Source organism: Trichosurus vulpecula, chromosome 2 (genome assembly GCF_011100635.1).
Source record: "Trichosurus vulpecula isolate mTriVul1 chromosome 2, mTriVul1.pri, whole genome shotgun sequence".
Classification (NCBI taxonomy): domain Eukaryota; kingdom Metazoa; phylum Chordata; class Mammalia; order Diprotodontia; family Phalangeridae; genus Trichosurus; species Trichosurus vulpecula.
Window position 1 is genome coordinate 75,218,088 of NC_050574.1, and position 71,065 is coordinate 75,289,152.

The 71,065-nt window shown below is 43.8% G+C and overlaps 2 protein-coding genes across 7 annotated transcripts; one reads left to right on the forward strand and one right to left on the reverse strand.

Moving 5' to 3' along the window:
* Positions 1–9,542: 9,542 nt before the first annotated feature.
* MEAF6 (MYST/Esa1 associated factor 6) lies at positions 9,543–41,841 on the forward strand. Of its 6 annotated transcripts, XR_005009572.1 has the most exons (9): positions 9,577–9,739; positions 11,182–11,297; positions 22,107–22,194; positions 22,488–22,533; positions 29,345–29,537; positions 36,064–36,093; positions 36,199–36,256; positions 36,905–36,938; positions 37,628–41,841. XR_005009572.1 is itself a non-coding variant. In XM_036744592.1 (8 exons), exons 1-8 carry the CDS (start codon positions 9,650–9,652, stop codon positions 37,634–37,636), a joined length of 606 nt encoding a protein of 201 aa, XP_036600487.1. In that variant the 5' UTR covers positions 9,567–9,649; the 3' UTR covers positions 37,637–41,841. The 6 variants fall into 6 exon arrangements, 4 of the variants coding, with proteins under 4 accessions (XP_036600488.1, XP_036600487.1, XP_036600490.1 ...); XM_036744592.1 differs by lacking the exon at positions 36,199–36,256 and having other exon boundaries at positions 9,567–9,739; XR_005009573.1 differs by lacking the exon at positions 36,064–36,093 and having other exon boundaries at positions 9,624–9,739.
* Positions 41,842–50,111: 8,270 nt separating this feature from the next.
* Positions 50,112–67,020, reverse strand: ZC3H12A (zinc finger CCCH-type containing 12A). The gene is made up of 6 exons (XM_036747934.1): positions 66,875–67,020; positions 65,127–65,705; positions 54,967–55,106; positions 53,653–53,887; positions 52,652–52,758; positions 50,112–52,222 (listed from the first exon to the last, which is right to left on the reverse strand). The coding sequence occupies exons 2-6, from the start codon at positions 65,660–65,662 to the stop codon at positions 51,264–51,266; spliced, it is 1,977 nt and encodes a 658-aa protein (XP_036603829.1). The 5' UTR covers positions 65,663–65,705; positions 66,875–67,020; the 3' UTR covers positions 50,112–51,263.
* Between the last annotated feature and the right edge of the window lie 4,045 nt (positions 67,021–71,065).

Below are 71,065 nucleotides of genomic sequence, written 5' to 3' on the forward strand. Positions count from 1 at the left end.
GGTGACTTCTTTGGGCTCGGTTTGTCTCATATCTAAAATGAGGGTATTGGATCAAGTGGCTTATAAAGTCCCCTTCAGCTCTAAATGGGTAACCCTAGTATGTGTTTCCCTAATCTGATTTCTTTGAGATGTGGTAATGTGGAGATGGTAAAGAGGTTGTGGAGGGTTGTGTATACAATCCTTAACTCTCCTAGCCTTTTTTTTTTTTTTTTTTTTTTTTTGCGGTGGGGAAGGCAGGGCAATTGGGGTTAAGTGACTTGCCCAAGGTCACACAGCTAGTAAGTGTGTCAAGGCCGAATTTGAACTCAAGTCTTCCTGACTCCAGGACCGGTGCTCTACTCACTGTGCCACCTAGCTGCCCCCAACTCTCCTAGCCTTTTAAAAAATCTCCTGGTTCTTCCTGTCTCCCCTTTCCAATTTATTTTTCTCATTTTTGTCAGACTAATATTTCTAATGTACATATGTTTAACCACATCCCTCTGTTAAAAAAAAAAATCTTTAGAGCAAAGGTTCTTAATCTTTTTGGTTTTATGGATCTGTTCATCAGTTTGATAAAGCCTGTGGACCCCTTAGAATGTTTTTATATAAAGGGACTACAAAGAAACCGAATTATTGAGATAGGTGTCCAACAAAATATTTTAAAAGTTCACAGACCCCAGGTTAAGAAGCTCTCCTTTAGTTAAAGCTTCTCATTACCTATTGACTAAAATCCAGACTACTTTGTATTCAAAACTCCTCATAACCTAATCCCAACTAATCCAGACCCACAGTCTTAGATGTAAGCTCCAGTTAAATTGGACTGTTTCCTCCAAGCACATTATATCTTTCTCCACCTCTGTATTTTTAATTAAACTACCCCTGTGCCTAGGATGTCGTCTTCCCTAGTCTCTCAGTCTGTGGCCATCCTTCAAGGTTCAGTTCAGATGCATCTCTACTGGGAACCCTTTTCTGATAATCATAGCCCAAAGAGGTCTATCTGATATGAAATTTTCTTTTTTCATATGTGTGTGTCTATGTATACATACATGCACACACACATATACATGCATACACACATATAAAAAAATTATTTTTTTTATTTGGTCCAAACCTGATTTTGTTGATTTTGGGAACTCCTGACATGGTGACTTCCTCTACCAATTCAATGTACAGTGCAGCTTCCACTCCAAGTGAGTTGTCACAGGCAATAGGAGCTTAAGCAATTTACCCAGGATCATACAGCTAGTACATCTCAAAGGTGGAACTTGAACCCCTGTCTTTGTTATAGCTGAAGCTCGCTCTCTGGCCACAAACCCAGGATTCTTATTTTATATACATATATTCTAATTTGTGAGGGCCAAGGCTATATAATCTGCCTCGTCCCCAGCCCCAAGCATAAATGTGCCTTGCCTATGACTAATAAACGTCTGGGTAAATGGGAGTATTTTTCCTAATAAGAATGAATAGAGGATCTATTACCTGTTATCCCTGGCAGAGTGTGAGTAGCTTACCTTTCTCCAGTTCCTTAAGATTAACTCACAAAACTTGTGAAATAAGTGGTCGTCGTCATCATCATCATCATTTTACAAATGAAGAAATAGGTTTTGAGGCAGGAAGTTGCTTGCCCAGAGTGTCAGAACCAGAACTGAAACCATGATCTTCTAACTCCAGGCTTTTTATCCATGACCATATTGCTTTTTGTATGATTGCATGAAACTTTTGTCATGGGCACGAACTATTCAACAAGTATTTATTAAGTGCCTACTCTCTACCAAGCACTGTGTTAAGTCCTGAAGACAGAGAGGCAAAAACAGTTCCTGCTGTCAGGGAGTTCACAGTCTAACGAGGAACACAACATGCAGACAACTATGTACAGATGAGCTATATACAAGATAAATGAGAAAAAGCAAAAGGAAGGCATCAGCATTAAAAGGGACTGGGAGAGGCTTCTAAATGGTGGGATGTTAGCAGAGACTTGAAGGAAGCCAGGGAGGTCAGTAGTCAGAGCAGAAGAGGGAGAGCATTCCAGGCACTGGAGACAGCCAGTGAAAATGCGTCAAGTTGGGAAATGGAATATCATGCATGAGGAGCACCGAGAAGGCCATCGTCACTGGATCGTGGTGTCTGTGAAGGGGAATAATGTGTATGAAGACTGGAAAGGTATTTTTGAAGTTTTCCTAACACTAAAGTAAAATACAAAGTGTAAGTACTGACAGTAGCTACAAAGCAGGGAAACCTTTCGGTATAGACCCAGTGACATTATGTCTTTTTACTGAGAATCAGTTAAGTTTGGAGAGGCATATTGCCGGATTAGCTTGGGGGATGATGAACTTCTGCAGCTGAAAGACCTGTTAAGTCATAGAGTTGTAATCTGTGGTGATGGGTAGAGTAGTCACACTGAGGTACTTGCATCTCATTGAAGTGTTTAATTCAACAAACATTAATTGTCCACTTAAGCACTGGAGTACATAGACAAAAATGACAAATGGTTCCTGCCCTCAAGGAGTTTATATTCTACTGGGAAATTAGTCATTATTAAGTGACCCTTCCCATCAAGGCCAACCCCACTCCATGCATCCTTGATCTCTCCCATATTCTTCAGCAGATTGCCCCTACAATTATCACTTCCCCACCTCCCTCCACTTTAATCTCTCCCTATTTATTTGTTTCTTTCCTATTGCTTACAAATACACCCAATCCAAATGCATCTTGACCACCATCTCCATGTGGACCCTGGACCTTGAGTCTTCAGAATAAAAGCATTTCCCAAACCACCAGACCTGTTTCCAGTGCAGCCTCTGAGCAGCCACCATTGAGGGGAGAAATCATCGTGGAGAAGGGGCTCACCTTCCTTGTCACCAGTTACTGACCAGGAATGGGCAAATAGGCCCAAGTGCCCTAGGAGTGGCAGCCTCTTCCATACCACTAGTCCTACTTCCATCCTAGCCATCAGCCATCATCTGGGGAGGCAGCTTCTATGGAGAAGGGAGAAATCTCCATCAACTGCCAACCAAGCATTAACCACAGGGCAAGCAAGTCAGCCTAGCTGATGCAGCAAGGAACCCTGAGGGAGAGACAGGAGGCAGTATGTGCCCCGCAGATCAGGCCACCACCAAGACCCTGATGGAGACAGCTCAGGACGCTGAACCCAAGAGCCTCTGTAATAGCAGTGCTTTAAGTCCAGTGTCTGTAGCTATCATCTAATGAAGCAACCCTGGGGAGATGCAGCCATCTTTTGAAGATCCGAAAAAGAAAGCTGCTGCCGAAGCCCTTGGCGCTGTCCGATGGCTCACATCAGAAACAGATATGATTTTATCAGTGGAAATGACATTCAAGAAGCATTACCATCTGCTTTGCTGCTGAAATCTAAGGGCCATGGAACCTTTTCGTCTAACGTAAGATTTGAAACTTTCCATATATGTTGTTACCTCCATTATAATGTGAGCTCCTTGACAGCAGGGACTGTCTTACTTTTCTATTTGTATCTCCAGGGCTTAGTGCAGTGCTTTGTATGTAGTAAACAGTTAATAAAAGCCTTATTCATTCACTCTATAGTCTCCCTCATCAGTCTTCAAGTCCCTCTTACAAACAACATATTCATGCGTAACAAAGGCAATGTTGCATAGTAGTTAGAGCACTAGCCTTGGAGCCATGAAGATCTACACTCACTACTTGCCTCAGATACATGCTCTAAAGTGATCCTAGGCAAGTGGCTTAACCTTTCAGTGTTCTAAGCAACTTTCTCAAACTTTAAGCTGCAGAGAAGGTGCCTGCCTGCATTGGTACAGGGAGCTTCCTTGTCTGGGAATTCTCTATAACAATGAAATCACAGGTGTGTGTATTTATATGTGTATACACTATATACATATTGTTTGCATTATATAATCTAATTAATATAGCATAGTGTAAGTTGAATATACATTTGTTTCCTCTAATAGAATGCAAGCTCCTTGGGGGAGGGGGCTACCACAATAGCTGTCATCATTTTTGTCTTTGAATCCCCCAAACACAGCAGCAGAGTGCCAGGCACAGAGAAGGCATTTAGTAATAAATTCCTGTTGAGTGATTGATAGCTATTGAGGAAAAAAGCACTGGACTCAGAGAGTCAATACAGCAGATTTTCGGCACTGCCCCTTTGTGATATTGGACATTTAATTTCCTTGAGGGCAAAAGAAATGAGGAAGGCCAAAGACTTTGTACATTGTACAGAAGTCTTACACCTCTGTATCATGAATACATTTGTCAAAAGAAGGAGTTAGTAGGTACTAAATGTGGTGAGCACTAAACATCACAAAGAATGAAAGTGACTACATGTTGACAGAAAAGCAAAGACTTATTTTGTATGTGGGAGTTATCTCTGAGTCATCTGTCCGCAAGTCAGACAATTCCTTGTTTTGTCAGGACTAAGATCAGACTTTATAATTAATAAGGAGAAAAATGTTATTGAGAAAAACATATGGTATACAATTAAGATTTAACCTTGAATTAAACAAGCTATTGAAGATAAAAAATGGGAAATGGACAACAGAAACTACACAGACACAGACTATAATTATTTCATCCAGAGGCTCAATCAATGAAAATTAACTATTACCACAAGAACAAAACAGTACAGAGAGCACATTAGTCAGTAACTATTTGACTTGCTTGCCAGAGAGAGATGACGGCAACACCAGGCTAATAAAGTCAAGTTGACAAACATCTATTAAGCACATAATATATACCAGGCATTGTGCTAAGTGCTGAGAATACAAAGAAAGGGAAAAAAAATTAGTCTCAGCTATTGGGAAGCTCACTGTCTAACAGGGGGGCAACTTGCAAACAACTATGTATAAATAAGATATATACAGGATAAACTGGAGATAATCTCAGAGTGAAGGCACTAAAATTAAGGATTACTGCAAAAGGTGGGATTTGAACTGAGACTTAAAGAAAGTCAGGAGGTAGGGAGGAGGAGCAAGAGAATTCCAGGCCTGGGGGACAATCAGTAAAAATGCCAGGAGCTGGGAGATGGAGTGGAGTATATGAAGAACTGGAGGGAGGCTAGTGTTGCAGGATCAGCATATGTGGAGGGGAGTAAGGTATAACAAGACTGGAAAGAGAGAAAGGAGCCAGGTTGAGAAAGGCTTTATAAGCCAAACAGAGAATTTCATATTTAACCTGGGGTTAAAAGGGAGTCACTGGAGTTTATAGGAGTGTGTCAAGGTCAGACCTATGCTTTAGGAAAGTGGTTTTGATAGCTGAGTGGAGGATGGAATAGACTGGGGAGAGACTTGAGTCAAGGAGAGCAACCATCAAGTAATTGCTATAATCCTTGCAAAAGGTGATGAGAGCCTGTACCAGGATGGTGACAATGTCAGAGAAGAGAGGGGACGTGTACAAAAATATTACCAAGGTAGTAATGATAGGACTTGGCAACTGATGGGATAGGGGAAGTGAGAGAGAACAAGATGTTGAGGATGATACCTAGGTTTTGAGCCTGGGTGGGGAGAATGGTGCTACCCTTGACAATAAATTGAGAACTAAGAAAAGGAAGATTTGAGGGGAAAATGAGTTCTGTTTTGAACATGTTGAATTTCAGATGTCTACAGGACATCTAGTTCAAGACGTCTAATAGGCAGCTAGAGATGCAAAACTGGAAGTCAGCAGAGATTACAGCTGAACAAACGTATCTGAGAATCATTTCTACAGAGATGATGATTAAAAATATGGGAGCTGATAAGATCAGCAAGTGAAAAAGTACAGAGGGAGGAGAGGAGAGTGTTCAGGATGGAAACTTTGGTGAAACTTAATGGTTAGCAGGATCAACCAAGATGGAAGATTCAGCAAGGGAAACCAAGAAGGGGTCAGACAGGTAGAAGGAGAAATAGGAGAGAGCAGTGTCATGAGAGGTCAAAAATGATGAGGACTGGAGGGAAAGTTATTAGATCTGTCAATCATTGGTGACCTTGGGGAGCAGTTTCAGTTGAATGATGAGATCAGAAGCCATACTGCAGAGAGTTAAGAAAAGAGCGAGAGGAAAAGAAGTGGAGCTTTTGGTTGTCGATGGCCTTTTCAAGGAATTCGGCAATGAAACAAAGAAGAGATATAGGGCTACTTCTTTGTGTGAGACGGTGATAGAGGAGATAGTAGTGCAAGGTACCTGAATGATTTGTGATGATGAAGAAAGGAGAAGGAACTTTTGGCAAATGGCCCCGATTTTTTCAGTGAAATGTAAGGTTAAGATACAAAATCATCTGGAAAATCTTACAAAGAAGGATGCTGGATAGTTATGAGCAGTATGATCTCATAAAGCAGAGACAAAATCAGTTTAAAGAAAGCCTGGCAGAATATCCAACTGTGCCGTCATCCTAAGAGAACTAAAGGATGAAAATGGAAATGAGCTACAAAGAGAACATTTGAAAAGATTTTCCAAAATTATCACAATCAACTGTTTTCTCCATCAAGGATAGTGGAACTTAGGGCACTTAGGCCCTAATATCAGTCTCTAAGGGGTCTATAGAAGTCAAATTGGTGCTAAAGAACAAAGATGGGGAAAAGCAGATGGATTGGATGAAGTATATATAAACAAGATCCATGCTGGAGGTGATACAATGGTGAGGTAATAAGGGACTGATTCATGAGATTACCTAAAGGAGGATATCAAAGGGCTTTGGGGGGGGGGAACCAACAACAAAAAACTCACACCTAATTGATTCCTTCAAAAGTGACGAGAATACCTCAACAAACTTGTCCAACAGCAGACAATACTGAGGGACAATGAGCTGGACCCAGGGTTGAAAAGGAGGTTGGGTTGGATTACTTTCAGGAAAATGTAAAGTACTTTTACTGACCCCCCTCCTCCACCCAAACTCCCCATGATAACAACAAAGGTCCATCTTTTCCATGCAAGTATAGTCTGTAAAAATTGGGGTCCTTGGACCAGGTCCCACTGGCACTGATGAGTTGGATTCTCAAGGGCAGGGAGGTTTCCTCTAATTCTATCAGCTTGAATCCCCAAGCTGGTATGCCCCCAATGGCAACAGCTATCAGTTAGTCTTTCCCCTAGGAAATTTCCCTTAGATATTAGTACTCTAGGATCATTTAAACAATTAATATCAAATTTGTTTTTAAAAAGGGATATTTACTGAGAAGATATAGCAAGAATAGAAGTATAAACTATTCCCCCTGAACACCTCAGGGCATCCTGTCCTCTACACCACCTCAGTCCCTGGGGTTTAGGGGGCACCAGCTTAAAGCAATTGCTACATAGCATTTACCCTGCCAAGTTCCCTTCTGAATGAGGTACAGCAAATGGACGGAGTCGATGCCTTGCTTGTAGGACCCCATTCACTGCTTTTGTTACTGGATCCCCACTGCTGGTCTGGACTCTGTAGGTCATTTTTTAAGAGTTATCAAAAATAATTATTTGAAAGTTCATAGACCCCAGGTTAATAATCCCTGCTTTGGAGATAAAATCTGCTAAAGTTCTTTTCAAAAATTTATTTATTTTTAGTTTTCAACATTCATAAGATTTTGAGTTCTCTATTTTTCCCTCTCCCCAAGATGGCAAGCAATTTGATATAGGCATATATATATTTGATATATATACGCATAATTATATTAAACATATTTCCACATTAGTCATGTTGTGAAAGAAGAATCAGAAAAACCAAGAGAAAGAAAAAAGAGAGAAAATTCATAGTTTGCTTCAATCTGCATTCAGACCCCATAGTTCTTTCTCTGGATGTGGATAGCATTTTCTATCGTGAGTCTTTTGGAACTGTCTTAGATCGGGGTGGGGAACCTGCAGCCTCAAGGCCACATGTGGCCCTCTAGGTCCTCAAGATTCTCTAGGGCTGTGTTAGGAGTTTTGTCAGCCCCAACCACGGGCTCCTGCCACTAGGCCTCTGTTACTGAAGCTTTTGTAATCTTACCAGGTTGTTCTACCTCCAATATTCCTCCACCATACAGCATGAAAGTAAAGACACAATGGAAGCAATATGGCTTCATGTGGACCCAGTAGGGAAAGTAGGCTGCTGGTACTTCCTCTTTCTGAAACAGCAGGGCCATGTGCTTCAGACTGGCTTCAAGGGAGAGGGGGCCTGTGGCCCTAGAGGTCCATAACACCTTCTCTGGACACCAGGAAAGGAGAAAGGGTGGAGATGCCCTCTCAATAGTCTTTTATTTACAGTCCCAGTTCTGGTTCAGTAGCCAGTCAAAAGTCCATGTCTTTACCATGTATTTAGTGAAGTGGAAATAATTAGAATAACTGTGCTGTGCATACTCTGATGTGGAGAGCAGGGCCCTCCATTACTCATCCCAAGGCAGGTGTGGCAGCAGGCAGAGGGCACTGCTGCGCTTTGAGGCCAGAGCTCCCACTGGTCAGTGTCCCCCTTCCCTCATTGCTTCTGAAGAACTCAAGATGAGCATCACATAGAGGACAGTGGAAAGGCTTGTGGCTGGGGTGAGCAGGTTGCAAGAACCAATTCTGAAAAACAGGCGTAAAGGCTATCATCAGAGAAACGTATGACAGAAAGAGAAGATGGACTGTTCACTAGGAGCTTCTCCAAGTTGGGAGAAAGCAAGGAAGGCCTTCAACTCGTTGGGTGGGCTCCTTGTGACATACTTTTGGGAGGACTAAGATGAGAATGGCACGTTACAGGCTGACATAGGATGGGCTGGGATATATACACTGTTGGAGGGAACTCCTAAATGATGATATTACAGATTCATTTGAAACTGTTAATAAAGACAAAGCGAATCAGTCCCGCGTGGAGCTTGCATTCCTGCACTTAGCAGCTGCCTAATCAGCTGGTATTGACATCCCATCCCTTCTCTTCCTGTTTCCTTCCTGGTCCAATGAGGTAGCTGGTCTTTAGGCTCCTTTCCAGCCATCCTGCCCCTATAGTTTCAGCTGGGACCAGACAGTAAAGCTTTCAAAATCTCTCTTATTCTTTTTCCTCCTCTCTTCCTTCCTACTTCTATTTCCTCTATTCTCTCTCCCTCCCTTTCTCTCCTGCTTTCTCCCTATTTATTCTCTAATCTCTCTTCTCTCTCCCTATATTCCCTTCTCCCCCCCACTATCTCTTCTCTAGTCTCCCCTTCTATCTCCACTCCTCTTCCTCTATTCCCTTCTCTCTCTCCCTCCTTTGGTTTCCTCTATTTTCTCTCTTGTTCTCTTTTCCTCTCTCCATTTCCTCCTCTTCCCTCTCCCTTCTCTCCATTTCCTCTCTATTCTCTCCTTCCCTTCATTTCCTCTCTATTCTCTCTCCCTCCTCTCCTGTTTTCTCCCTATTTATTCTCTAATGTCCCTTCTCCTTCCCATTTCCTCTTTTTTCTTTCTCTATTTCTTCCTCTCTATCTCTTCTTCCACTTTCTTCTCTCCTTTCTTCCTCCCAATTCCCTCCTCTTTCCACTTCCTCTTCTCGCTCCCTTTATTTCCTCTCTATTCTCCCTTTCCCTTCCTCTATTTCCTCTCTCTCCTTGCACTTCCTCTCCATTCTCCGTCTCACTCCCTCGATTTCCTCTCTACTCTCCTCTGCCTCCTCCCCTACCCGCGCGGGACTCCCGGGCGCAGGCGCAGTGGCGGCGGCTGCGGCGCCCCCTGGCGGATGAGGGGCGGGGGCGCGGCGGGGCCGTCTACCTCGCTCGCTCCCTCTCTGCCTCCTTCCTCGCGCCTCGGCCCAACATGGCGATGCACAACAAGGCGGCGCCGCCGCAGATCCCGGACACCCGGCGGGAACTGGCCGAGCTGGTGAAGCGCAAGCAGGAGCTGGCGGTGAGGGGACTGGAGGGAGGGGAGGGAAGGAGCCTGGGTCCTCCCCGCCCAGCCCGGGTGCTCCTTGGGGCGGGGGTCCGGCCCGGCCCGGCTTCCTGGCGGCCGTTACGCCGGCGGCAGCGGCGCGGGCCCTGGGCCCTTTGCGCAGCCGGCGCGCAGTGCCCCTTTCACCGCTTCCGCTTCGTGCTCCCAGCGGCCCGGGGCCCCCAGCCTCGTGCCCTGGGGCCCAGCCGCGCTCGCGCCCGCCTCCGCGGGCCCGCGCCCCCGCGCGCCCCTGGTGACTGACGGGCACGCGCCGCGGGGGCGGGGGCGGGGCGGGGCTGAGGAGCGGGATGGGCGGGGCTAAGGAGCGGGATGGGAGGAGCGGGAGACCAAGCGGAATGGGGGAGGCAGCTGGTACCTGCAGGGGGTTGGGGAGCTGGGGAGGGGGGGGAAGGGGAAGCAGGATGGGTTCATAGGATCATGGATTTAGAGCTGGAAGGCATCTCAGAAGGCCTTCTAGTCCACCACCTCTTCATTTTACAGTTGGGGTAACTGAGGGCCGGGGAGGTTCTGTTAGGAAGCCATGGGGAAAGAAAGTGAGGGAGCCCTCTGAGGAGGTGGATGGTGAAGGGGTGTGCCTGGGATGGGACAGTTGGGGGATTGGGAGTTTAGGTGGCAAGATGGAGGGGGAGGAAGGTGGGATTTGGGGGTGGACAACATCAACTTTGTGCCCTCCAAATCGTGCCCCTGGTGGGGGGTGGAGAGGAGGTAGGTATGAGACAGATTTGGAATTGGGAAGTATTTGGGGGAAGGGACAGGATTGTGTGGGTGGGATATTAGGATTGGAGGAATTTGTGATTGTTTGGTAAGGGGAGAATAGAGGCAAAGAAAAGTGACTCTTGAAGAGGATCTTGCATAGGGTTGGTCGTGGGGCATCTTCACCTGGAGCAGCAGATGTTGGTTACCATAGCAACAAGGAAGATGTGCGCAGCCGGGTGACGTTTTCTAGCTGTTGCTAACGGAGAAGGGACCCTGACCCTTAAAGGCTTTCTAAGCCTAATGGATGGAAGGCCCTTCTGAAACTCAAGCTGCTCTTACACCTTTTACTAATGTGAGTGAAATTTCCTTGTGGTATCAGCCAGTCTGCTCCTCTAGGTGATAAAAGCATTATTATTGTACTCAGAAACAGTGAAGGATTCATTTTACTCTGAATCCTAACTTTGCCTCTCAAAGCCAAAGCGAAGATTCTGTAATAGTTTGGGTATAATCGTACATCACGTACTACTCTATGGAGGGTGAGAACTGTGTGGAAATGTACAGAAGAGGCGGTATCAACTGTGAATTATTGAGGCAAGAGCCTTAGTTTTAAACCTATTGACTAAATCTCTGTTGGGTCAGACTGAATATTCCAACTTGAAAGGTAGTAGCATCCCTCTGCTTTTTTTGTGTGTGTCCACCAGGAGACGCTGGCAAACTTGGAGAGACAGATCTATGCTTTTGAAGGGAGCTACCTGGAAGACACCCAGATGTATGGCAATATTATTCGGGGCTGGGACCGCTATCTGACAAATCAAAAGTGAGTGTCAGAAAGGCTTCTGTTCTGTAGCTGGTATTTTGGGTAGAACATTACTGATTTCTGTTTTTAAGAGTGTCTCTCCAGTAGCAGTTCTGAGTTTGTTTTAATGTCTAGCACCATTTGTCATCATATGTGGAGCCATAGAGCTTAGCCTGTTCCAGGTAGCAAATTCCCATAAGTGACTTTGCTCAACAATTCTATGTGAGTTTGGCATCTGGGCTTTTTTTGTTTTACTGAAATGATCAGTCCCTAGGGGTCAGTCCAGTTTCTCTCCTAAACCTATTACTGTGCTTTATGCTGTTGAGTGATGGCAAGAATCCTGATTATAGTCGGAGAGCTTCTGTTTGGATTCTTGCTTTGTTACTTCTTTTTTAAAGTGATTGCCCATCTCTGGACCTCCATGTCTCTGTCTGTAAAATGAGGAGGTTGGTAATGGATGAATTGTGAGGTCCCTTCTGGCTTTAAACCCTATGATCCACATTTGTAATTCATATCCAATCACTGGAGGGAATGACTTCTTCATTTTCCGTTCCCAAAACTCTTCTGAAAACTGTCAGAAAAAGAATCTTGAAATTTAGTGGGTAGAAATAGAAACTCATCAAACCTGTCTTTTGTATGGTCCTGTGTAGTATCTTGTTGCTTCTGAGTGTTAACTCTTCATGTTTTCTGCTCTTTAAGTAATGGTGCTCATTTAGAAGTCATAGCATTTCCCAGCTGGAAGAGACTTTTCAGAATAAGTAGACTGATCTGTACATTTTGAATGTGAGGAAACTGAAGCCCAAACAGTTGGAATGCTGTCACAGAATCTGAGTCAGAAAGGTAGCCATGAAGTCCAGCCTGGAGCCCAGGGCATAGTCTTAGTTAGTGGAACGACAGGCCTTTGGAGTGGATGGAGCCCTGGAGTTGGGATGAGAGGGCCAAGAGTCCTCTCTCACTTGTCTGTCCTTAGGCAGGTCACTTACCTGAGCCTCAGTTTTCTGTATTTTATGATGGGGATTGAAGTCCTTGTACTACCTTCCTCACAGGGTGATGGTGATGAAGGTTCCTTGTGAACTTCCAAACTAGTATTCTAACCCACAAAGCAGACTACCTCAGTTCATTTTTCATTCCATTTCAGTAGTGTCTATCACCCTTGGGGACCAGAGTTGAAGGTAATTTTGATGTCACATTTTGGAAACCCTGAGGATAGACAATGCAATAGAAATACATCGTGAAATGGATACCTATATGAGAGCTTTTGCTCGGTGGTAATGTTAACCTCCCACCCCCTCATCCCACCCTGGTCATTAGGTCCCTGGAGATCATGCACGGTGATTTGGATAATTTCTTTTGGTGTCTCTGAGTGGTGAATTGATGATGAGAGCTGTGGAAGAGTTGTGAACAGTGCTTAAATCAGCTTTTCAAAGTGCTCAGTCTAAAGGTCAAGTAAACAGCTGGGTGTGAAAAGAGTTAATTTACCACTAACTATTGGATCAAATGATACAGTGGACTTAAAAGAACTTTGTAAAAAATCTTAAAAGCTTTATATATGCTCAACTATGAACATTAACTCCCTCAGTACTCATCTTTTTGTTCCTATTTTACTTTTTCCATCCCATCTTCTATACGCTATCCTTCTATTTGTCTCTCTCCCATCCATTTATACATAGTGTTTGCCCCTTTGCTTTGCTCATGTCTTCCTTCAGTCCTTTTCTACTTCTTTAAGTTTTTTCCTTCAATTTTGTGTCTCTAGTTCTTGACCTTTGTGTATATTTTGTTTTCTTCCTTGCTCTTTATGTCTCTCCTTTCCCCTTTTCCTCTGACTGTTGGGTCTTGTGTTTTTTAATTGTCTCTTGCTTTCTTTTGTGGATATTTCCTTTATTGTGGTTTATCTCTCCTCCTTTACTTTGATGTAGGCCACCCCTTGGTATGAGAGAGAGAGATTCTCTCTCTCTGGTTGTCTCCTTGGTGAGTGTGTCTTTCTCTTTACTCTTAGTGTGTATGTGTTTTCATGCATGCATGTGTCAGTCTTTTCCTATTCTTTTTGTTTTGTCTGTCTCCTTTTCTTTCCTTTTGGTGTCTTTTATTTTTTTTTTTTGCTCTCTTCCTCTTGATTGGTTTATATGTGTATTTGTCTCTGCCTTCCTTCCTTTTGGTTTGTGGGTGTCTCTTTCTGTCTTTCTCCCTTTTTGTCGGTGTGTGCATCTCCCTCTTCCTCTTGGTTTGGATGTGAGTCTGTTCTTTCTTGGTTTGTGTCTCCTTTCCTCTTGGTTTATGTTTCTGTCTCTCCTTTCTTAGGGTGTATGTGTGTGTCTATCTCTGTCTACCTTTTCCTTGGGGTGTGTGTGTATACAAGTATACACATACACATGAACACATGTACTTTCCTCTTGAGGAGTGTCTCTCCTTTTTTTCTTGGGGTATGTGTGTCTCTTTCTCTCTCGGTAGGTATGATTGTCTGTCCTCTTCCCAGGTTGAGAGAAACACTGAAGCATTCCTAAGGGAAAAGGAGGTAAGGGTTCAGTGGAGGAAAGGGTTATCTAAGCTGGAGGAGGGGAATCTTGGCCCTTGCCTAGTCGTGAGAAAGTGGAAGAGTGTTATGCTAGGATTAAAGGAAGGAAAGGGACAGCCATATACTTGAAGCTTTTCCTGCAGAGGAGGGATTTGTTTCCTCTGAGGGAGAAGCGCAGCCTGTCTTCTTGAGTTTGATGTGGTGGTGCCACAGAAGCTATCAGGGAGAGATCATCCCATTGAGGATTACAGAAAGAATCGAGGAGCTTCAGTTGTTGCCGATTCCTGCCCATGGGTACTGAGGCCACTAGTTCATAACTGGCTTACAGGAGCAAAGAGGTTTGTTGGCTTTCCAAGGAATGTGCCCAAGACAAAGCAGAAAACGTCCCAAGATGTATCAAAATAGATGGTGACTACCTGCTTATGGCCATTCACTTGAGCACAAAAGATACTGCTGGAAGTAACATAGACAGTATTTCTGAAGAAAGCAAGTCTTGGGCAAGAAACTAAAGACCACAGAGGCACAAGTTGTAGTTTCCTCACTGTTGTCCATTGAAGGCAAGGGAAGGAGAAGAGGGAAGTTGATTTTGGAAATGGGCTGAGAAGATAGTGTCTGAGAAAGGGATTTGGACTGCTGGACCATGGACACCTTTCAGTGTCCTCTCCTGTGTCTCCTTGTTCCTGACTTGCCAGACTTTTCTGTGTCTCAGCATTCTGGAACTAATCAGCCTAGAAGATCCCTGCACCTCCCTTCTCTAATTGGTGAGTTCTTTCTAGAACTTTCATTTTGAGGAAGTGCCCAAGCCAGTCATACTCATTCACTCCTTTCTCAGATCTGCTCCTGACTTCCCTCCCCCTTGCCCCTTTTATATGTTTTCTTCCCCCATTAGAATGTAAGTTTCTTGCCTGTCAGGGACTGGTCTGAGTTTCTTTTTGCTTGTATTTATGTCTTTGGTGCCTAGCACAGTGCCTGGCACATAGTGAGATCCCTTGTTGACTTGGCTTAAAATATAACGATAACAGATTTCTGGCCAGGGATAGTACAGCTAACAAAGGCTGGTGAGAATGTATTTGCCAGGTGTTTTGCAAATGTGATCAAAATGGCTCTAAGCTAAAAAGGGTTTTGTTGTTGAGTCAGTTCAGTCTTCAGGCCTGTCCAACTCTTTGTGACCCCATTTGGGGTTTTCTTGGCAGAGACACTGAGTGGTTTGCCATTTCCTTCTCCCGCTCATTTTACAGATGAGGAAGCTGAGGCAAACAGTGTTGAGTGACTTGCCAAGGATCATACAGCTACTAAGGCCGGATTTGAACTCAGAAGGAGTCTTCTGAACTCCTGGGCCAGCACTCTCTCCACTAGAAAAAAAACTGCCTTACAAGTAGGTTACCATAGAGAGTTCCTACAGGACTTCTGGGTCACATGACCAACTGGACAGATACTTTCTTCAGTCCTCATGACTTCTCAGACCTTTCCAAAATAGGAATCTTGCATAAAAGATAAAGCAGGTCCACCTGTCTGCATGGTCTAGGACACCAAGAACCTCGACCAGGTAGCAGTTCAGTGAACTAACTGCAAAGAAGGCTCATCTCTGGTCCCTAACATCATCACTCAGCACTCCCTTCCCCACTTCCATCTCTCAGCACTCCCATCATGCTCTGGCAGCAGAGCTGCACAAGCTGACCTACCAAGCTTGCCACAGAACTCAGTTCTACTCCCCTCCCATTGTTATCCTAGTACAAAGAAAAATTAAAGCCCAGAAGCTTGCTCAGCTAGAATAGCAGCGGCAGTGCTCTGTGCTACAGCAGAGCTCAGCCAGAGAACTGAGGCACCAGGAAAATTGGAGTAGCGCCCTTGTATGGGCTGTGTGGCACTCTGCTAAACCTGAGGGAAAGCACCCAGCTGGGGCCAGTTCCGTCCCCCAGAAGTCACTTGAAGCAGAGACAGAGGACAATGAAATGTATTTGCCCAAGGTGAGAGGAAGCTGACATAGCTTTGAGAGCCAGCCCTCAGGGAAGCTGGGAGGAGTCAGACAGTGACTAGAAAGTGGTTATATGAATTTAATAAGAAACATATCAGACATCTAGGTCATATGGCCAACAAGATAGAGGGCTAGATATTTTCTCCAGTCTTAATGACCTCTCAAACCTCTCCAAAAAAAGTATTAGACATCAGACATAAATCAGTTTTAGGAGTCTTCATGATCTAGGCTCTCAAGAACCCAAACAAAGTAAGTACTTGATGACCTGACAGCAGAGAAGGCTCATCCCTAGCCCCTAACTTGCCCACTCAGCACCCTTTTCCCTGCCTCCCACAGTGTTCCTAGAAGTAGGTCTATACAAGTCAATCTATGTACTTGGAATAAAACTCACCTCTCCTTCAACACACCACCCTCAGCCCCTCCTCCCAGTGCCTCACATCCAAATGGTAAACATTTGCTCAGAATGCAACAGCAGCAGAGTACCAGTATTCTGGGCTGCAACAGAATTTGAGCTAAACCTGGGGACAGAGGGAGCTGGGGCAGAGCATGTGTGGGGAGCTGTGTGGCACTTCACTAAAGCTGAGAGAGAGTCCAGCATGCAGCTGGGGCCATTTCTGTACCCCTAGAAGTCACTTGGAGCAGAGACCAAGGTGGTGAACCATAATTGTCCATTGTGGGAGGAGGCTAACATAATTATGAGATCCAGCTCTCAGGGACACTGCCAACAAAGGAGTGGGATCCAGATTGAGCCGTAGGAAAAATAAAGAAAAAAAGATCCATCAAAGATCTCAGGAGGAGCAAAATTCAAAGACCTTGAACATCAGCAGAAAAAACCGACAGGAAAGATATTAATAACAGAAGGGGAAATGGCCTTCAGATGAGGAAACAGCGTTCAGGCATCTGTGAATTAAGTATTTCAAGACAGGAAGATGAATCAACACCAGTGAGGCAGAAGACCCTGTGGATTCCCAAGAGAGCATAGAACCACAGCAGGATGTTTCTGAAAAGGTGTAAAAGAGAAAGAAGATTTGTAAAAGCAGACAGGATGCATGGAGATTACTTAAGAATGATAGGGCTCTCAGAAGAACATGAGTAACCAAAATACCTCAACACGGTAATGTTAGAAATAATGTAAGAAAACTGCCCTGAACTTCTGAATAGAGAAAACAGCCATTGAAAGAATCCATATATCTCTTCCACCAAAAAACCCTATGCTGAAAACTCCAAGACATAAAGTGGTTAAATTTAACAATTTTTTAAGAAACCACAAATTCTGCAAGTAATGAGTAGAAATACCTTCAAATATAGAGGAAAAGAAATTAAAATAACGCAAGATTATTCTGCACTCACCAGAAACCAGCAGGAAGTGGAATAATTTGCTCCAAAGAGCAAAGGAGTTCAAGATACAGCCCAACATGATGTACCCTGCAAACCTTATCCTAAGTATTAATGAAGAAAGAATGGGATGGGCAGTTAAGAAAAGAGGGGTTTGAAATATTTGAAGTAGACATCAAATAGGGGTGATAGGGAAGAAATAGGCCTGAAATAGCATAGGCTATATCTCACAGTACCCCACTTATAGGTGAATCAATGTTGAATCAATGTTTTTTTTTCTTTTTCTGGTCAAGCTAAATTACAGATTGAAAAAGATACATAAAAAGGGAAAGGGGAGGAATATGATAGAGGGGATGTACCTTAATTAAATCAGAGTTAGCAGTGAAGGGAAAATAACTCATCTAGTCTCTTAAGAATAAGAGAGCCTACAGGAGAATGGGCAAGGAAGCAGAGGGGAAGAACATCAAGACAGGGAAAAAAGGGGAGAAATCTTGGTGGGAGGGAGGCCAGGGCTGTCCAACCTTAGGTTTTTATTGAAACAATAGGCAGTGTATTTTGATTTGCCATTTTAGTGAGGAATCTGTGGTAGCTCAGCTTTCTTTACTAAAGCATTTATGTAAATTTCTATGCTTGTAGGCAGGCCACATAAATCACATTTTGGACAGACCTGTACTGGGCTATCAATGAAGAAGAGAGATTCTATAAAGGGAGTTAGGGACCTTACGATGGGTATTATCTGCAGAGATTTGGTCCTTAGACCACTCGTCCTTGTTTTGGAGAAAGGAAATCAGAGCTGGGGACAACACTCATTCAGAAGAGTACTAGGACATGGACCAAGGGAAGGGATTCCATGGTAATTGGGGGGGAAATAACCACAGGTGGGTAAAGGTTAATCATGAATATACAACTAGGGACATAGGAAAATTCGTACCATGGACCAATATCCTTTCTATCTTCTGCTTTCTAAGAGTGAGGCACAATGGGGGAAAGGGGGCCAGGGGACGAGATCTCCAATGCATTAAAATAGAAACTGTTTAGAAGAAGGGAACCCAGCATAGTTACCTTAGAAGCTGTTATTTCATGTGCAATTGAGACTAAAGAAAGACGTAGTATAAGGGCCATGAATCAAAGAATAAAAAGGGAAGATAAATAATGAAGAGGAGGGAAGAATCCTTTTTTCTTAAGGTATAGAAAATAAAATTTAAAATATCAAACAAAACAAATTGAAGGGGAGGAGAGGAAGTGTGATTTTACTTGACTGTTTAAATGAGAGGAGAAAAGAGTGGGAGAATTAACTACATTAAAAAAAAGGACTAATAAGTAAAACTCCAAACTAGAGAAAAGGGAAATAAATGTGATGGGAGGGAAAGTGCTTGAGGAAGGAGAAAAGAGAAGCAGTGAGAATAGGGTTGCTTTAACATAGATTAATCTAATTGAAGGGACAAAATACTATGTTTACAGAGGAGTGGGGGGAAATCCTAATTTGGAGAAGACCAATGGAGCCTAACTCTCAAAACTTTAAATGTGAATAGATTAAACAAACAAACAAAAAAAGAGTGACAGGTTGGATAACAAAGCTCAACTCCACAATTCATTGCTTACAAGAACACATTTAAAAAACAGAGAATAAAAAAGAGGGGCTGGAAAAAAAAATTACTTATGCATCAGGTGAATCCAAAAAAGCAGCACTCCTGCTATTAGATAAAGATGGTATTAGATTAAGTAATCATGCTATTAGACAAAGCAAAAACATTCAAAATTATGATAAACATTTATCCCATGATAAACAGGGATAAACAAAGAAACAATGCCAAAAAGGAATCATAGACAAACAAATATCAATATTAAACTTGTATCTGATATCATAAAGAAAAAAATTAACCACAAGAAGACAGACCGTAATATAAATATAGCAGGAGATTTCGGTGTTCTTCTCAGTTTTCTTTTAAGTAGGATTGTGTGTGTGTGTGTGTGTGTGTGTGTGTATATATGGGTGTGTATATATACACACATACATATATATATATATTCCCAGCGCTGCATGGAACTTTTACAAAAATTGAGCATGTATTGGGGCACAGATATATGTGTAAAAAGGCAGAAAGAGTAAACACATCTTTTACAGACTATTAACACAATAAGAATAGTAATCAGTTGAGAGAGCAAAAAGATACAGGAGACTTAACAATGAAATTCTTAATATTGAGTGGGTCCATGAATAAATCATAGAAACAAATAAAATGAAAGAAAATAATGATGGAACAATAAAAATTTCTAAGAGTTCTCGTGAGTAAAAATCATATTCCAACAAACATACATTAATAAAAAAATAAAAATCGAAAGCAAACAAACCTAAAATAAATACAAAGAAGATATTAAAAATTAGAGGAGAAATAGATAAACTGAAAACCAAAAAAGCTATAGAAATGACAAGACTAAAAGCTTGTTCTTTAAAAAAACTAATAAAATTGATAAACCTTTAGCCAGTTGGATTAAAGAGGGCAGAAAATAAACAAAATAGCGAATAAAAAAGGTGAAATCACAACAAAACCAGGAGACACATAAAAATAATTATTAAGGCCTTTTATGTAATTATATGCTACTGCAATTAGGAACAAAAAAGAAAAAGATTTTCTACAGTGAAGAAAGAAGAGTAGCAGTTGAGCTACCCAAAAGTTCATAGTAGTTGAAATCCAAGAAAAGAGCCAGTAATAAAATCTGTGACCTCAACTATATATTCACAGATGGCCAAAGAGCTTCTAATTCAGAAATCCAGGAATCAGAGAGGAGAAAAGTAAGGTGAATATTGGGATGAAGGTCTGTGAAAGAATAGAAGTGATTTTATTACTAGGTTATTCTACAAACTATATGGACAGAAAGAGGAAATAGAAAAGTTTGGGAAACAGCACCATGCTTAGACTTTAACATCATAGCCCTAGTTGTGCTTATAGAGGGATAGCAGTGTCACTAAGAAAGAACAAAGACTAGAAAAGCCACTTGATTGAAATAAGTATACATAGAGGAGGCGATTAATTGTGAAGACTTTGGGGAATTAATTTACTTTGTATCTGAAGAAGATGCCAAAGACGTAAGGGAATCCCCCCCCTCCCCCCGCCCCGGGGAACCAAGAGAACTTCAGCTACTTACTCACATGCTAACTTTCCCATTTATACAAAATCTTGAAGATTTATCTATACAACCAAAAAGACCCATTCTTATTGATAGTAGGGAGCAGGTTTTCACAAGCAATATTGTACAATGGACTGTATCTTTACTATCATGAAACTCAAGGAAAGATCTAAAGAATACAAGTTTATACTGAACTTATTGTTGATTACGAAAGAGCATTTGGTTTGAGCCACCTTAAATGCTCTCCTTCAGCAAGGTGTCTCCCATTCATAAATCAGAATCATTGAAGATTCTTTGAAAGATACAGCAGAAATAATAACCTTATTCACCTATGGTACCTTAATTACCTTCTTACTCTGGAACTACCCTTAGCACTTGGGCTGCCCTCACCCTGAAACTCTACGGCCTCGTGATCCCTTTCTCTCATTGGTGAGTTCCTCCTGGGGCCTTTATCTTGGAGAAGGACCCAGGCCAATCTCCCTTCATTTCCCTCCTGACTTTGCCATCTTGGGGCCATGTGGGTATCTACTCTCCCCCTACCTCCCATTTCAGCTCTTCTGTTGTTATCTTTTCTCTGTTAGAATGTAAGCTCATTGAAGGCAGGGGCCAACTTTCTCTTTATATTTGTATGCCTAACAGCACAGTTCCTAGCGCATAATAAGTACTTACTAAATACTAATCATCAGCTGAGGCATGAAATTGATTCAGCACATGGTCTGTGTTGAAGAGGGATTCATGTGGATATTGAGATCTTACAGATGTTTCTGTTTGTAGTTGAAATTAATGCTGCTTTCACCCATCCTTGGAACATAGCAGAGTTTCCTGGAAAAGATCTGTAGCCATTCAAAAGAGTTGACTTACCATCCGCATGGGAAAGGACAAGTGATTGAAGAATAACCATTACTCAGATTATATCATGAGTTCGGACAGACAACTTTTTGAGCTTTTCCATTAGTCTGTGTCTCTGGGACAAACAGTACAAATGGACAATACTCTGGCTCACAGTTAAATAGGAAGAGAGGAGAAGGAGAACAGGCTGGATTTTATGCAGAACATTATAAAGCTTCTTTAATGCCACATCCCCCTCTCCCAGAGTCTCATGATTTTAATACAAGATGTGGAATATAGTTTACAAATAATTGGAAAATATGATGAATTTTGAAGAGTTGGAGTAAAAGAAAATCATCCTTTTTTCTTGGTTGGTGTCTTCCTGAATTACTCCTGGGGTGTCGTGTGTGTGTGTGTGTGTGTGTGTGTGTGTGTGTGTGTTTGTTTCTGATCCTCTTCCTTTTGGTTCACATGACTGTCTTTCTATTCCTTTCTGGTGGGTGTGTCTGTCTGTTTGTCTGTCCCACCCTCCCTCCTTTTTCCTTTCCCTTTGGGGTACATGTATGTTTCTGACCATCTCTCTCTCCCTCTTTTTTTGGGTACCTCCTCTTTTCTTCGGTTTTATCCTCTCCCAGTGTATGAGTGTCTTTGTTCCTTCGTGACTTTTTTCTCTTCTCTCTGTTTTTCTTGCCTTCTCTCTTTTCCCTTTCCCATTCTCTTTTCTCTCATCTCTTTTCTGGTCTTTCTGGGCCAGTGTATAGAACTGAAGTATCCTTCATTTTTGTTATTAAATAAAACCTTATTTTCCCATTCTTAATTTCAAAAACTTGTGAATTAAATATTCTATTACATTAAAGCAAAAAAGAACTAAAATAAGTTTTTTAAGTGTGGCTTTTAACTGAAATTTTTTTCCTTGTGGGTCGGTGCCTTCAGTGGAAAAAGGATTTCTTGTTTCTGAAAATAATTTTTTCCTTATCAAATCAAAGTATGGAATAAAATTTAACTATAGATTCAGCAAGTGTTTAGTAGGGTTTTTTTTCCTCCATTTTAGAAACTCCAATAGCAAAAATGATCGTAGGAACCGAAAATTTAAGGAAGCCGAACGACTCTTCAGTAAATCTTCAGTTACTTCAGCAGCGGTAAGTGGGGTAAGACTAGCAGTACATTTCTGATGGTTGACTAACTATCAACCCAGTTGAAACTTAGATCAGTTTTTGTGTCAATTCTCTTAAAAAAGAAAAAAGTACTTTTTTTGCATTTGATGTGTAATTTTCATACTTTATTAAAAAATTCATATTTTTTCCCAGATAAATCTATTTAGCCAAATGCTACTTTTCTGAAATGAGTGGTTTCCCAGGTTCCTATTTTGCAATACCCAGATTAGAATCTTAATTTCTTTTTTCTTCTGACTCTTGGTGTCTTTTTCTTTTAGGCAGTCAGTGCATTGGCTGGAGTTCAGGACCCACTCATTGAAAAAAGTAAGTTTTTTTGTTCTTAGGATCTAGTCATTCCTGCATATAAATGTTAAATCCTTGTAGTTTCTTTGAGAAACCTAGAGGAGGCTCTCTTGCACTTTTGTTCATATACAAGTACAAACCCTTACAGGCGCTATGAGAGAGAGAGATTGCAACATGCTTCCTTACCTCCCTTGGTTGTTACTAGGGAGGTGGGCTCAAAAACTGTCCTCAGTTCTCTGAAAAAACACATGTAAGTGACCCTCTTTAAGCCCACTGAATTAAAGTTATTGAAGAACTTTTATTACAGAGAGAGAGGTAATCTGGTGAGATGGAAAGAGCCTTGGACTTGAAATCAGCAGCGCTGGATTGTGGGCATAGTTGTACGTGACTGTGGCTAGTTCCAGTAGTGTCTCTGAGCTTACTTGCTCCCACTTCAAAATGAAAAGTTTGGGTTAGGTGACCTCCAATGTTCATTTTAACTCTCCCATATTATTAATCCATGATACCTATAAATTCTTGTCTATAAAATGGGAAACATACTTATCTTCCGCCTTATTAGATAATGGATGCTTTGGAAAACAACACTACCATTTAATGTATGGAAGCAATACTTTGTTTCTATTTTGACTTCTGAAACAGTGATGAGAGATCTATCTTTGTACTTCAGTTTTTGGAATTCTCCATATTGGAGCTTCTTTAAAAATCAGTATATCTTTAGAGGATCAACTATTCATACAAATTCAAGGATGAAGGGAAATCAGGAGAGCAAAGAGAGGGATGTTGATTTGGGAAATGATCATTTTCTGTAGGTCATGCACTTCCTCCCTGTTGCTGTGGTTGGCATCATATACCACTGATACATTTAGGATGAGAAGTTCTGTCTTATAGGGCAATAGAAATATTAAGTTATGGATGCTTTTTTATTTCAAAGGGAGAGTATAGCAGAATTAGGTCATGTGAATATTTTTCACTAGAACTAAATAACTACATTAACAATAACATACAAGGTAATGAATTAACTCAGGGCAAAGGAGTGCTTATTAAACCAAGCTCTGAAACCACTTTATAAAAGGGTACATGTCAAAGCATTGTAAATTAGTATAATTTGATTCTTCTGTAAATGACTAGAATTTAAGAACCATTCAGAAACGTGGTTCTTCCCATTAGACCATTTTCAACATCTCATGTAAACCTGCTCTAAGAAAGATTAACTGATTAACAGTACTTCAGAATAACATCTGGAGTAAATTGTCCTAAGAAGGGCTTCCTAGCAACCATTGAAGATAAATATATACCTCACTTTATGCAGTAGACATGTTCTTGAAAAGATATATCTATCTATCTATCTATCTATCTATCTATCTATATAGATATATATAAATTGAATAATTTTAAATGTATTAGGAAAGATATGTGAACATTTTCATAAAAAGTTATTTTGTAATATATTTAGTTTTGTACTTCGGGATTTTTCTGAATTGGATTTTTTAAGATGACATACATCTTTTGTTCCTTCCTGAACTTTGTTCCATATATACATGAATAAAAAGGGCCTGGTTTAAATTTGTATTTACTTTAATCTTTGACTGTAAGCCCCCTTTTCTTCCTGTTTGTTGAATTCTGAGTAGATGTTTCAAGACTTATAACTTAATATTTTGATTACTTTTTAGTGACGATAAAAAGTTGGAGGTATACTCACCTAGTGGAATACATAAATAAGGAATCCAAAGCTATTTCAGAGGGAAAAATGGAAAATTAAATTGTTTATAGGAAGAGTGCGTGTTGAAAAGATTGGAGGAAATTATAAAGTTAAAAAGATATATTTCTGCATATTTGAGCTTGAGTTGTGATAAGTTTCTCATTTGCTGTGTTTTATTTTCCAAATCTTTTCATTTTCAAGGCTTTTAAAACTTATTCAAAGGAGTTGGTATAAAACAGCTTTCTGTTCATTACATCAAAAATTGGTATGTTAAATGAGACAACTATAAATTGAGAGCCTTTTTTGAGGAGTGATATTCAGGTGACCTGTATCATAAGATCAGATAATCAAGACGGATTTATTAAGCACCTACTATGTACTAGGTGCTTGGGAATCAAAGATAGATTTCTATGCATAACTCCATTGAATGAGATATTTATTTCTAAAGAATTGACCATATTTCTTTTTTTACTGGCTTCATTGTAAGATAATTTAATTTATAAATGCCATGCACATGTACTTTGCCATAGCATGCAATATATGTGAAGATCTCTCAGTGAAAACATATGTGTATACATATACGTGCGTGTGTGTGTGTGTGTGTGTGTGTGTGTGTGTCACCTTGGAACTTAAGTCCATGCATCTAAGTATTAACAGTGGTTTAGTTATGGGACAGAGAAAGATCTTGGCCATAACAATGTCTCTACGTCCCAGTTTTTTTCCTTTTTTTTTTTAAATGAAAAGATTGAACTGGTTGGTTTGAAGGGATCTTAGGGTCCCTTTCAGCTCTATCCTTGGTTATTCATCATACTTATTTCATTTGGGGCATTATCTTGATGCTTATGGAAGGTAATTAAATTGCTACATTAAAACCCTGGTTTAACAAAAAAATTTTGAAAGTTTGTAATTTATGAAGAATTGTCTGTTGGCTTCAGACCCTGCGTAACTCAAAGCTGTATCCATAGCCATGATATGTGGAGCTCTTTCTCAGGGACCAGTTTTGCATTTGTAGCTTCTTATTTGGACATTTTTACTTCTACAGGTTTAACTTGCCTGTAACAGAAGTGCCAGTTTTTTCTTCAGAGCCAGCTTTCCATCTTAATATTGTTTTTCTTAATAGTTATACCTGCTGTCTTCTGGTCACATAAATTGGGTAACTTTGGGTCATGCTTTACTGCTCTGTCTTCCTAAATTCCTCTATTCCATTGTATCCACAACTCCCATTTTTTCTTCTTTCCCACTCTCAAATCAGACTTTCATTTCTTTTCCATTCCCATTAACTGCCACTGTAGTTTTGGCTCTTATCTAATACGTAGACTGCGTTTATGGATCCAGATGAGTATCCCTTTTGAAGTAGCTTAGGAAGCTGAACACTTATTCCAGTAATGCTGTTACTGCTCTGAACACTTTTAGAGTTCTTTTTGAACTATAATCAGAGGTTTTTAGCATGTTCTTTTGGTCATCTTCAGATGTGGCAAACTTGATGGATATAATTTTGGAAAGTTGCCGGAAATAATTTGAAGTGAAGTCTGGTAAATAAAGAATCGAGCTGAATAATACCAATTTTTTTTTTTTTGTCGTTCAAACATTTGATAGCAAACATGCTGTGAGCAGAAGCATTGTTATGAAACATGTCAGGCTACAGTTTACTCCTTTTTACAATGTACAGAATCTCTCTAACGTCTCAATTTCTACATAAGTCTAATGCAACTAATCCTTTGGAGTGAATTTTGGGTGAATGTCCAAATCTGCAACGAAAATTTCCCTTGGTCTGGTCCTCTCACGTGTGTAGGACAATCGAGTTTCTCCCTGAAGATTTGAGTCTTTTTCACCATAGGCTAAATTGGAAGCATCATGTTTCACCACTGGCTATTGTTTTTCTCAAAAATGCAGTATTTTGTTTAACATCTCTGGAGCAAATAAAGTGTACATCTAGTCTTCATTGTTGCTTATTTCAGTCTTAAACATATATACACACATCAGCCATTCTGTGTGACATAATCTTCATTGAAACTCGATGTTGATTTTCTTTCAGAATGAACCTATGTTTTTCTCTAAATTTATCTATTTAGCTTTCTTTTTTATAATTTACTATCTATTTGAATGAACCCAGTTTCTAGTTTTTCATTGGTTCTCTGGACAACTAGACAGCCATTTTGCACATTATTATGGGTGTATTTAATAGATTAGAATCCCTGGTTAGGGCTGGCAAGGGACCTTTGAGAGAACCAATTCAACTGCTTTATTTTACAGATGAGAAAACTGACATTCAGTCAGCCATACTAGTGAGGGGCAGTGATGGCATTCAGACTCGGGACCTCCTCCTCGCTACCCAGCATTCTCTGGCATGGCTACTTTTTGAAGTTCTTTTGTTCCCATACACTTCTTTACCATGTCAGATGATTTCCTTGCAGATTTAACTTCATACAAGCTTTGATATTCTTTGCATTAAACAAGTTCCTCGTTTTTATGTATACATGAAGCATTATTATGCCTTCTTCACTTATTAATAGAAGGTTGATTGGTTGACATTGCTGTGTGTGCCACATAATTCTTTTTTATCATTTATCTTTTGCTTGCATAAACCATACAATAACGTAGTTTTATTACGTTGCAGTACATAACTAGCTTTCCAGTCAACCAATATTTAATAATAAAGTAACAATAACTAGCACTTATTAGAGTCCTTTTTAAAAAATAATTTTAGTGGTGTTTTCTATTTCTTATATCGCCATTATATCACATGTATCTTTTCCCCTTCCCCTTCTCAAGAGCCACCCCATATGACAGATAGGTGGGGTGAGAGTTAAGATTAAAAAAAAGAAATCAGTATAACTAATCAGTACGTTGAGGAAGTCTGAAAACATGTGCAATGTGTAACAGCTGTGGATCTCCCACCCCCATCAAGGGATATTTTGGGGGTGTCTTTTCATATTTCTTCATTTGAATCCTGCTTGATATGATTTTGTTAGATTTACTATTGTTATTTTTTTGGTGTGTCGTTCCTTCCATTTACAATGTTATATTATTGTATATAATATTTTCTTGGCTCTGCTTTACTCTGCCTCAGTTGACATAGATCTTTCCAAACTTTTGTCTTCATCACATATGTCATCTCCTACAATGCAGTAATATTCCATTATATTCATGTACCACAATTTGTTTAGCCATTCTCCAATTGATGGACCTTTACTTTGTTTCCAATTCTTAGCAATCAGAAAAAGTGCTGCTCTTATATAGAACTTTAACGTTTGCAAAGCACTTTACATACTTTATCTCATTGGGTCCTCTTCAGCCTGGAAGGTGGTAGATGCTGTCGTTATCCCCATTTTATAGATGAGAAAACGAGGATGAAAGAGTTAAGTGGCTTGCCCAGAATTACCCAGTATTTGAGGCAGAATTTGAACTTCAGTCTTCCTGAATGCATGTCAATCACTCTCTCCGCTGTGCCACCTAGCACCTTCTCTATACTAGCTGCTAGGCTAGATGCTGAAGGTACACAGACAAAAGTGAACTATCTGTCCTCAAGGAGCTTACATTCTATTGAGAGACACAGCATTAATAGGCAAATGCTGGATCTGAAGGGTCTCTGGAAAGGGGCAGAGATGCAAGATAGAATCCATCTCCTTCTCCCTGGATCTCCTCTTAATTATAAATAAATTCCTTTGTAAGGCTATTTCATTAAAATATTTTATATCTGCCCTTTAAAAGAAAAGATGAAATAGATAATTTTGACTACAGGAAATTGAAAAGGTTTTCCACAGACAAAATTAATGTATCTAGTTGAAGAGGGAAAAATCTTTGTAGTAAATATCTAAGATAATATATAGACATATACAATATATAAGATAATATATAGAAATATAAAAGGGTAAAAGCTGTTCCCCAATAGAAAATGGTCAAAAGATGTAAACAGTTTTCAAAAGAAGAATTGCAAGCCATTAACAGCTATATGAAAGACGGTTCTAAATTACCAGAAACATAGATCAAACAACTCTGAGATTTCACCTCACACCCAGGAAATTGGGAAATGACAGTGAGGAAAATGACAAAAGGTGTGAAAAAGCTTTGGAGGGGCTGCAGAAAGATAATCAATACACTGTTGGTGGAATTGGGAATTAGTTAACCATTCTGGATGGCAGTTTGGAATTAGGCTAAATATTGACTGATATGTCTATACTCTTTGATGCAAAGATCTCACTTCTAGGCATAATCTGCAAGAAGATCAAAAGACAGAAATGCTCTATATACATCAAAATATTGATAGCAGCACTTCTTATGGTAGCAAGAACTAGAAATAAAGTAGATGTCCAATCCACTGGAGAGTGGCTAAATGAAGTCTTGTGGATGAATATAGTAGAATTATTACTATGCTGTAAGAAGACAAACATGGTGAAAACAGAAAGGCATGGGAAAACAGTGAGCTGATGCAAAGTGAAATAATGTATCATGTAACTAAAACAATATAAATCAGTGGAAAGAACAACCATCACAAAGCAATTGAAATGAAATGTGAAATATTGGAGGCCAAGGTTGGCTCCAAAGAAGAGGTTATGAGAAGACACCTGCTCCCACTCCTTGGAGGGGGTCTACTAGTGTGGAACATTGCATGAAGCATCCTATTTCTTAATGTGTTGATTTTGCTGATTTTTTTCTTTTAAGAAAATTATTTGTTATAAAGTATGTCTCTCTGGGAGGAGGAGGGATGCTGGGAAAAATGTAGGTGATATAAAAACAAGATATCAATAAAGGTCTAGTCAATACAACAAGGTTGTTGTATCTTTGTTGCAGGTCTCTGTCCTCCAGTGTCTTCAGCTTTACTATTTGTAATTACTTGGTATTACTTAGGAACCTAAGTAACTTGAGCTTCAACTGAGAGTCTTCTTTCTCCAGTCAGTCAGTCAGCAAGCTTCCATTAAGCACTATGTGGTGGGTGCTTGGAATATTGATACAGTGAATGAACCAATCCATACTTCCAGGAAGCTCATGCTTGATCCTCAGGCAGAGTAGAAGTTCTTTGGGGTGAGAATAGTGCCTGGCTGGTAACAAACCATTGTGAACTCTTTTTTTGGCTGATAAACTGTTTGGCTAAGGGATCCTGAAGAGGTTCTTCTGAATTTGTAATTCCTACAGGGGAACCAGGCAGTGGTACAGAGAGTGACACATCTCCAGACTTTCACAATCAGGAGAATGAACCCAGCCAAGAGGACACAGAGGATTTGGATGGATCGGTGCAGGGGGTGAAACCCCAGAAGGCTGCTTCCTCCACCTCTTCAGGGAGTCATCACAGCAGCCATAAAAAGAGGAAGAATAAAAACCGACACAGGTTAGTGGCACTGGTGCCATTCTCTAGGGCTGAGGTGATGATTATTTCAAAGGGGTATTTCTGGAATACAAATTCTTGGGTGCTGCTGTTGGGGATTTGCATTTTTGGAACCAGAAGGAAAGGCTTCTGCTGCAAGTAATATGGTCTCTTTTTTTTTCTAAATTGATGGATAATGAGGCCAACAATGCAGAAGGAACCCAGTTTTTTTTGGATTTTGGGTAGAGAATAGTAGGTGTAGTTTGAGTAGAAAAACCATATTAAATGGTTTTTTGTAAAATGGTAGATTGGGCTTATTTTTTAATTGAGAGAAAGGGGAGTAGGATAGACAAAATCTTTTTTGTTTCTATTAGTTTTACTTTCTCTGATTCCTTGTGAACTCTGAGAACTAGCCAAACACATTTTTTAAATATGGCATTTGAGTGATTGTTGAGCTCCCTCCTTCCCTGTCCCACCCCCAATCATTTCTCTGCAATATGCTGACACATATATTGAAGTATTGGAGTCCAAAGCCCTTTTAAATAAGAGTGTGCCTTCCCAGATAACATTTGTCCGCATTACTTTCTGAGGTGCGAAATGAAAGATAACGTGAACAGTCTGTAGAAGGCAGATATCATTAAGAAAGGAGGATTTAAGATCGCTGTCAACTCTTGATTATAAATGATAATGTTGCAAAGCGTTGTAACTCATAAGTGAAAATAATGGACAGTCCATTCAAAGGTATTGCCTTCTTGTAAAAGAGAAAATTGCCATGGGAGAGAGAAGTGAAGGTGTAGTTCCAAACCTTTTGTTGAAGCAAAATGTCATTAGCATTACCTTAGGGCTCTTCAAGCATCATTCCAGTGAAATTCCTTGCAGCCTCTTTGCTCTGAAGAGAACAGGCAGCCCATGGGTAGTGGTACTCAGTCAGTGAGAGCAGGAATGTCCCTCACCCTTGATGGCTTGATAGGTTCTAGAATTTATAAGGTTTGAGTGAGGAGAGAGCCTTTGAGATCGTTGAATCCATCCTTCTGCTTTTATAGCTGAGTTCACCCAAGTTCAAGTGACTGGGGGAATGGCAGAGTCAGGACTGGAAGCCCCACCTGATTTGTAGTCTAGCCCTCCTTCTACTATCTCATACTTCCAATTGTTGTCTTTAGAGATTGACATTCTGTAACTGAAAGGTGTTTTGGAAACGTTGGAAAGCAGCAAATTTTTTCATAATTCTTTTAATTTGAAGATTGCAAAAGGGGTAAAAAAAAAACAACCTTCCATGTAACCCTAATAACAAGTCAACACATTAGCCTCTTAACACTGGTAGGAAGTAACAAAAATCATTCTGCTTTCTGGGGCCAACAGTTATGTCATCACTGTCCTGGCTTATCACCTATAGTACCAACAGATATATTTCGCATCTCTCTTGGATTTAATTTCTGCTAGGAGCTTACCATTCTCAAATTCTTTCTCTTGTCCAGGGAGTCAGATGCGGTTGTCATGGCAAGTCTTGCTTTGAGACTTTTTAGATAGCTAACTAGTATTATGTGAATCCTCAAATAATGGTTCTGTCTTTATATTAAGTGAGAGAAAAGCTTAATCATTTCTAAAGGGCTTTATTTGGTTTGTGGTGGTGTAGATTCTGTCAATAGCTTGTTTCTTGTTTCAGGTGACCACCTTATTTTAATTGAATAGTATCAATAGTCACTGAACTCATAAGGGGGTGTAAAGTTGAGGGGAAAATAATAAAAGAAGGAAGATAGGAATTTGAGATAGATAAGGGGAAAGTTGATGCAAATTCCGGTTTTTGTTGACCATTTTACCCTCCATGCACCCAGATGCCTGGGCATGTGAAGAGGCCTTTCTTGCCATGTTATAGTAAACAGGCACATATTGTCTTCTCCTAGCACCTGCATTGCTGCCCTCTGTGCTTCTGTCCCTTGACTTGCAGCTGAGTGTTCGAGCAATATGAGTTATTTGCCCATAGTTTTAAATATTGAAGATGTGAAGAACTAGCTAAATTTTACCCTTTTAAAAAGTTCTCAACAAGCATTTGTTAATCACCATGCACGAAGCACTCTGTTTAGCACTGGGGACAAAAAAAAAGACCAAAAGGCTCTGCCCCTGGAAGCGTGCTTTAAATGGGACAGAGAATATGTCAGTAAGTAGTTATGTGGAAGATTGGGACCAAGTACATGGAGTGTCATATGAAAGGGAGAGCATTCGCAGGAGGGCACCAGGAGGGGCTTCCTGCAGCAGGTGAGCAGAGCTGGGAACACTGAGAGGTAGAGGTGAGGGGCAGAGCCTTCTAGGATGGGGAGAAGCCAAATCAGGTCAAACAGCAAGTGTTTACTGTGCACCCACTGTATGCCAGGTAACGAGCTAAGTGTAGAAAGATGAGATGATATTTGTTGAGTGCTTTGCACAGTGCATGGCACACAGTAGGCACTCAATAAATACTGATTCTGTTTCATTCTAAAGAAAGGCAAAAAAAAAAAAAGTCCCTGCTTGCAAGGAGCTCACATTCTAATGGGAAACCCAACTATGTATAAAGAAGGATCTGCATATAGGATAAATTGGATATGATCTTGAGGAAAGCACTAGCACTAATGAGGATTGGGAAAAGCTTCACGTTGAAGGTGGGATTTTAGCTGACGTGAAGAAAGCCAGATAAGCCAGTAAAGGCCTGGAGATGGGAGATGGGAGTACCATGTTCAGAACAGTGCAGGCAGGCCAGTGGGGCTGGGTTGCAGAGGGTGGAGGGGAGTCAAGTGTGAGAAGTCTGGAAGGGGCCAGGTAGGAAGAGCTTCAGATGCCAGCTGGGTACTCACTGAGCAGCTCCTCTTTTGGATAAATGGCCTTTGGCAGCCGAGTTGAGGATGGACTGGAGTGGGAAGAGACTTTTGGCAGGGCCCCGAGAGCTTACGTGATTTGCCAGGGTTGCTTAGTCAGGATGTGTAAGAGGCAGAACTTGAATCCAGGTCTTTGTGACTCCAAGGCCAGCTCTCTGTCTATTACACCACACTGCCTCTCATGACACTAGTTATTGACTTTATAAATTAAAATGAGACTTCACTAGCACTGTGGGGTGTCAGATCCTGATGTTTAGTCTTCTGTGACTGGTCAGTAGGGGAGAGTGATCCTTTTCTTTGTTCTTCTGAACATCCCCTAGCTCTTTTTCCCCTTCATTTTGGACTTCTGTGCTGAGGGAGGTGAGCTAACTATCCTCTTCTCAGGAGCAGGCAGCTACTTCCAAAGAGAGCTTAAAATTGCTGGGTCTTTGCCTTCTCTGACCTGGGACTGTCTCCCTTTGCCAGATTCTCAGCAGGACCAATGTGGAGGACCTGTGCTTTTAGGGGCAAGAGCCGGTATCATTGAGGAGCAGTTTGGTATACAGAATAGAGGGACAGGCTTAGAGTCAGGAAGACCTGGATTTGACACAGACTAGCTGGGTGACCCTGGGCAATTCAGTGCCCCCAGGCAACTCTCAAGACTGTATGATTTACAAGAGCTGCTGATTTGCATTAGCAGAGGGATTTTTCCATGCTGAAAGTTCTCTATACCAATTAATTCATAGGATCAGACCCCTTCTCTACTCCTCCTCCACTCTCTCTCTCTCCTCCTGCCCCCCATCTACATTAAGAACATGGTCTTTGTGATACAGTATTCCTTCCAAAAAAGGAATATTCTTTAGGTCTACAGTCTTAAGTAGATCACTGATAGTGAAAATACTGTTCTTTGATCTTGTATTTTATTATATTAAGAATGATTAAATCCCAACTGCCTTTAAAGAAAAGTGTTTGAGATATTGATCCATAGCTACAGCTTCTTTCGTGTATAAGCACTTTGTTTTAGCAGACAGGTATAAGTTACTTTTATTGAAGGAAAAAAGTGGAGTTGAACAGCATGTTTATATCATGCGTATTATTATATTATTCAGTTCAGTTTACTAAGTGTTGAGTGTGTATTAAGTGTAAGATAATAGGCTAGACACTGAGGATGAAAATTAAGTAGCTTTTGCCTTCAAGGGAACTACATTCTACTGAGGGAAACCCAATATGCATAAGTAAATGCAGGGTTTATACAGAAGTCATTTCCAGAGAGAGAGTTGGTAACTGGAAACATCAGGATAGGTCCTCTGGAGTAGGTGGCAGCTCAGCTGTGCTTTGAAGGAAGGTAGGGACTCTGCAAGGTAGAGGTGAGGAGAAAGCATTCCACACATAAGGGAGCATTTGATGGAATACCATGTATGGGAAACAACAGCTGGCAGGCCACTTTAGCTGGAACAGGGAGGGCAGGAAAGAATGAACATAAGGAACTAAGATTTGGGATTTGGGAAGGATTTGGGAACCAGGTTGTGATAGGCTTTAAATGCCAGGCTGAAGACTGTTTTTTTTCCTAGAGACTAGAGGGAGCCTTTCCAGATCTTTGAATAGAGGGAGGGGCATGGTCTGTGTTATAGGAATGCTAATTTTGTAGCCATATGGAGGATGGATTGTTGTCCCCTTATGTTAAGGAATATAGAAATCATACTTCATCCCAGATTTACTCAGGTATAGTCTGACTAAAGTTCTACCACTTCAGATAGGAAAATGCATTGTTTGAATTTAAAAAGCATGGTAACCCAAAACTAAATGCTGATAGCAAAAGTGTTTGACCAAGTACCACACTGATTTATGGTAAAAACCCTAAAAAGCCTAGGCATAGAAGAGTGATTTTTTAATATGATAGAAAGTATAAATCTAAAAAAAGGTAGCATTATTTGCACTGGAGAAACACTAGGTTTTTCAGTAAATATAAAAATAGAACAAGGATGGCTTGTTATTTGACATAGTTTAAAATTGGTAGCAATATCAATGACAAGAGAAGTTAAAATTGGGACAAAACATGATTTTAATATTTCTGACATCCAAAGAGAGCAGATATAAAGAAGAGACAAACCTATTCCTATTTGCCAGAATAGGACAACTTATTTAGAAAACCCCAGAGAATCAGCAGAGAAACTGAGAATTATAACTTCAGTAAAGTAGCAGATACAAGAACACACCCAGAAAATTAATGGCATTTCTAACTAGCAGTAACAAAATTCAGGAGAAAATAATAGAAAGGGAAGTCTCATTCACAAATGTTACAAAATTCACAAACTATCTGGGAGTCATTCTACCAAAGCACACTCAAGACTTGTATAAATAGAATCACAGAACATTCATGTGAGAAATAAAGAACAGTGATGAGAAGAGAGAATAGGAATGACTACCAAGAACTAGAAATCTATTCAGTGGATTTAACTGGTTTTATTTGGTGTAATCTAGACTGGGACTGTTTCCTTTTTCTAGTTTTATATTTTGGCAGAACAATGTAAATAAATCAAATAGTGTCTTAAAAAATAAAAGAAATAAAGAACAACTTACATAATTAATTAGAGGGGTATCCTGCAGCTGTGGCTGGGACTCATCAATATTCCCTGGAAGGCATGGGAGCCAGCAAGGAAATCACTCCATATGTCTGCTGTTTGTGTGGCTAGCAACAAAAAGATATTTTATAACTGCTCATGTATTTGTCATTTGCGCTACCAGAAATTGTAACACACTGTTGGCTAACAGTGCAAAACATGTTAGATTTCAAATAAGAGGACCTGGGTTCGAAACCTATTACCTTGACTTATTAACTAGGGACAAATTGTGGTGGCTCTGGGCTTCAATTTCCTTGGCTGTAAAATGGGGGTGGGAGTGGGGTGGTTTCAGGGGATGCCCTCCCAGGTTCCTTGCAGCTCAAAACCTATGAGCCTGGGACTTGGTACTACTTCTACCCCAATTTCTAAGAGCGTAGATGAAAGTTTGGGATACTTGTGGATGCTCAAAGTTTCTTCCGAATGCTTGGAAAACTTTGGAATGCCTAAATTAAAGCCCTGATGTTTAATAGGTAACTCCCGTCAGCTGTATTGCATTCAGTGATTGAGCAGTTTGACCAGCCCATCTCCTGAGTGAACACCTTGCCATTGAAGGGTATTCATTCAGCCCTTGACTTCCAGGAAGAATGAGAGCGTCAGGTCCCCGGCCTAGACACCTGGTTGAGAACATATTACTTGAGTATAGTGTTGCAGAACATTTTCTCTTTTTCTCCTTTAAAAAAAAAAGTTCATGCTGTTATTACTGGGTTGTGAGTTACTGTTTTTAAAGCATTTTTTATTATATGCCTAAACTCTTTTCTCCCCATTTTGTCTAATGCCCTACTTCTACATTTTTAGTCCGTTCATGTATGTTTAAAAAAATCTAACTCTGCATCTGCCAGCTAATGAATTGGTCCACATATCTGGTAGAGTTCTAATGAAATAACCATCCCTTTTATAACACTACTATACTTCTGATGTAAAAATCCATGGAGGGAAACTTTTGACTATAGAAACCTGGGTGCTTTGATGTTTGAGGTTTTATGGCATAAGATTCTTAAAGCTGATTTTGTTTTTAGTAATCTTGCTAGGGTGGCTAATCAACTAATTTATTTAATTAGTATATTAATTTCTATTGCTTTCTTCCTTTCAAATGCTGCCCCTCAGCCCGTCTGGCATGTTTGATTATGACTTTGAGTAAGTTTGATTTGAATTAGTACTTGTGCTGTGTTGTTTAGTGTGTAGACACCAGTATGCCTTTTTGAGACCTTTCTAACTCATAGTTTATCTGTTTAATTGTAGGTATGTATATTAGGTTAGGCTGGGAAGTTTTTTTAAAAAACAGAAAAACGTGATGGAGGTAACATTTCATTTAATAACTTAAGCAAAATTAAGTAATCTTCACTTCTATTCATTTTTATTTTATTTTAAATAGACCAACTTTACCTTATTTCATATTTAAACTGATTTCCTGGCTTTTCTTCATAAAGAGATTAATAGTATCAGATTTGGATATTTTGCTCTGGAGAAGTTTAATAAATGAAATTCACTTAATTCCTGTTATATCTCACATCCTGAAATACAAACTTGTAGTCTTTTTTTCCTGAACTTACTTGGAATGTGTCTGAATAATTATCGGTGATATAGTTACACAGCTAACACATTAATGTAGAGCATGCCCTTTTAATCCAATCTCTCTAACACATAATTTCATAGTAATTTTTAAAATGATAATGGCTTTTACAACTACCATATTTCTTACTGGGTTGTTATCCAAGTTTGCATTTTGGCAAGGTCTAGAGAATCTGCTCTTACAATTTTTAACTGATCCTTGCTCAATAATAAGTGGGTAAACAACTAAATTTGACATATAGTCTAATGAAAAAATGTGGATTTTTCTTAACCAAATAGTCTTTGTTGTAGCTTGTACCATATGCAGTCTCTGATTCTTGGAGCTTCTTTTTCCTGTTAGGTAAAATACAAATATCTTTTGTCTTTTTCACCACAGGATTGATCTGAAGCTAAACAAAAAGCCAAGAGCCGTAAGTATCAGTGTTCTGAAGTCACTGGAGAGAACTAGCCAAGCTTTGCTGGCTGACTTGAAGCTATGTCCTAGAGCAAAAAATGAAAAAGCAACAAAATTCTTATTGCTTGGTCTGTGTTTTCTTTTGGAGCCTAGAACAGTTTTCTCAGACACACCTTTAGCTGTTAAGAGTATTGTATTCTTGCTTTATATCTTAAAAGAAGAAATAAGTTCTCAAACAGTTTTACTTGAAATCATTCCCTTTTGATTCAATGAAAAATAGTCAGTACTTGGGCTTTCCAAGGCAGGGGAGCTCAACTAGAGTATGTCTTGCTACCAAGGACAAGCTTGTCCTTTCCGTGTATGTGGGGCTTCTTCTCTTTGCTTTGGTCCATTCTAGAGACACCCTTACCCCTGACTAGGTGTTGCTTCCCAGTACCTGGGGATGGTTGGTCTTAGGGTAGATGCTGTGAGAGTGAGGATGGAGAGATTAGTAGATTTCTCTGCCCTTTGCTGAGGGAAAAAATAGACTCAAAAAGTTGCCAAGGACAGCACATTGCTTGGAAATAGGCTCTTAAGCTGTGCAGTTTTCTATACTTGAGTACTCTAACAAAGAATTGTTTTACAAACCTAAAATAGTAAAATCCTTGTGTTCTTCCGAGTTCCATTTAGGGTAGTAATTTGGAATTTTGCTTTTCTCCCCCACAGGATTATTAGAAGACCCATTAATACAGAAGCTTACAGGCTGTAGAGCCCTGCCCTCATACAACTTCACCAAGAGAAACACCCCTCCACTGAGTGGCCATTAATGTCTGCACTCCCAGACCCAGTGCCTGCATTGAGGAGTAGTTTGTTCTAAAGAGGGGTGAAAGAAAAGCCTTTCTGTAAAACCACATCAGACCATTTACCTCGTGTCATTTTTAGTAACTGAACTGCAGGAAGACCAAGGCACGGTGCAGTCCTAGGTTGCCTACTTTCTGCAGTTCTCCATTCTTGGGATTGAGTACTTCCCAGCACTGGCTGCATCAGAGTCTTCTGTGATACCCATTGAGAGATGTCTTGGGTTTTTTTTGATGCCGAAACCAGCGCCCAGTTGTGTTTTGTCGTATGGAGGCTGTAAATATCAGGCATTTCCTTATTCTGCCTTACGTGTTGTTTGTTGTTACTGTCTTGTTTTCTTTGAGGGGTTTGTTGTAATACAGTTGTACAGCTTATGGCTTCCTGCTGTTTTCTTTGGAATCTGATTATCTTTACTTGGCTTAGAGGCTGATATCCTAACACAAATAATCTCTAGTAGCATAAATAAAATGGATGACTTGTCCTATTTGTCTTTTTGCAGGGGGAAGGTAGAGGGTTATTTAATTTTTTTCTCATCTTCTGAATTGGAAGCAATTTTCATGTACAGGCAAATGGTAATAGCTAAAAAACATAAGTTCAAATCCTTTTAGAACATAAGTTTTTATTATTTTGTATAAAAAATAAAATTTCACAGGCATCAGTCTCTTCTCATGCTTTACTTTTGCATTTGAGATTTTTTTCCCCATTGATTTTTATTTTCCTCATTTCATACCATACAGAAAATATCAGGTGTTTGACACTCATCTCTCTTTTCATCTTGTCTGTAATCCTCCAACTGGCATTTACTCCATTCTAGAAAGATCCATTACTAAGCTTCTCTCTGTACCTTCATAAGACATAAGGAAGAATTCAGGAATTCCATAGAAAAATCACTTACAAAGTGGGAAAGCTATTATAGACTAATTAACTGACTTATCTTCCATTTTAAGTTGGGAGGAGGGGAGGACTAACAGGTTGCTGAACCTGAAGAACCTACTGAAAACTGTTTAAAGGAACTTGGCAGTTTGATGATTGGACTTAAAGCAAATGTTAGGGTTTATTCAAAGGAACAAGACTTTGGGGTTGGTATTTTGCTTTATTCATTTATTGATAGATCTTACTTGTGTCCATGTCTTTATTGGGGAAAATGTTTTATTTGCTAAATTCTTGATAGATCCACAAATGCAGAAGTTTTTTTTGTTAATGGGATGAGGTTCCTGAAGAGAGGATGCAGCATCTTATCAAATCAACAAACCACCCCCCTCCCCCCAAACAGCACTGCATCTGTGCTCTCAGACTTTTTGCCTCCTTAGGTAGGCTTTGGTTTGGTTAGCAAGAGTGCCTGCCTCTGAGCTGCCAGTGGAACAGTTAGATGTTTGTGCCAGGAAGGATGCTGGGAAGAAGAGGTATCCCGAAGGAAAGCCCAGCAGCTGTCTCCTCGTCTATCATACTGGCCCTTTGTGCAGGGGAGAGGCCAGCACTATTTCTCATGTATTAGTCATTGGCTTCTGTGATGTTTAACCTAGCACATAGCAAACCGGTTATATCCCCAGCTCATGATTTGGACTTTGTTAGTGATTTAGTGGCAGTGTACGTAAAATATACATATACATATATATTTATATTTAGTATTCACTCTCCCCACCCACCCCCCACTATATGAACTGCTGCATCATTATAAAGCCAACTGCTTTCATTTGTGCTTCTATCAAAGGGATCAGTCCCATAGAGACTTTTCGGGTTTTAGGTAGATCTGACTTGGAGTCGTATGCAGCAGTATAAAAGAGGTTTTTTTGAATTACAGGATTTCTCCTGGGACACTTGGAAGAACTGCATTTGGAGTATTTGTCATTTTTGGTTTAGACTAGGAAGTGCAGGACCATTGCCTAACTTAATAAGGAATCCTATCCAGTGTCATCATCGACCCAAAGAAAAACTTGGGGAATGCAATAGAACCTGGAGAGAGCAACTGGAACTCGTAGCAAGCAGGGCCTTGCATATAAATATTTGTTAGTGTGATGTGATTTGGAAGATTGGTTACCCAAAACCTTCTCAGATTTTGTCCTGGTTTTCTGGGTGCTCTGGGGTTCCCTCTGTTCTTGGCAGTAGTTGTTAAGGCCAAAAGTTAAAATACTCAGAAGTACTACCACAAACTATGGAAAATCTCTTTTTAGTAGTACTGATTCCTTGGGGGAATTTGAGTTTCACTTAAGGACTCTGGTGGATTTGTTGAGACAATTGTCCTAAATGGATAGCAGTGAGTTGCTTTATAAGAAGTGCTTAGAAATCTGTAGGGTATTATGTAGAAGTCAGCTGCTAACTCCCCTTCCATTTTACTCCCTTCTCCCCATTTCCCCAAAGCCAAATAGTAGAGGTGGGGAACTCTCCCTGTTCTTTATTTTCTTCTTCACCTCAAGCTTTGCCTTAGGAAAATACATTTGTTCCTTCTTACCTCATCTCCCACCCTGTAAGCTGGCTACAGTAGTAATTTTGAGACATATCAAAGCAAAACATTTCCAAGGACTTTGCTGGTATACTTTTTGTTTCATTATTTATAGGGGGAGGTGACATTTGGCAGTCATTAAAATATCTTCACCCATTAATGCCTTATATGGTGTATTCTTGTGTAATACAGGACTTGCCTTTGGTCCTTGGGGTTTGTGAGGTTCAACATGATGAGAATTCAGATATATATGTCATAGGAAGTTGGAACTGGGCATTTTTCTGAACGGCATTAATTTCACCCTTATAAACTGAAGATTCCAAGCAGTGACCAGGAAAAGAAAGCAGTTAAGCCTACAGCAAAAGTGTTAGTCTAGACACAATGTGTAAACTCAGGCGAGCAAAGGGGCTTTTCTCAAGGAGCTGAGCTAGGCAGGGATATTCAGACTGGTAGCTGGTCTATGGGTCTTTGGGAATCTTATAAGTGCTTTAAAGAGTAGGTGAAAATCATTTGTATAGTGAAACCTCATTAGTACTAAGGGGGGTTGGGGTTCCATGTAGCTAACCTGAACTAGGCAATCTTGAAGGGCAGATTCATTACTTTGAAGTATTTAACTGGCACAAGACTAAAGTGTTAAAGTAGAGATCCTCTGGGACCCACTTTAATGAGCAAAAAAGAATGATGTATAGTTTTATCTGTGTGTTTGAAAGGTTTCTCTTATGCTGATAAACAACCTTCTTATTGTCTTTGCACCATTTTCTTAGAAAGCCTTTTCTTCAGTATTGTACAGAGCTAAATTTCCAATTCCCATTTCAAGCCTAGAATCCAAGAGGTGAGAGCTGGAAAGGACCTTTAGCGATCATGTGGGCCAGCTGCCTCATTGAGCAGATGAAGAAAGAGCCCTAGAAAGAGAATGAGCGGCAGATCCCGAACTAGAACCCAGGTCTCTTGGTTCCCTGTCCAGTGCTCTTCTTATGAACTTTTATTGTATTGGATGCTTGACTGAAGCTTGCTTTGGTCACGTCTTTGAAAAGAAAGGGTTTGCTAAGCAAAGGAAGTCAATGAGAAGGCAGGAAGAATGTTTATTTGTGGATTAAAGCAAATAATCAGGTATATCTTAAGCTCAATAAGGAAAGTAGTTAATAGTTTAATATTAGATTCAGAAGTAATGCCAACTCTTTTAAAAGGTTCTGTAATTGGATTTTGTATTAATTTACAGATTTCTCCCCATCACCACTTTATTCCATTCTCATTTAGGAAGCTTGCTTATGTGTGGCTTTTGTTCTGGTGATGCCTTAGTTTAGGGGGTTTCCTGCTTTGGGTGGGAAGGGGAGGAGGGTTGGTCTTTTTTGTAAACACTTATTTCTCCCCAAGAGGTGTCATCCTATTTGCAGTGCCTAGAAATGCTCTGTGTGTGTGTGTGTGTGTGTGTGTGTGTGTGTGTGTGTGTGTGTGGCAGACACCCCTGGAAATAAGAGAAAAGGATTGGAACAGCCATTCCTTCCATTTGCTGTCAGAATAAGTCGTATTGATGTCTTGGTTTTATAGGTGATGTTCTTCATCATTTGGAACAAAATTGCGTGTGTTTTAACTTTGATAATCCTGCTCCTGTAGAATAAAGGTTCTCTTTCACTCTCTGCAATTTGTTTTGGTGAAATCAATGATGGTTTTCACTTATCCAAAGCTAAACCAATTCTCCGTCTTCTTTCCTCTGTTCCCCACATGTCACACGCTCCCATTGCTCAGTTCCATAGCTTTGGATTGCTCAGACCACTGAGGTGTCAACTCCATGCCCAATTTCAACACCTTCCAGACAGGATGTCAAATAAGGATGGACCTTTCTGCCTCAGTTGTCCCTTGTCCTTCCTATTGCTGCTTTTCAGTTACTGCTTGTGAAGTTAGAACTTCATTAGCCAGAGCTCTTTTTTTTTTTCCAGTTGCTTTGCAGAAGTTACTACTTGAGTTTCACAAATCACCGGGGGCTACTGACTGATAATGCTTGAATTTGAATTTGTTTAGGACTTTCCAAAACTATCTGACAAACATTACTATTTTAAAAATCCTTGCAGGTACAGATGCTCCTTCCATCTCAGATCCTAAACCCTTCCTTGCCTTAGTAGATCTTCCTGAGTAGACTGGAAAATCCATGCCCCTGTGATGGGCCTCTTGGAACATAGCTTGCCTGATTTTGGGACAACGGTCTTTCACCAGGTCGTGCTGGAGTTTGTGTTTGGCTGTCACAGAGCTCAGGGTCTCTCCATGGCATGAGGAGATCTCACAGATTCTCTCTTGAATCCCTTTGTAGTAGGAAGAACCAGAGTTATCCTGTCTTATAGTTGGAGGAGTCTGAAGCATGGAGGGTGTAACTAAGATCAGGCTCCTAGAAATTGGGAGCTGGAGGACACCTTAGAGTTCTCAGAACCTCACCCCATCCTGAGTGTCAAAGAGGGTAAGACATTTAAGCAAGATCACACAGGAGATCAGAGGCAGAGATGGAATTCGAATCCATATTTCTTGTATTTCTTGATTCTAATGTTCTTTTCTGTTACACTATGGAGCAAAGACTGCCAGCTTCTCAGTGCTACTGCAGAAAAAACAAATTCCCCAGAACGAGAATAGTACTGGTTATCATAAGAAAATATAAACAAGAATTACATTGCTATATTATCAGTAGTCATATGAGACCATCTCTTCTTGAAGGACACGGATAGCCCCTGTTCAATAAGAACAATCCATCATCCTTCCCTCCTCCCTGCAGAGATTTACCTGTCCACTGGGTTTTATGTGGTACAGGAAAGCAGCTTAAGATGAGGTGTTTGGAGGTGTTAACTGTTACCAGTAGGTACCAGTAGAGGGCAGGCAATACTCCCATAAGTGAATGGTCCTGCCCCCATTCTTCATGGGGGCACCTGGAAAAAGGAACAGGAACATCGTGGGCCCCCAGAGGACCAAAGCTTTGAATCGATTGGCCCTTTTCCAGGCTAGGGATCATAAACACAATAATTCATATGCCTAGAATGCTTTATTAAGGTTTTACAAAGTGCTTTCTTCATAAAAAACCTGTGAAATAGGGCATGTAAATCTTAGGCTCATTTTAGAATTGGGGAAACAAATTCAGAGTGGAAAAAGGGATTTGCCCATGCTTGAACAACTAGGGCTGAGGCTGGGATTTGAACCCAGATCTTATGACTCCATGGAAAGAGTCAGACGGTCTGCATTTAAATCCCAAATCTGCTGCTATTTGGGTGACTGAGTAGATTGTTTAACTCCCCCTGGACTTCTTCATCTTTCAAAGGAGTAGGATAGATTAGATGGCCTCCGAGGGTACTTCCAGGTCTATGATCTTAAGTCCAGAGCTTTCCCTCTTTAATTTTTTTAAGTTTAGTTTTTAAAGAACTTAACAAAATCTATTTTATCTACCACTTCCATGCTGACAAAAAAAAGATAAAATTATTTTAAAATATGTACTATATTGGTCATCTGCACCCTGAGTCTATCCCTTCTTTGTTAGAAGGTGGATAGCATGCTTCATCATTGGTCATCTGAAATTACTGGTTGGTCATTACATTGATTATAGAGTTCTTAAGACTTTCAAAGTTGCTTGCTTTTACAATGTAGTTTTTATTGCATAAATTCTCCTGGTTCTGCTCACTTAGCTCTGCATCAGGTCATACAAGTCCTCCCAGGAGTCTAGATCTCTTTCCAGGGCACCATAGGGAATTAGCATTGGACCCAGCTCATTGATATTATGACATCTAGTCATCCAGCCACTACCTAGACACTTAGACCAGTGATGAGGAGCTCACCACCTATGAAGGAAGCACATTATATTGTTGGCCAAAACTCATTTTTTTTCTGCATATAGAGTTGAAAGCAGACAAATCAAATCCCACTTCCCTATAACAGTACTCCAAATACTTAAAAGACTGTGGTCCTGCTCCACCCCCACCCTAAACTTTCACTTCACATGCCCAGTTCCTTTGGCCCCTCTTCATATGATAGTTTCAAGGTCTCCAAACTGGCCATGCTCCAGGATGCTTGGTTTAAGCCTAGAAGAGCTGCAAGAGTGGCCTCTGCCTATCCTTCCCCCAAATCCCCCTCCAGTTTGAGAAAAAGTGGAAGAGAGAGTACCAATGGGTGGGCAGGGCCTAAAGGAATGGGGGGGGGGAAGCTGGTTGTTCAGGGGTATCTACTCTTCGTTTGGGATTTTCTTGGCAAAGATACTGGAATGCTGGAGTTGTTTGCCATTTCCTTCTCCAGCTCATTTTACAGATGAGGAAGCTGATGCAAATAGAGCCCAGGGTCTACACCGTAAGTGTCTGAGGCCAGATTCGAACTCAGAAAAGATGAGTCTTTGTGACTCCAGGCCCAACACTCTATCTACTGCTCCATTTACCTGCCTGTAGTGGTGGTAGGGGGAGATAAATTGCCCACTTCCCTTAGAGTGGCCTCCTCATGCTGCAAGCCATAGATTTCCTAAGGACCAGGCTGCCCAACAAGGGAAGATTAGTGAGAGGGTTGGCCTAGGTCTGCAGCCACAGCTGAAGACTCTGGGAAGCAGGGCCCTGAGGAGGCCCCAGGCTAAGGCGGCCACTGAGGCCTCCTGGGATAATTTCCAACCAGGAGGGAATCGAGCAGCTGTGGTCCTCTTCCCTCCCTTCCCACTCCCCACCCCTTCCTTTCCTTCAAGATTTGCATACTTGCTTGTTTCCTATTGGTTGATTCTCATCTTCAGGAACCAGGAAGGCTTTGGAGAGGCCCCTTTGCCAATGAGAAATGTTCCTGACCTAGGAATCCAGAGACCAGGTTTTGAATCCAGACTGCCCATTTCCTTGAGAAAAGTCTTGTCTCCACTTTGGCCCTGTTTCCCAGTTTGTAAATTTGAGGAGGGACCGGGCCTTTAAAGTCCCTCCCAACTCTTTATATTCTAAAATACCATCAAGAGTGTGAGGAGTTGACAAAATGAACAGAGAAGTCCTTGGGAGCCAGCAGAATGCTGTCATTGAGCCTTCTTTTCCAAGAACTGACTTCTTACCCATGAACTAACTTACCCTTTCAGAGACCAGTCTCTATTTTGCTGATGTGGAAACTGAGGCCTCTACCAGCAGAGGCAGAAAAAACTAGTGTCCTGATTCCCAGTTCAGACAGTGCCCAATTAACTGTTTTCCTGATCTTTTCTCCCCATGAACTTAAAAAAAAACAACAACCCAAAAACCCCCGACCCAAACAGGCCATGTCATGACTCTGAAAGCATTTCTTAAGCACCCACTATGTCATCAGATCATATATTTAGAGCTGGAAAAGGAAAGAGGGTGGTCTAGTCCAACTTCATTTTATAGGCTAAGGAAACCAGAGTTCAAGGTAAGTTAGATGACTAGACAAGCCCAAAGTCCCAGGTGTTGTAAATCAGAGACCTGGGATTTGTACCCAAGTCTTTTCTGACTTGAGTGCCAGATCTCTTTCCCTTGTACTACACTAACTCCTCAAAATGAAATGGTCTGACTCTCAGCCCTAAGTCACTGCCTCTGAAGGGTCCTGCCTGGAAGCCAGATTGGGAAATGGGCAGGGTGAAGGGAGAGAGGAGGGAAAAAAGCTTCCCTGAACCCAGGAATCCTAAACTGGGAAAAAGTAGTGGCTGCAGATGTCATGGTGACTCAGCCTGCCTGGCAAGTCCTGATTCCCTTGTCCATTCTCAAACCCAGCAATTGTCTCCTTGGCAGTGGCCCAGGACATTGCAAAGCTTGATTTTGAGTCCAAATGGCAAGACATATCCCATAGCAGCCCAGGCAAGAGATGATCACAGACTCTTAACAAGGGTGGTCTGGGAGAACAGTGTGTCCCACAGCAGGCCCCAGAGCCTGGAGGGAAGGACCTGGACTTCTATTCCTCTGGGCCCCCAGGTTCTACTCTGATTTGGCTAGAATCTGAAAGAAGATAAGAAACAATGATAGAAACTGAGAGAAAGAAACTGAAGGAGACAGGGACACAAGCGGTGACAGTAAGAGAGAGTGAGAGAAAGATTGAGTTCCCCTTCTGTAAATTGAAGGGTTTGGAGTAGAAGAGATGCCAAGTCCTTTCCAGCTCTAAATCCTAAAACCCTGTAACTTAAGTCAAGAAACAGCTACAGACAGTCCAAGCTGGTGCATATGAGTCCTGCTGGGGCCAGGGGTACCCAGCAAAGGCTGTGTCTGAGGAATCAGCAAGTTCAGCAGAGCAATTTACATGTAATGAAATACACATGCAAAAAAGACGCAAATGAGGTGGGAGGTGCCAGGTTTAAACCGGACACCCCCTGCCCTATGATGACGAAAGGAGCCTGAAGGGGCCTTGGTGCCCTCCTCCCAGGCTCGGGAAGCGGAGCGGGGTAGTCTCACCATACCATTCAAGTCCTGTGGGGGCGGGGAGGGGACGCCAGATCAGGGTTCTCCCCCACCTCCTCACCCGGCGCAGTTCCAGGGGATGGACTGGGGGCGTGTCCAGATAGTCTGGGGATGGGGCCATGGAGCCTAGGGCGGGGTTCTGAGCTCTGAGACCAAACGTGCGCTGTGTCAGAGAGCACCTGGCTACTATTAGAGGCTTGGGCTAGGCCTGGGACTGAGTCACCGCTTTTCCTGGAAGTGGGTGCGGCCCCGCCCTGCCTAGCTTGGACTAGGACTGGAGGTCTAACCTCGGTTGAGGAGCTAAGAGACCCCCTGCGCAGGCTTGAAAGGCAGCCCCAGGAGGGAATTTCCCCCTTTTTTCTTTCCCAGGAGGGACAGAGTCTTAGTGCCACGGGTTGAGCCAAGCCAAGGGTGCCAGTAGCCCCTACCCTGTTCCAAGATACCTGGGTCGACAATTGCTTGCCAACCTTTCCCCCCAAGAGGTGGCACCTAGTGGGGGTGGAGGCCCTGATTTTCCCAGATGGGAGCCTATCCCAAGACTTCCCAAACTCAGCATCTTCTGGGGGTGGTGGCAGGACAGCCCACATTGACTCAGCTACCCTCCCTACCCTTCAAACCACCAACTCAAAGTCTCCAGTCCAGCTCAGATCAAAAGAGGGAAAGTCAGAACCCCATGGGACCCAAACTATAGTAAGGATGAAGTAGAGGAAAGAACCTGGAACTGGAAGTCCTGGCTCCCCTACTGACTCTATTTGAGTATTAAGTGCCTACTGTCTACAAGATCCTGTGCTTGGTACTGGAGGTCTACAGATGAAAACCAGCCCCTCTGTCCTCTAAGAACTCCCAATCTCTTCCCTATTGTCTCTAGGACTAAATAGAAACATTTCTGTTTGGCACTGAAAACCCTTCACTACGTGGCTCCAGCCAGGCTGATTTTACACATTGTTCCCTTCTGGACCTCTGTGGTTGGCCAAACTGGCCTTTTGGCTTTTTCTTCCTCGACATTCCATCTCCCATTTCTTTGCCTTTGTGAAGACTGATCCCCATGCCTGGGATGCATTCCCTCATTTTTTCTTAGACTCCCTAGCGACTACTTTGAAATCCTGTCCAAAAAGTTACTGAACCATGCATAGCCTTTGACCAAGCTATACCTCTCCTGCATCTTATGCTTCCCCAAGACATCCAAGCAATGGGGAAATGACCTCTCTGTACAAAAATATTTATAGGAACTCCTTTTGTTACAGCAAAGAACTGAAAATGTAAGGGGTGCCCTTCAGTTGGGGAATGGCTGAATTAACATATATGTATTAATGGAATACTATTGTGCTGTGAGAAATTATAAAAGGGATTATTTCAGATAAACCCACAAAGACTTGTATGAACTGATACAAAGTGAATAGAACCAGAACTGATACTATAATGAATTGTAAAGAAAAACTACATAGAAAGACTTTAAAAATCCGATCAAGATAATGATCAAGGAGGATTTCAGGGGACACCTCCTGACAGAGATGACGAATTCAAGTTGTATGATAATGACACACATTTTTGGAGCAGGTCAGGGTGGGAATTTATTTGCTTGATGTCTATCTTTATGTTACAAGGGCTTTGTTATTCTTTTCCTCTGTTTCCTGAACTTTGGTGACTGGGTCAAGGGTAGGGTGCTAGGAGTAGGGTGACAAGAAATAAAAGAAAGAAGAGGGTAAATAAAGCAGTTTTTAAAAATATGCAGATAAGAAAAGGAATGCCGGAAAAAAAAATCACAGTTCATCAGGACAACTTCCAAAGTTACATGCTGAATTTATGTTATATATTTTAAAAAGAAAAGCAAGGTGAACTTTAGTAGAGACCCATAATTTTAGGTAGAATTCTAATTTTCTGTTCTACTTTCATCTAGAAGTGCTCATTTTTTGGGTGTTTGTTAAATTCTTAATAAAGGAATTTAAAAAAAAATCCCTCCAGCTCAAGCACTATCTCCTACTGTTCTTTCCTGCCAACAATTAATCAATCGACAGCATTTATTAAATACCTCCTATGTGCCAGGCACTGTGCTGGGGGTGGGAGAACTAGGGAAGGCTGTAGAGAAGGCTGTACCTGAGCAGTCTCAAAGGCAGAGAAATCCAGTGGCCAAGATAAAAATCGCAGATTTGGACCTTCGAGATAAATGAATGGAAAAGAAAAGCATGTTACTAGATCTTCTAGCTCAGCCTCCTTCTTTTTCCAGATAAGAAAACTGGGGCCCAGGGAGGGATGGCATTTGCCCAAAGCCAGCCAGGTCACTAGCCTAGAATTCCAATGCAGGACCTCCAAGTCATGTGTCCTTGTCACTATTCCAGAGCAGAGTGTGTTGTTGGCATGGGAGAAGTCCTGTACAAATGGAGTTCAAAGAGCTTGGAGATTGGGGATCAATTTGTGGACCAGTATGGATGAAAAGAAGAGTTCGTGAAAGAGATGAAGAGTGAAACAAGGTTAGAACCAAATCCCCGAGGGCAATGCCAGGCTATATAATAAGCGACATTTCATCCTGTAGCCATTAATGATTTTTCAAGTAGGAAAAAGAAATATGGTCAGGCACGGGTGCATCATTCTGGCAGCTGGATGACCTAGGACCATGGTGTCAATAGCAAGGATCCCTGAAGGCATGTCACTGTCAAATTAGAGGTTTGGTCTAAATGATCTTTAAGAACCTTGAGGACTGGGGCAGCTAGGTGCCACAGTGAGTACAGGACCAGCCCTGAAGTTAGGAGGACCTTAGTTCAAATGCAGCCTCAGACACTTGACACATTTACTAGCTGTGTGACCTTGGGCAAGTCACTTAACCCCAATTGCCCTGCCTTCCCCCCTCCAAAAGGGAAAAAAAAAGAATCCTGAGGACCAAGGGAACCAGTCCTCTGGCCTTTTGGGCTCCTCTTAGCTCTTTCCAAAGAAGCCTTGGTGTTTTCTCACAGAGGTCATTAGTGTAGTCAGGCCCTACCAGCAAACCAACCAGCAAGACTGGAAAGAGGAACAGGCAGGCCTTTCCCCCCCACTCCTTCCTCTGAAGGGGACCATTGCCGTCAGCATGTGTGTATGGGGGAAACCCCAACAAAGGGGGGTGTGGGTGGGTGTGTGTGTGGTGGAACCCAGCCCTGGGCTTCCTCAGAAGGCAGGTGGCTCCAAATGCTGGAAATCTGGAGCAGAAGGGGTGTCTTGGGTTTCATTCCAGAGGTTAGAGTTCACCCCAGGCCTGGTAGCAGGATCCAAGTTGGAAGGACCCTTAGAGGGTACCTAGACCAGCTTTTTTCCCAGGGGATGGCATCTTTCGATCTAACTTCTGGAGAGCTCATCAACTCCCAAGGCAGCCCATTCTATTGAGGAGCAGGTCCAAAGTCTGGAAAGCTCTTTGTTTTATCAAGCCCAAAGCAACCTTCCTGTAAGTTCCCCTATTTGCTTGTTAGCTCTATCTTCTGGAGACATATCTAATTTACTAATTGCACTCCAACCAAAACCATGAAATAAAATCCAAAGAGAAACACCACATACACACACAAAACTATCTAAAACCAAAATTTTATTAGTAATACAGCAGGAAGCAAACACTGCCTATCTAAACATACCTTTCCAGAAACCCACATCTCCCCTATATCCCCTGCACAGGCAGGGCTGCCCCTCCATGAAGGTTAAAGATACCTGAGACTAGCACTGATATCCTCTGGGCATAGTCCTACTGGGGTACAAGTCTCTGCTGTCCCTGCCTCAGGTTCTCAGGGGTCCGGGAGAAGAAAAAATACACCCAAGAGAGGGAAACTATAAAGCAGACACGGTAGCCACAGCGAGTACGAGGAGAGAGAGATTCTTAAAAACCATCTTCTTAAGTACTAACATGAAACCTCGCCGGCCCTGGGGCATCATTGGCGTACATGGTTGGGGGGCCCTGGCCAGGGCCTCGGAGGGCACACGGTGCCGAACCAGCCAGTGAGAGGCTGTTATCCTAAGGACAGAGCCTGGAGGGAGGGAGCTGGAGATGCTGAAGAGGGGAACAGACTCCTCCCCTCCCTGGCTTCTCCTCCCCTCCTTCCTGTCCTCGAGAAGAAAGAGGGCTTGGGGCATCAGCCACAGGACAGACGTTGTTGTCTCATCATTAAACTCTGATACAATGTGTACCAACAGGGCGATCGCTTCTGGTCTTGAACGGAGACTGAGATCAAGAGCAGAGAGTCAGACGAGAGATGGAGACCCAGAGCGGATGGACGAGAGACAGACAGAAACAGGGAAATGGAAGAGAGTTAAGACAATGAGACAGCGCAAAGTCAGAGGAAAGCCCAAGAGAAGAGAGAGAGGGGGGACAGAAGACATACAGAGCAGAGACGTGAGGAAGACAGAGGCGAGTCAGGTAAAGAGTGTCTTCCTTAGTCCATGACCAGAATCAATCGTTACAGTATTTCTTTGGTTTCTGGGATCCCTTTCTTGTAAGATTTTTCCTCAGGCAGATGCTCAGGAACCCACAGGGTTCCTGTGCCAAGATGAGGGGAGTTGTTAAAAACTAGCTTGTTCCATGTAGTGTCCCAGTAACTCCAGGGACACGCTGGGGGCATTGTCATAGTTAGGCTAGGTTCCATGGGAGACCGAGGCAGCCCCCAGCCCATGCCCATTCCCACGTCCACACCCTGAGGGGCTGTGAATAGCAGTGGGAACTCTCTGTGGCTCACCCACTTGGGTTCTGAGATTTGTAGCTAAGGATTTCAGCTGCCAGCTGCTGGGGGTCCAGGAGCTGTGGGAAGCGTCTCATCACAGCCTCTACCAGATGTGGGGGAAAGATGCCACAGAGCTTCACACGTAAGCTGGCCCGCTCCTTGGTGAAGCTATCTGTCCCAGCTCCCCATGTCGCCACTTCAGCACCATAGGCTGCCGGAGCACTAAGTAGATGGGGATCCCGAAGGGCCGGGGCAACCCTAGCTGCAGTGGGTGGGGGCATCTGGTATGGCTCTGACCAATACTCTCGTGGTGCATACCCCAAAGGTGGAGGATACTCTGCTGGGATGCTGAACTGCCCAGTGCCCACAGGGCGCCCATATCCTGAGAAGGAGAGGGATGAAGGGCCAGGGGGGTGCTCAGGGCCATAGGGCAGGAGGTGACCTTGGCCTAGGAAAGTGCACCTCTGTTGGTTGCTGCCACTGCTCCCAGACCTGGGAGGCTCCCCAGACTCCCCGTGGCTGCTGCTGCTCCCTCGGCTGCCCCAGAGGTCTGACATTTGACTTTCCAGGGAGCCAATGCCTGAGTCTAGGCAATCTTGGGAGAGGTAAGAGAGGGAGTCTAGGGGAGGGGGAGGCCAGTCTGCTGGGCCAAAGCCACTACTCATGCTTGGCAGGCTCCTGCCTTGGGTGTAGGCCTTAGTCTGCCCATCCCCACTGCCTCCAGAAGCCTGCTGGGGCCCTGGGAACTTCTTCTCTGGCAACCAGTGTTCCCGATCATCCTTGACAGGTAGGGACCCAGGGGCTGGAGTGGATGTGGGTGAGGGCTGGCGACATTTCTTGTCTTTCACAGGTGCCCGGGGTGGGGAGAGTCGGGCATTGGCTCGAAGTTCATCTGCCACTGAGCGCTGGGGCTGGCTCGGCCTCTCTGGGTGGTAGAACCGACATTTGATCCCATATGTACACTTCTTCCCTGTGGAGAGACTTGTGGGAGTGAGCCAGGCAAGGGAGAAGGGAGGCTCAGAGGAGAGGCTCAGGGGAAGAGGGAGGAAAATAATAATAGCTTTCACTGCTCCAACACTTTCACCCCAATCATACAAATACCACATCCCCATTTAAAGAGGACAAAATAGAGCAGAGGGTGTTTACACTGACTTCCCTAGGAATAGTGCACAAGTAAGGTCATGTAGTCCAGCATTTTAGAGGGGTGGAAGCTAAAGGCCAGAATGTGGCCTGGACTCACCCAAACTCCCACAGCTAAGGCCTAGGCCCCCTGACCTCCTATCTGGGGCTTTTCCAGTAATGGATACTTGGGAGTCAGTTGTGTCCCTGGAGGTTCCTGGGAGATGGGGTTAAGGGAGAGGCAGGGGTGAGGGAATGAGGTGTTCAGGGCCAGTCTTACCATAGGGGCAAGGCTGTTTCTTGTGCTCAAGCATGAGAGGTTTCTTCCGGAGGAAGTTATCCAGGCTGGGCCCATGTCGGCCAAGGGGGTCATCAGGTGGCATGAACCTGTCAAAAGCAAGAGAAAATCTAAGTCATTGGTTAGACATGAAGGTTCCCCTCAGTTCCCGGTTTCCTGGGGTTGGAAGTCAGGCCCCTAGCTTCTGCTTCAGGTCTAGAAGTTCCCCAAGGAGAAGAGCCCTGAAAAGATCCAAGCCCAGGGGGCAGCGCTCTGGAAATTCAGATCCTCTGGTGACATCCCCAATTTAGGCAAGAAGATGTGGCTTGAACTGCAGACACTGAGCCTGAAGACTCATCACCTGCAGACTCATAACCTGCTCATCCTCATCCCCAAGTGTGTCAAAGATGACTAAGGTGGGATGTTAGGAGACCCCTGTGTGTGGGGGTGTGGAGGTGTACGTTGGGACCTAGCAGACCAGGGCTCTCTGAACCTTTTTGCCTCATCCCGCCTGGTCTTCACTCAATAACCCCAGCCTGTCTGATAAACTGATAGGCACTCCTGCACAGACCTACAAGCCTGCCCTGCCTCGGTGTCCATTCGGTACAGGCACCCAGTGAGGAGCAAGGGGGAGCCTGCCTTTGTTCAAGTGGCCTCCAAGTCTGGAATGCCCCTGGCTAATCAGGATAATCCCTGGCTTCCACCAAGCAGAGCTCAGGGCCCATTTCCTACAGGATGTCTTTCCGTGATCCTTTCTCTTGTTCCTGAGATTACTTTGTAGCCATTTGTATACTTTGTTATTTTTGTGTGTCTATGTTATATTCCCGCAGGCAGCAGGCAAGTTCTTTTAGGCCAACCTCTTTCATTTTCGTCTTCACAACCCCAACTCCTAGTACAGAGCCTAGCACAGGGTATGGGTTTAATCAATGTTTTAATTACACTGAACCTCCAGAGACCCTCCCTCACTGCCCCACATGCGGGCCGGGAGGAGGATGGGGACGTACTTATCATTGACGAAAGAGTACATAAGCAGCCTCTCCTCAATGAACCTCTTCCATTCCAACCGCTCACACTGCAAGTCCCTGTAGGTGTCATTGGAGACTATGATGCCATCAGAATCGAATGCAAGCTTCACTATGAAGCGGTCGTCATAGCACACGACCCGCTTACCCCCCACACGCCGGGATGGCGTGAATACCAAGATCTTCTTCTTCTCCAGCTCACGAAGAATGTGCTGATCTGCAGAGAGGATGCAGGAAGCCGATGGTAGACAACCTGGGACTGCCTGGCCCTGGCTACCTCTTCCACCTCAGGGATTCAGGAGTGAGTGGACCAGGTGAGCTCAGAATTCCTTTCAGCTTTAAATCTATGAGATTCTATCTGCTGGGGACCTGAGCTGACTCAAACACTGCCCAACGCAAATTGGATCTGGACCTGCTAGTTTCATTCTGAACTGGTGGCTTTAGAAAACAATGAGGTTGGTTGTAATTCAAACGGATTTACAAAGATGCTTTTTTTTTTTGAGGGGAAAAAAGGGAACTACCTACCCTCTTGGGGTTCTTGGCTCAGCAAAATACCTTTCTCTTTGAATGTGGCGCTCTGTATGGTGGCACTGAGTCTATCCCAGCCAAGGGAGTCCCCGTGGCTGAGGTCCTCCACCTGCCAACTGGTCTGAGTTGGGAGTCCTGGCTTCTCCTCTTATATGGACCGTGTGACCCTAGGGGGAGCTGGGTTATCATCTGTAAAATGGGGTGCCTTCATTGCTGACCTCATGGGCCTGGCATGAGGGAAACATTTTGTAAACCTTCAGAAGTCTTAGAAATGGGATCAACTTGATCACCACTGAGAAGTACAACAATCTCAACCTTGACCTTGACTTGGTCAGTACTGGACAGTGCTGGTGGTGGCCAGTGGCGGCAGCAGCAGCAGCACATCCTTCCTTCCCTTGCTCCCATGCAGCAACCCGCAACTCCACCTTAGGGACCTTGAGGCTCTGAAAGTTCCCAAGGGGCTCCTTTCCCACAGAAACATGGGGTCTTCAACCCCTTGCAAGGGAAACCTGGGCTGGAAGGCAGGGTTTCTTGCCAAGAGGAAGGTAGATGCAATGACTTTCATCAACCCTCAAGAGAGAGACCTATGTCCATCCAGCAGGGAGAGGGGAGGAATGTGAAACTACTGTCTGACCTCTATTTTTCTGAATCCCTGCTTGAGCAGCGGATGGAGAGGTGGGGAAATGGACATTCTCTTCCAAGACTCTGGCTTGCCCCCCACTTCCCTCCCCACTCCTGGAGGCCTGGGCTCTTCATGTCTCCCCTTACCTGTGATAGGCACATCGGCACGTGGCTGCTCTTTCCTCCACAGTGGTACAAAAACTGTGATATCTGAGTGGCCACGTTCCAGGAACCAGTTCACAGCCAGCAAGATGCCCCGACATGAGAAAACCTCCTTATTTCCATGGCTAGAAGGTGGGTGGAAATCACAGGGTAAATCCATAGAGAAGAGGGAGAAGAAAACAAGAGACACGTAGGACAGAGGGTTCAGTTTTTATCAGGTCAGAGAGGAAGGGAGAGAGGCTTGGCTCGGCACAGTTGCTGCATGGCCTCCTGAGACCTGAATTTCTTCATCCGAGGAATGAGAAGAATCGGATACTAACAGGTAACTCCCTTAGGCTTCTGGCTCTCACGTTCCAGCCCAGTTTCCCATAGCGCTACCAGCAGGGAATTCCCCTTTTGCCCTCTCCCCCCTTCAAAGTGAGGAAACACCCAGGAATCTGGCAGCTCCTACGCCCCATGGGGTCAGACACACTTTGCAACATCAGCTGAGGCTGGGGGAAGGGATGTGGAGATTTTTGGTTTCTGTGCCTACCTGGGGTAGTGTGGCAGAGTAGAAGAAAGTCAGAGACTTGGGAGTTTTAAACCCAGCTCTGCTACCCAATATCCTATTGACTTAGGGGCAAATCACTTCCCTTTGGGCCTCATTTTCCTCTTGTATGAAATGCACAATCTCGAAGGTACCACATTTCAGCTCTGAAAATCAACAATGTTATGACTCTATACCTGTAACCGTAGCTACGTCATCTACATGAGACAAGTAGATGGGACTTGGAGTCAGAAAGACTTCAGTTCAAGTTTGGTCTCAGACGCTTACTTAGCTGCATGACCTTGTCCAAGTCACTTAACCTCTGTCAGCCACAATTTTCTGATACACAAAACAGGGATAATAATAGCACCTACTCCCCAGGGGTGTCATGAAGATCAAATGAGATAAGATTTGTAAACCTTAAAGCCCTACACAAATACAGTTGTTACTATTATCATTCTAGGACCTTACCTATCTCCAAACAATGTATCTCCAAGGAGGTACACTGGCCAAGGAGGCAGGATCTCTTGCCCTGCTTCTTCTATGAATCTGCCATATATGAGATGAGGCAAGTTCCTTCCTTCCTCTCTGGGCCTCAATTCCCTCATCTATAAACAGAAGAGACTGGACTAAATGGTTCCTGAAATCCTTTCCTACTATAAAAACGACTCGGTCATTCAATAAAATTCTAGAATTCTACACCTGGGAGTCAAGAGACCGGTGTGAACATAGGCAAGGATTTTTTTTTCCTCTCTAGGGTTTCAGTTTCCACATCTGTAAAGCAAAGTATGTATATTTTTGTGTGTCTTTAAAGTCCTTTACAATTCTGAAGCTATTAATTCAAAGGTCTATGATTTAAACCCTCCCTTTCCAATTCCCATCTCAAGATGGAAATGAAGGTCAAAGCTCTGGGAATGAGTAAGCCACTCCTGGAAGGCCTCAAAATGGATCAAGATCATTTCAAATTTAAATAAACCCCATACTCAAACCCTTAACCCCCAGCTATTACAAAAAGGCTAAGAGGAGATAGACCTAGGTGGGTCTGGGGATGGCTCGTAGGAAACCAGCAGCTACTCAAATATCCCTGCTGAGGGCGGTATGAAAATTCAATAAACATTCATTAAGTGTCTGCTCCATGCCAGGTGCAGTGCTGAGGGCTAGGGATACAAAAAGAGGCAAAAGACAGTCCCTGCTCTCAAGGAGTTTGTAATCTAATAGAGACAGCATGCAAACAAATATATACAAAGCAATCTATATACAGGATAAAGAGGAAATAAGTAACAGAGGGAAGGCTCTGCGATTAAGAAGGGGTGGGGAATAGTACTTCTGTCATTTCCTTCAAGTCTCCAATGAAAATCTTCCTCCACTGCCCCAACAGAGCCTGGGCTCTAGAAGACTCTGCTGGCCAAAGGCAATCTCCAGAGAACCCACCACAGGTAGGCTGAAAAGGATTTGAGTGTGTGGGCTGAGAACTGGCTTGACAAAATGAGGAGACTCCTCAGCATGATCTCTGGCTAGAGAAGACAGGATGAAGAATTGGGGGAGGTCTTAGAATTCTAGGATCATAGCTCCAGAGCTGAAAGGGACCTCAGAAGTCACCTAGTCCCCCTCCCAGGTTATAGATGAGGAAACTGAAGCCCACGGAAGTAACCTGCCCAAGGTCATACAAGTAATAAGTAAGGCGGGATCTGAATCCAAGTTCTTCTGGATTCAAAGTCCAGCACTCTATCCATGACAAATTAACTCCTTCATTTTACAAATGAAGAAACTGAGGACCAGAGACAGACTAAGTGACGTGTGTCATAAGGTCACACAGGTAGGAAGTAGTAGAAAGAGATTTGGGCACTGAAGAAATCTACTTTTGGAATCCTTCTGCCACCCAGTCAACTGACCCCAGTGACCACGCCAGAAGAACGAAATCTCCTTCCTGTTCTTCCTAGTCACTTGTATCTATCTTCCTTGTATGCTCTTTATATTTGTGTCTGCACATACTTGTGCAGTGTATGTACTCGTTTCCTTGTTAGATTCTCAGCTCCTTGTGAGAAGGAATTTTTTCATTCTTTGGATCTATATCCCCAGCATCTGGCGTAGTACCTAGAACATGGAAGGAGGTTTTAAGAAATGCTTGCTGATTGACTAACGTATCTGTCACTCTCTAAATCAGGTGTTCTTCACCTGGGGCCATGGATTTAAAAAATATATATTCTGAAATATATATTCTTCATTATAATCAGTTTCCTTTATAACCCTATGCATTTTATTTTGTATTTAAATACAATATTCTGAACAAGGGTCTGAAGGCTGGAGCCAGTGGCTCCAGGACACAGGCTTAAGAAGCCCTGCTCTAAATAAACTCCCCTAGACTGGAGGTTTGGGGAAGAAGGCAGTACCTAATGTAGGTCTGGAATGAGATAACCAGACATCTGGGTTCTCCTCAGTACTGTCTGAGCCTCAGTTTCCTAGTCTATAACTTGGCTGGGGGGGGGGAGGTGGGTAATGATCCTCATTTCCCCCACTCTCAGTGGAAAAACAGTGCCACTGTGGCTAAATAGAGCCTTTTCCCCTCAGTCCAAGTATGACGAGGAGGGCAATCGGGAGAGACAAGGGGCTGGTAAACCACCTTCTGTTCTCCCTTTCAATTCAGTACCCTATGGTTGCCATGTAACCAGGTCTGGCTGCACATTAACTCAAGGTGGCAGAGGGTTTCCAAGCAATCAAGGGCCCTGATGACTCGGGGTGGGAGGTCCAGGCTGCCAACTCCCTATCCCCACTGGCCTCTCTCCCACTGCCTACTCCTCCCTCCCTAACACTCCCCCTCCACCCTAAATGAGAATTGAAAACTCATACATCTGGCAAAATCAGACAGACTAATCTTACGTAAAGAAGGCAGTGCCGCTGAAAACCACATCCTGTCGGGGATGTTCCCATTTCTAAGGCGTCTGTCCGCCTGCCCACTTTCCTCCCAACCAAGCCAAAATGAACCCAGAAAGCAGCTGGGGGGAGGGGTGGAGAGCCCCCAGTTAGGGTACAAGGAAGCTTCTAGGGAAGGTGTCTAGAAAAGATACCAGAAGGCTGAGCAGGAAGGCCAGGAAAGCTGGGGGAACCTGGGTCTCCTTTATTCTTGAATTTCCTCCTTGAAAATGAAGCCCTGGACCTCCAAGGTCCCTTCTAAGAACTCTGACCCCATCAGACTCTTCTCTGAGCTCTGGGTAAATTGTGGGGCCAGCACAGCACCAGGCCAGCTCCATCTCCTCTCCACTGGAAACCCTCCTCCCTGGGCAAGAACAGGTTTTCTCTTCTTGGCTCTGTGTGCTCAGCTTATTCTTATATTATTATTAGAATACCTCCTCCTGGGTGTTCTAATCCCAGCCAGCCAGCAAGGGACCAGCTAGGAAGAGGTCAGCCAGCTAGCTAGTCAAACCCCCCTCCTTTAGTAAAGGAGGAAGTTGAGGCCTGTGATTTGTTCAAGGTCACCCGCAGGGCTGGGACTGGTTCAGAGATCTGACTTTTAGCCCAGGACTCTTGCCTTTATATAGTATTGCCCTCCTCGGCCTCATTTCTAGGAAGCTGGAGAGGAAGAGCACTGAACCCCAGAGAAGTCAGAATGGAAGTACCATGGTGGGCGATGCTCACCGAGCCTCTAGCCAGGTGTAGAACTGGGATTGTGGGCAATGGATGTAGAGGGAACAGAAGGCAGTCCCCACCTTCCCCTCCCATCCTGCACACCCCCCCCCCCCCCATGGTGATTTCAAAACTCCCTCTACTGATTCAGGATGGATGCTCCTTGGTTTTAGTTTCTCCCTCCTCATGTCTGAATCCCAGTTTCATTTAAGCCTCAGCTAAAATCCCACCTTCTGCAAGATCCTCCTTAATTCTAGTGCCTTTCCTTTGCTGACTAGTTCTGATTTATCTTGTCTATATCTGGTCTACATGTAGATGTCTGCATATCATCTCTTCTATTGGACTGCTCTCTTGGAGGGTAGGGACGGCTTGACTTTGTTTCTGTCTCCAGGGCTGAACACAGTGGCTGGCACATAGCAGGCCCATATAAATGCTTATTGACTTGATTAGATTTTTAGAGAGCTGCCTGCAGGCACAGAGAGGTTATATGATGTGCCCATAATCACCCATTGCTATAATGTGTTAAGAGTAAGGCCTTGCAAGAAAAAGCAGTTATAGTGGAAGGGAAGAGGGGGCAAATGAGGGGGAACGAGTGAATCTTGCCCTCATCGGATTTGATTTAGGAGGGAATAACATACACACTCAATTGGGCATCTTATCTTACAGGAAAGTAGGGGGGAAGGGAATGGAGGGGGAATAATAGAAGGGAGGGCAGATTGGGGAGGAGGTTGTCAAAAGCAAACACTTTTGAAAAGTGATGGGGTCAAGGGAGAAAACTGAATAAAGGGGGACAGGACAGGATGGAGGGAAATATAGTTAATCTTTTACAACATGAATATTATGGAAGTGTTTTGCATAATGCTACATATGTGGCCTATGTTGAATTGCTTGCCTTCTCAAGGAGGGTGGGTGGGGAGGGAAGAAGAGAGAGAATTTAGAACTCAAAGATCTAAAAACAAATGTTCAAAAAAAGTTGTTTTTACGTGCAACTGGGAAATAAGATATACAGGCAATGGGGTATAGAAATCTATCTTGCCCTACGAGAAAATAAGGGGGAAAGGGATTGGCGGGGGGAGTGGGGTGACAGAAGGGAGGGCAGACTGGGGAAAGGGGCAATCAGAATATATGCTATGGGGGGTGGGGTGGGGTAGAAATGAGAAGAAAATGTGTAACTCAAAATCTTGTGGAAATCAATGTTGAAAACTATTAAATAACAAAAAATAAATTTAAAAAAAGATTAATACCTTGAACTCAGGAATTTTTGACAGTAAGGTTGGCATTCATTTAGTTGAGAGAATGAACACAAACGTATGCCAGCACGTGTGCACACAAACACACACTCACCCACCCCTGGGTTTAGTGAGATTAGTCACAGGAAGTTTCCTGGAAGAAGCTGGCTGGCTGGCTTAGGTATAACATACCCTTCATCTCTCTACTTCCTGCTGCCATGTGTGTTTGGGGTTAGGGGTGGGATGAGACACATTATGGTAGCAATCCCATTCACTCGTCCCTGGGGAATCTCAAACAGCTGCTGGCCTCCTCAGCTCAGAGGCAAAACACCTAGCTTACTCCGGGCTCTTTACCCACATGTATAAACATGTCAGAAAGGCCCTGTTTGGGTGTGGGGACAGACACGTGCCAACACACACACACACACACACACACACACACACACACACACACAGCCTTCCTGCTCAGAGGGTGGGCACTAGGTCTTAGCTTGTGCCTCCCTCACAGATAAGGCCTATGGCTCTAGCTACAAAACCAGGGCCTGCTTGTTCTAGGAAGATTCCTGAGCCCAGCTCACTCTCCCCACAAGGGTCAGTCTAGCCTTGGGAGACCTCAGGAGGAAGGAGAAGTGAGGGGGACAGTAAAGACTAGGGCATTCCCCAATTCCCTCCATCCTCCCCTGCCATGGCTCATTAGTAAGGTTCCCAATGGAGACTCTGAAGGAACCTGAGACTCCCTCTTCTCTCAGGGTCTCAAAAACTCCCTTCTATTTTATTTCTCAAGGCCATTTTCTTCCTAGAGCCACTGCCTACTTGTCCCTTTGTTCCCCCCCAGACAGTCAGAACCCAAAAGAATCCTCTGCTCAGTCTCCTTTCTGAGGGGTCAGTCTTAGTGTGAAATCCTGAGAAGACAAAAACACCCAACACAGCTTTTGTGGGGAGGGCAATTCAGTGAGAAGGAAAGGCCAGCCTCGATATCACCCTTGAAGGTCCCTAACCTAAAGGCTCAACTTCCCACTACCCCATAATGGAAGCTACTTCTTTTTGTCCTTGTGTCCTCAGGGTCTAATATGACACAATGGTTAGAGCTGGCCTGGAAGCCAAGAGACACCTCACTGCATTCAAGGCCATCGTGACCAGGATGATGAAGGCCCTAACTTCTTCATGCCCTGGGTGACTCTCATCAGGCTGTGAGTTGCAGGGAACTGCTGACTGGCACTAGGGAGGGAGTTAACCTCACCTAGGAATTCCCTGGGCAAGAAGTCACAGGTCAGATCTCTAGCTCAATCTCTAAGGTCTAGCTCAGGACCTGGCACACAGTAGGTGGTTGAAAAATGCCAGCTGAATCAAAACATGCCCCTTCTAGCTCTGACAATCTGTGTTCTAGAGAACATGTGCCTTTCTTCTTGGAAAGGGTGGCCTAATTCTAAACTTTTAATGTTTAATAAAAGCTTTCTTTCTAATTAAAGCAGCTTGCCCCTAAGCTTGAGAAGGAGTGGGGGGTGGGGGGAGAGAGGAGGGTTATGGCCAGACAGGCTCTCCCAGAGTCCCCTGGGAAGGGAAAGAAGAAGCCCTCCCCAGGTAATCTGATTTGGCAACAGGCTAAGAAAATTCCCTTAGAAGGAAATGAGAGGTTAATTTCCACCTGATTTGCATATGGTGGGGGCGCTAGAGGGGTGGGGGGTGGAGGGGGGTTGTAGTCAGGCAGGGCAGGGACACAGTTTGCAACACAGCCAATACAGGAAGTCAGGGCTGGAATTCCCCTCCTGGGGAGCAATGAAAACCCCAGCCAGCAGGGGACTGTGGTCCCAGCTCGGCCTGACCTCTCTCCTCTCCCACTCCACATGGCTCCCGGGGCTGGGCTGGGCCTTTCTTGTCTGCTCCAGGCCTGGCTGGGCTGGATTACCTCCCCCACATTCTCCCTCCCCCACACACTGTTTTCCCAGTTCAATCTACTATACACATGCCAAGAAGCAGAAAGAACTTCTCCTCCCCACCCCAAAACTGACCGTATACAAATATATACCTGCGCTCTTCCGCCCCCATACACTTACTTACAGGGCCTAGAGGCACCCCAATATACACCAATAAACAATACACACTGTAGCACACTGATACCCAGTCCCCTTCACACTATCCTGATATATCACACCCCAAAACCAATCTCACCGCAGACTCTTTTCAAATAGAAGGGTCATGGATTTGGAGCGGGAAGGGCCTTCAGGTGCCAACTAATCATTTATTAAGCTCCTCCTCAGCGCCAGGCACTGTGCTGGGTGCTGAGGATATAACAACTCCTGTTCTCCAGGACCTGATAAAGGAGTTGAAACCCCTCATTTAACATGATAGGGAAATGGAGGTTCAGAGAGGGCCAAAAATTGCCCATCACCACACAGGGAAGTGGGGAATTGGCCCTCCCAGGCCCTCCCACTCCAAATGTAGGATTTGAACTCTTAATCCAACCCAACATACCCATATACTACATACCTACTTTGACTAGGTACTATGTTAGGATGCAAAGACAAATAAAAAAAAATAATTCTTAACCTGGAGACACTTACATTCTCCACACTTCTAAATATCATACAAACCAGTATTCAGAACCTACACAACACAACTGCATACCACACAGAGACCCAGACTGATCCCAAATTCATACTATACCAGAAAGACTCTGGACCATTCTTCCCACTTCAGATAGCCCAATTGTCTAAGCAAAGACTCCACACCCCCTACCTCCATTCCCTTGGACACCAACAATGAAGAGCATGAGGGGGCTGGAGGTAACAGGGAAGCCCTCTCAAGCTACTGCTGAACAGGGCTGTGCCATCGACAGTGAGGGTCAAGAGCCCCACTAGTCACTAAACTGTGACTTGCCAGGCTTTCTCTCAGAAAGTCTTCCCTCAACCTCCAGGTAGCCCCAGACCCAGCTTGTCTTAGGTCCAACTATAGAACTGGACTTGACCTTGGCTGTGCCAGGGACTGTTAAGAGTGGGGGAAGCTGCAAGATATTAGAAGTCCCCAGAATCCAAGGCCACCCTAGCTATTCCCCTCCTCTTTCAGTCCAGGCCAATACAGATCTCCCGGGGTAAGAGCAGAAAGAATGGAACTCATTAGTCAGAAGTCCCGGAGTCTCAGATACTTGCTGTATGACCTCGTCCAAGTTTACAATCCTGAATCTATGAGCCTAAGATCCTTCCCTCTCTGCCCGTTTTCTCACATGTAAAGCAAGGAAAGCATGCCACTATCTAACTCCCTAAATCAGGAGTGTCCCATTTGAAGAACCCTCAAGAAACTTCCTCCTGTCTTCAGTTAAAAAAAAATCATTTTTTAAAACTACATAACAACCCACTCAGATTTCCAATTAGTCAGCTGTAAAGTTCTAGGTGATCAGCCTTCATTTTACTGAGGAGAAAACAGAGACCCTGGCACAGGAAGGAAATTGGCCAAGGTCATAGGGAGTCAGTGGCAGAACCAGCATTAGAACTTAGGTCTCCTGGCTCCTGGTCTCAGGCTCTCTTTGCCTAGCATAAGCTATTTCCAAACCACCCATTTCCTTTCCCCTAAAGCTGACCCCTGACCTTTTCCCTCTCCAGACACCAGGGCCCTTTGTACCAGCTAGCTAAGAGGAAAGGCTTAGCCTCTAGTCTGACCCGTTCTCCTGGACCTCCCAGTAACACCTCCAGGACCACTTTACTCCCAGCCCTCCAGCTGGGCCAGAGCAGAAAGGCTGGGAACTCATTAGACCTTGCTATTTCTCCAAGTCCTTGCTTAAAGGAGGACCACCCCCTCTCCCCAGCAAGCCACCCCATTGCCTTCTCCCTCACCCAGGGGAGTTCCTGCCTGAGTCCAAAGCTTTCATGTCAGGAGGCGCTGTCCCCAGCCAGCTCCAGGAAGCACCTTCCCTATGGCTCAGGGCTCTAGCAGGGACAGTCCCCTGAGTCAGAGGGGCAGGTGAGTCACTGGTTCACCTGAGGTCTAAGCTCACTCACCCCTGGGTCCACCCACTCACTCCAAAGGCCAGGAATTGACAAGGATTTAGTGCAGGTCCTTGCAGGCAGAGTTGGGGGCAACTCTTCCTGCAGTTGATGAGGAGGGGATATCTTAGCATCAAGAGTTTTAATGTTTTCAAAGGCCTTACATACACAGCCTAACAACCCTTCAAGGCAAGAAAATTCAGTCTCACAGAAATTAAATGACTTTCCTGAGGCCTCAGTGGCTAGTAGATGTAAAGAGTTGCAATTTCAACCCAAGTCTTCCCAACTCCAAGAGTGGCACTCAATCCCTTGTACACATTTCCTCAGAGAGATGATGAAGTTGGCATTTCCTCACTTGGAACCCGAGAGCTCCTTTGGGCTCCACATTCTTCTGGACCTAATACCATTTTAGAAATGAGGAAACTGAGGCCAGCAGAGATGCAAACCCATTCCTCCCTGATGATTTCCACCCTGGGAGGAGCCCCACTGAAATGCTGGTGCCTTGTCCTCCTATAGGCATTCTAGGTGATAGACTTGTGCTCTGGTGATGGCAGAATTGTATACCCATCACTACCAAAAAGTGAGCTGCACAAAGCATTTAATAAATGTTTGTTTAACAGATCACAAACAAAAGCCCTGCCATGTTACCCCTGCATGTGTAACCAAGATTACCACAAAACAGGACTGCAAGTGAGGGCCAGGACAAATATGCTCATGACATTCCAAGCTCCTAGTAAACCAGCATGAAAGCAGAGGAAGAGACAAAATGATACCCAGAGTGTGTGAACAGACCTCATGGCTACATTGCTCCCATCGATGACCACTGGCCTCAGGTTGCTGGCTTCCTTGTCCTCAGGGGGTAGAGAGCAAGGGACGGGTGCCTTTGGGGTCCCTCCACCTCGGGGCACCAGCGGGGGCTCGGTGGGCCCATCCAGTGGGGCTTCCCGCTCTGTGGCTGGTCCGTGTTTCACCAGCTCACCCAGGACAGTGTTGGTGTCAGCGTGAAGTCCCAGCTTGTGTAGGACCCCGTGGATCTCCCCAGATGAGTAGCCTAGTTTCCGGAAAAAGTCCACTTTCATCTGTAGCTCTGTATCATCCATCCCTTCTGGTTGGCCTGGTTCTGGGGCCACCATCACAGTTCTGTTATGTGGGGAGCCAGGTCGGCTGGGTTGGGGGCTTCCCCGCTGTCTGGGAAGGGGTCCCAGGCTGTTGGGTCCCAGAGAGGCATTCTCCTGGACAGCTGAAAGACTCATGGCAGGGCTGGCTTGATGGAAATGGCCCTCACTTCGAGGAGTAAGGACCTCGGGGGACCTCTGGTCCACATTCATCCTTCTCTTCCTGAAGGCTCAAGCTGCCAGTTCCTTCCAGCTTCTGTGAACCAATCAAGCAGATGCTCACTTAAGCAGGGGGGTTAGGACAGAAGAGGTGGGTGACATTCATTTAGGCTTCTTATGTGGACCTGGGTTCAAATCTCAGTTCTGCCACTGACTTTTGGTGCAACTTGGGCCCAAAACTTCCTAGCTCTGAGCCTCAGTGTCCTCATCTAGGAAGGAACTAGATGATTTTTTTTTCCCTAGTTTTAAGGCTTAGTTATACTGTGAAACCAAAACCTCCTGTACTCTTGGCCACCATCTTGCTAGGGAAATTGAGGCCAGAAATGCAGAGCCCAGATAAGGCTCACAAGACCCCGCCTCCCTAACATTTTCACCTCCCCAATAAGCCTCAGGAGCTAAGACCTCTCCGAGATGCCCCCTCCCATAAACCTCTTCGGTTTGGGGGAAGGGAGAGCGCACAGACCATCCCTCCCACTGGTCCTGGGCAGCTGCTTCCAGTTGTCTCTCTCCCTCCCCACCCCTCTAACTAGGTGAAGCCTGAGGGAGAGACCAGATAACCTTGACAGATTGGGAAATGGGGTGGGGGAGGTCAAGAAATCAGACTAAACTAGGTGGCGAATTCACTCCCCGCACCAGTCCAGCACAGGGAAGACCTGGCCAAGGTCGCAATCTCACCGTGGGAGTGATGGTGGGGAGGGGGTTGCTACAGAGCCTGTTTCTTAGGTCCAGGCACGAGACAGCGGTCCCGAGGCATCGCCAAGGTCACGGAGCTTGGGCGCCCGGGAGAGAGAAGTTTCCAAAACTGCTGAAGGAGCAGAAAAGTACGTAGGAAACTTTCGAGGGAAGTGAGGGCGGGGGAGCGGCGAAGAAGACAAATGTCGGGTCTGGTCCAGGCTAATCCCGGCCCAGGGGGTTGGGGCCGGTCCCCCCGCTCCGCCCCGGGCCCTGGAGGCTCCGGCCTGACCCTGGGGCCGGACTCCGTCTCGGGCTTCCTCTTCAGGCCCAGTCCGGAGATGGACGACAGCTGCCCGGCCGCCCCCCCAGGCCCCCTCTGCCCCTCCAGGACTTGGTCCCTACTTTGGCGACAACTTCAGCTAAGTTGGGGGAGGAGTGCTCCGGGCTCGAGCTGGGGACCAGATTCCCCCCCGCCCCCGCCTCCCCGGCCGCCCCTCTTCACCCGCCCCGCCCGCGCCGGGATCTTCCTACCCGGCCGTGCGCCGTCCCCAGCAGTGTCTCCATGGGGGTCCGACTCCGGGGGGCAGGGCTCGTCCCCGGGGCTTTATACCGGGGGGCGGGCAGGTCCCGACAGGTGGCGGCGGTTTCGAAGACGCGGAGAGACGGAGCGGCGGCGGCGGCGGCAGCGGCCCTTTAGGAGGAGGAGGAGAGGGAGGAGGCAGTGGCGGGGCCGGGCCGGGCAGAGGTGGGGAGGCGGGACCGCCCCTTCCTGCTCCTCCCCCCTCTCCGGCCAGGCCGGTCTTCTCGGACACGCCTTCCCCCACCCCGCTCCCCAACCCGGCCCTCTCTCCCCTGGGCCAGTCCAGCGTCTGGATCGGCGTTGGTCGGAGGGCCACGCCTGGACTCTCTACTGGCCGAAGGCACCCGGCTTTCGCCCCTGACTAGCTCCTCCGGCCCCCGTGGAGCACGGCTTCCACGTGGGGTTGGGGCCAAGGAAGAGGAAGTGTGGAAAGGGGAGGGCGGGCCCACGGGGCAGCTGCTTCTGTCTACACCTGGCCTTCCTTCAACGTCATTTCATTTTTGAGGCCTTTGGGGGTCGGGGTGAAGAGACAAGGTCATATAATGGAAAAAGAGCGCAGGATCCAGGGTTCAGAGGACCTGGGTGCAAAACCGAGGGCGAGCCCCTTCCTCCCTCTGGGCCTCAGTTCCTGATTTGTAAAGCCAAGGGATTGGATTAGATAACCTCTCAATTCATTCTTGTCCCAGTTTGTCCTAAGGAGCCGCACCACGTACACGCATGTACAGAGAGACACTTAATCCACACACTCCCAGTGCGGTCCACGTCTGGCAGCCGGGGTTAGTGGGAAAAGCTGCGTCTACCTACTTGACACTTCCTAGGAATACGAGGCAAGACACCTCACTTCCCGGAGTCTCAATTTTCTCCTCTGTCAAAAGGACGGTAATAATTGTAGCACCTATCTCACAGGATTGTTATTAAGATTAGTCAAATGAGATAACCCACATAATACCTGGGCTATATTTTCTAAGTCTAAAAGTTCTACAGTAAAGTCTATTATTATATGCACACATATGTATATATGTATGTGTATATATGTGTGTATTTATGTATACACACGCACACACACACACACACTCTGGCCTTTATTATTCACTCTCACAACTATTGCCTGCCCAAACCACACTCAATTAAATTCAATCCATTCCCACAAGCATCTACTATATGCAAAATATTGTGTAACAGACAGAAGCATCAATTCCTGGTTTCAAGATGCCTACAATCTATAAGGCAGGAGAGACCATCCATCCTTCCCTCTCTATTGACTGGGTTTTAGGTACAGGTCTTCTCAGGGACAATGGGGGGTGGACCCACCTCTAAGCACCTATGTCATTAGTACCTACTGTGTGTGGGGGCCCTGTTTTCCACCTGCTGGGGAGACCTGGTCCTTGCCTCCCTAGAGAGTTCAAAGCCTTTTTTCGGGGAGGAGAAAGATAATTAAAGACACAGTTAACCAATCAACAAGCCATTTTTAGCACTTACTGTATGCTAGGCACTGGGGACACAAAATGCAAAAGGGCAAAATTCCCTGCCTTCAAGGAGTTCACAAATAAATACATATTAGGTATTTACAATGTAAACACACAGGGATTGGGGTGTGGAGGAAATGAACAATACCATGATTTGCTAAGTGGCCACAGAAAGACACACTATATAAATATTATGGAAGGTTGCTGGAAGGAGAGCTGACTTTGTGTTGGAGAGGTTATATGAAAGGCCTCTCAGCAGAGGTAAGATTAGAGATGGGGAGGATTTGGAAGAGTGGAGAGGAATCAGGGAAAGGGGAAATCCAGAGGAACTCAAGAGTGGAATGCTTTTGGAAATGTAGCAGGCCCTATGGGCTCCTTCCTCCCAAATTCTGCTTGCAGTGGTGGTAAATCCCTCATACTTAGGGGTCTGCACATGGAAGCTGAATGTTGACTTGTTGGAGATGCTACTGAGGGGAATTCCTTTTGAGGTATGGGCTGGACCTCTGAGGTCCATCAAACTTCTCTGAGAAGCAACTGACTCACTCACTGAGGACTCTCTCTTCTCCAGGTAAATTAGCCAATAAGCATTTATTAAGTATTTGCGGTGTTCTAGGAATTCTGCTAAGCACTAGGGATAAAAAGAAAGGAAAAAAAAAAGACAGTCCCTGCCTTGGAGGAACTCACAATCTAATGAGGGTCCCTGAAGATACTAGTATTCTGACCCTTCCATTATGAACTCCTGAGGGACAGTGACATATTAAGTGATACTTGGAATTTACCAGTTCTGGTCTAGGTGGGAGTCTGACTGGCTGTCTCTCTGCTAAGGGTGGGGAAAATCAAATTCCATTCTGGAGAACCCAACTTTGTTCTGGGGAACCCCTGGTTCACAATGCAAATGGATTTTGCAACCATGAAGGCTGGGGCCCAGTTCCAAGTATCTCCTGTAGTCAAATGATGCCCTCCAGGTGGCCACCCCCTCCTTCTGCTGCTTCTCACTAACTGTTGGATATCCTTTTCCGGGTGTTGGGTGGAGTCTCCAGAGCTTCAGGAGCTGGAAAACACCTGGGTGATCGACTGAGGGAGAGGCCCCAGAAAGCCCCTTTGCCTCTGGCTGGTAGCTTTGGGATTTGAAGCGTAGGCTGATATAAAGGAGGAGTCCTTAGAACCCAGCCTTTCTGGCCCCTTGAGTTTTCTCCCCCATCCCCAGTTCTGAGGTCTGTACTACCTTCTCTCTCCTCTCTTTTCCATTTGGTCAACCCCCTCATTTTACATATGAAGAAACAGACCTGGAAAGATTAAGTGATCTGTTCAAGGCCAAAGAATTAATATCAGACTTGAGATGTGAACCAATGCCCAGTTCTAGTCCCAGCTGTCCCAGGAGGCCTTCCCTGATCATTAAGCCACCTAACCTTATCTCTGTTATCAGCATTCTCTGAACAGTGGATGTCAGCACTGGAAGGAGTTTCCCAGACTAGAGACCATCTGATGTCATCCTTTCATTTTATAGATGGAGAAACTAAGCTCAGAAAAGGAAAGTGGCTTTCTCTCATATAGCAAGCTAGTGGTAGGACCAGGACCAAAGCCTAGGGCTCCTGCTTCCCAGGTTTGGAGTCTTCCTACTGGATGTTGGATATTGCATTTCAGGACCGGTATTGCATTCGTTCTGTTCTAACACCATGTTATAGGAGGCCATTGATAAGCTGGAGAGTGTTCAGAGGATGGCATACAGGATGGTAAAGGGCCTTGAACCTGTGCAGATTCCCAAACCCTCTAGTTCTGGAGCCATGAACCAGTCAGTTCTGCCACTTTCCTTTCCAAGTGTCTCAGCCTGCTCCCTTGTGGCCCTGCTTACCAGGGCTTTTGTGTAGCTTTTCTGACCAAAATGCTTTTCCTTCTCTACCATCCCCTATGTTTGCAATCTCCTTCTATTAAAATGTAAGCTTATTGAAGATAGGAATGGTATTTGTTTTTGTATTTGTATCCCTAGAGCTTAGCACAGTGCTTGGCACATAGTAAGAACTTAATAAAACATTCTTTTTCTCCTTCCTCCTTTTCTCTCCCTTCCTCCCTCCCTCCCTTTCTGCTTTCCTTTCTTCCTTCCTCCCTTCCTCCTCCCTCCCCCCTCCCTCCCTGCTCCCCTCCTTTCCTTCTTCCTTCTTCTCTCCCTCCCTTTTTTCTTCCTTCTTTCCTTCCTCCCCTTCTCTCTCTCTGTCTCTCTGCCTCTGTCTCTCTCTCTTCAAATACTTGGAGGGGTAGTATAATATAGGGGACTTGGGTTCACATCCCAACTCTGATACTCTGACCTTTGGCAAATCACTTCATTTTTTTGGGCCTCAGTTTACTTATCTGTAAAATGTAGGGGTCTATTAGATTGAAAAGACTGACATCCTCTTCATCTCTAGGTCTATGGTCATAGATTTAGATTTGGAAAGGACCTTCGAAAAAGGGGATGAGTCTTGCTCTGCTTGGCCCCAGAAGGCATAACTAAGACCAATGGGTAGATGTTACAAATGAACAAATTTACTTCCAGGAAACCTTTCCCCACAAGAAGCACTATCCTTAAGTGAACTGGGTTGCCCTGGAGAGGTGGTTGGTGTCCTCTCATTGGATATCTTCAAGCAGTGGCTGAATGACCATCCCGTGTACTGTACTGGGGATTCCTTTTTGTGTGGAGGT

Coding starts and splice junctions, on each gene's coding strand:
- MEAF6 (XM_036744592.1), top strand. CDS start 9,650: ATGGCGATGCACAACAAGGCGGCGCCGCCGCAGATCCCGGACACCCGG. Junction 9,740..11,181: donor AGCGCAAGCAGGAGCTGGCG/GTGAGGGGACTG, acceptor TGTGTCCACCAG/GAGACGCTGGCAAACTTGGA. Junction 36,094..36,904: donor ATGTTTGATTATGACTTTGA/GTAAGTTTGATT, acceptor TTTTCACCACAG/GATTGATCTGAAGCTAAACA.
- ZC3H12A (XM_036747934.1), bottom strand. CDS start 65,662: ATGAATGTGGACCAGAGGTCCCCCGAGGTCCTTACTCCTCGAAGTGAG. Junction 53,888..54,966: donor TGCCGATGTGCCTATCACAG/GTAAGGGGAGAC, acceptor TCCTCTCTGCAG/ATCAGCACATTCTTCGTGAG. Junction 52,223..52,651: donor GAAACAGCCTTGCCCCTATG/GTAAGACTGGCC, acceptor GTCTCTCCACAG/GGAAGAAGTGTACATATGGG.